The sequence below is a fragment of the Nicotiana attenuata genome, chromosome 9 (assembly GCF_001879085.1).
Source record: "Nicotiana attenuata strain UT chromosome 9, NIATTr2, whole genome shotgun sequence".
NCBI classification, from domain to species: Eukaryota; Viridiplantae; Streptophyta; class Magnoliopsida; order Solanales; family Solanaceae; genus Nicotiana; species Nicotiana attenuata.
Window position 1 is genome coordinate 35,474,446 of NC_031997.1, and position 72,089 is coordinate 35,546,534.

The following is a 72,089-nucleotide window of genomic DNA, read 5'->3' on the forward strand; positions in this document are numbered from 1 at the left end:
CTTTACAGGGCTCTCCCAAACAAAAGCTAAAGAAAAGTACCCATCCTCAGCGGGTGCATCAAGCCAATCCCGACTGGCCATGATGGTTGATGCTCTGAAATCAAAGTTATTGAAAAGGAACAGAAGGTCAAAGGCAGAGGTCCTAAGGGCAGAATAAAGTGAAAGAGTCGAAGCCCCACGCGGGCGAGTCGTCATGAAATCCCAAAAGTTGAGCCTTTCGGTTTGAGAAAGAGATTCATCTTAAAAACCAGCAAGTAGCAGAGGTTCTCAACAGGAACTGGGCCGAGATCAAGCAATTGAGACAATCAAGGCCACAAAACCAACCACTGTTTCAAACTAACAATTGTTCTTTGTTTGAAAATTTGAAACAAGTGCAATTCAAGTAGCCGTGAAAAAGCAGGTGCAACCAAAAGGGAAAAGAAATGCGCAAATGCTGAAACAGCTTTGCAGCGGGGAACCGACCAAAAAGGAAGTTTCCCCCAAACTCTTTCTTGCATTTTCTACTAAAAAATGAAATGAAGAATGAAGATATATATTAAAAAAAAAGAGGAAGAAAAATCCAAACTCATGGTAGCATAGGGCCCCATTCCCTGGATATCCCGGCATAACCCGTGGACCTCCCTGGCATAACCCAAGGAGCCTTTTTTCTTTCTTATCCCGGCATAACCCGCGGATCTCCCTGGCATAACCCAAGGAGCCTTTTTTCTTTTCTGTCCCGGCATAACCCGCGGATCTCCCTGGCATAACCCAAGGAGCCTTTTTTCTTTCTTATCCCGGCATAACCCGCGGATCTCCCTGGCATAACCCAAGGAGCCTTTTTTCTTTCTTATCCTGGCATAACCCGCGGATCTCCCTGACATAACCCAAGGAGCCTTTTTTCTTTCTTATCCCGGCATAACCCGCGGATCTCCCCAGCATAACCCAAGGAGCCTTTTTTCTTTCTTNAGGTCCACGGGTTATGCCGGGATTGAAAGAAAAAGAAAGGCTCCTTGGGTTATGCCAGGGAGGTCCACGGGTTATGCCGGGAATAAAAGAAAAGTCTCCTTGGGTTATGCCAGGGAGGTGCATAACCCAATGAGCCTTTTCTTTCAATCCCGGCATAGCCCGTGGACCTCCCTGGCATAACCCAAGGAGCTTTTTTCTTTCAATCCCGGCATAACCCGTGGACCTCCCTGGCATAACCCAAGGAGCCTTTTTCTTCTTTCAATCCCAGCATAACCCGTGGACCTCCCTGGCATAACCCAAGGACCTTTTTTCTTTTCTCCCTAACGCGTGGACCTCCCTGGCATAACCAAATGAGCCTTTTTCTATTATCCCGGCATAACCCGTGGACCTCCCTGGCATAACCCGTGGACCTCCCTGGCATAACCCAAGGAGCCTTTCTTTTTCTTTCAATCCCGGCATAACCCGTGGACCTCCCTGGCATAACCCAAGGAGTCTTTTTCTTCTTTCAATCCCGGCATAACCCGTGGACCTCCCTGGCATAACCCAAGGATCCTTTTTTCTTTTAATCCTGGCATAACCCGTGGACCTCTCCGGTATAACCCGAGGACCTTTTTCTTTTCCGGCATAACCCGGTCATTTTCCAGCATAACCTGGTAATCCTCCCAATTTAAGGCTTCATTCCCAAGGATACACAATCCTGATTTTTATTGCTTTCAACGAAAAGTAGTTTAGATTTTGTGGCAAATAACTCACGAAATTTTCCTAGTGAAAACTGGGGCAGAAAAATTTCGTTCTTTTGTTTGTTTTGGTATCCGAACAGGTTTTGCCTCAAGGCACAGGATTCGAGATGACCGAAAGAATGAGTCTCAATCCAGAATAAAGGAAAAGAAGAAAAGAACAAAAAAGAAGTGAACTCAAAGTGTTTGAAATGGAGAAGGACGCGGACTGCTCAAATTTGATCGAAGTCACAAGCTTCGCATGTCCCGTCTTGATCCAAAAGCTGAAGAAAGAACCAGCACCTACAGCTCGCGAGCATCAAGATTCAGATCGGGGTCCACAGCAAAATCAGCTAAGACTCAAGATCAAGCTTCAAGAGATTTATAGATAGGAATCTTGTAACTCATAGTTGATAGGCAGAGCTAGCTTAGCTTTGATTTTCCTTTTGGTGTAATAAGGAGGTCAGCAAGCAGTAGCAGCATCATCAGCAGTGAAATCACAGCTCTCGGTAGTCCCAGCTACCAAAACTTCCAGAACTACACTGACCTGATTCCTTTACAGCCAAGGATATGTAGGCAACCTTTGAAGCAAGGTTCGGTCAGACCTTTTTCAAAAATGCTTCTCACGGAGTGCCAAGCGGGCAAAAATCCCTCATAATTGCTCATTTATCTTTGCCCGAAAACCCTTCGTGTCCCCGAGCAAAGAGGGGCAGCCGTGAGCACGTGATTTTTGCCTCGCATGATTTATTCCTACAGAATTCCTAAAATTAGGATTTTCCTTAATTATTTGATTTTTAGGAATTGATTGCATTCTTTTTGTGTGCATTTTTTAATCTAACATAATTCATAAAAATACAAAAATACGCATTGCATTTGCAATTAGGATTTAATTTTATATTTTTAGATTAATTAGTAATTAGGGTTTTAAAAAAATACAAAAATCACAAAAAAAATTGATTTGTTTTGCTTGGTTTAAATTTTAGCTTTGAATTTTATTAGTTTTCTTTAAATTGATATTTTATTTGAGTTAATTATTAATTAGAGCTTAATATAGTTTTGTAGGGTAATTTAGAGTTAATTTAGATTTTTAGTTTTAATTTGAAAAGAAAAAGAAAAGAAAATGAAAGGAAAAAGAATTAAAGAGTTTTGGGCCAAATCAATTAGAATTCCCCAAGCCCAATTGAATTTTCCCTCTTACCCGTCCAAACCACCCCTGGATCCAGCCCAAAATCCGGTCCAGCTCCCCCTTACCACCAAAACGATGCCGTTTTAATTAGAATTAATCCCAGCCGTCGAGGTTTGATGATCTAACGGTTGGGAAGTTAGGGTCCAATAACATATATGTGTCCAAACACGCCCCTACCCCCCTGCACTTACCATCTCACAAAACTCTCAGGAACCCTGTAACGCCACCATCTCCGCCGCCTGCCGCCCGCCGGAAATCACCCACGGCGGCGGCCGGCGGCCAATCGCGCCCAAACTCACACCAGACACCAGAGCTCCCTCTCCCCTTCCTCATCGTGAATCCACCATCATCTTCCCTCAAATCCCATCGGAATCCCTCAAAACTTCAAAACCCTAGCCGCTGCCCTTGTTTTCTCCGGTGGCGGCGTAGCCCCAGTCAACCCCAAACTAACACCAACGGACCACCATAACTCCCTCACCCCAAATCCATCGTCCTCTTCCCTTGAATACTCCTCGAGCTCCTCGAATATTGAATCTGAGGTTCAAGCCCTAAGAGTTCAATCTGGAACCTGAACATGCAAGGTTTCTTCTCCAGTATTCACGAGTTTTAGGCTCGGTTTAGTCACGAAATAATGTTGTTCGCTTGTTCTTGGCAAAGAACGGACGATTAACATCATTTCGAGACTCAAATCGGAGGTCAGTCATGTTCAAGTTTAAATTGGTGAGTTTTTCTTAGTTTTGTTCGTTTTTGTTTATTTCACCTCGTATTTGAATTTTCTTCCGATTGAAACTAGTTGAACCCAGTTTTTCTTTTTCCCTTTTAAGTTAATCTATTTATTCACACCTGTTTCCTTCATGTTTAGTTTTTCTTCTTCTGCAATTGCTAACAATTTGTGCCTTGATTTTGTGCTTGCCCATTTTTCTTAGATTTTTAGGTTTCAAATTTTTGATTTTTCCTTCTCTTTGTTCGTACTGATTGTTACAATATAGCATGTTCTGTTTTGTTTGATTAATTTTATGTGTTTCGTTTTCTCTGTTTGATTGATGATCTATAGTAGTAGATTTCAATTCTGAGTTTAAGTAATTAAAGTTAATTCGAGCCTAAAATTAGAGTTGTTTGGATTCGCCTTCCAGTTTTGGGGATTTGTTATGTTCTTTGGTGCCATTTGTTCATTTCTTAGTGTTCAAACCCCTCGTAAGTAACTATGGTCATCACTGACCAAGTTAAGAGGGTTGGTGTAGTTGGACTTTGGGTTAGTTTAACCTAAGTTAATAATTTCAGGGGTAAATACAGGGATAATTGGGGGGTAAATTGGGTAGACCACATAGGGAATCTTGCAGTAACAGATTAGAAAGCCCCTAGAAGCTTCTAGTGTGGGGGGTTCTAATTTCAATTTCAGACTTTTAGGCAGTATAACTTGGGTAGCAAGTCAGAAAGTCAGGGACTAATTGGCAAAAAATGAAGTTAAGGGGGAGAGTTAAAGTGCAAAATAAAATCTGCATAAATGCCCTACTTACTTGCCTATAAAGGCATTACTTCCTTGCTTTAGAAGTCAGGTAGAAAAGATCCCCAATAAAGAGCTAAGAATTCTGCAAAATAGAGAGATTTTGAGAGCCAAAAGATTTTAGAGATTAGAGAGAAAAGAGCCCCAAAAAAGAGCTAAAAATTCTGCAAAATTAAGAGATTTAGGGGAGCCCAAATCCTGAAAAATCAAAAATAGCAGAGAAATCCTGCAGTAAACATTGTTCCATTTAAACTGATTGATCTTTGAAGCTTTTAAGTTCTGGAATCATTTCTGGATATCCAAAGGGTTAAAAATGAGTTGAAGTTCGTTTGTTATTCAAGTTTTGGGTCAAGCTATTGATGAAATCACTGTTCTATTGGATTTACACTGATTCTATGGGTTCAATTTCCTGGATCTGGGGTCTGTGTTACTACTGGTACTTACTGTTGGTGTTTATTCTGCTGGCCTCTCATTTTCTTCTTTGTTTCATTCTCCAGGTACACATTTCTGACCATGGGAATGTAAGAATAGCTTGTTGAAGTGTTTTTTGATGGAAATATATGAAGATCTAACTCTTTGTTGTTAGATATTAGAATTTCCTCTTGTGTAGTTTACTTCATGCAATGTCATGTTAATTCCTTAAACTTAGCATGTCGATGTGAAGTTTTAATTGTTCTAAGTCTTGCATTAGAATTGTACTAGTATTGTTAGTAATTTCATTGAGTTCCATGTATTCAATCCTGTGGATATCTTCTCTGTTGAAGAGCTGATTGTTTTCACCTTGAATCCTTATATGCTTATGGATCTAAATTGTGGCAGTATACTGCTGTTACCCAGTTGTTTCAGTTAAAATTAAAGCATGTAAGTGAAAGTGGGATTTGGGGCAGTCTATCATTTTAAATGCATCATTACATGTTCAGCATTGAGCTTAGATTAGAGTATGGATCTATTATTTTGGGCTTGGGAATTCATTAAAGTTTTTGAGTTTAGGTAAAATTGGTTTTTTATATCACATGATCCACATTAGCTTATTTGAGTCTTGGTTGAATAATTGCAGTAGCATTCATATTTCTTATATTAGTTCTTGAACATTTTTGAAGATTATGAATTAAAGTTATTTTCAAAACAAAAATCAAAAATGGAAGTGCAGTGATTTGTTAATATGCTGGTATTGGGCCGCTCTTTGAGCCCTGGACCACAGGTCTGCTTGAAACGAATGGCAAGCTTTGGTCATTTGGACCAGTACGTTTAGCTTTAAGAAATTACCAATTGGGTGACCAAGACAAGCTGTTGGGCATATTCCAGGCCCAAAACATCGAAAGCCTTGGTCATGATTTCTATTTTCTTTTGAGTTAATAATTTAAAGGAAGCGCCTGGCCTTCCAAGTTGAGTCGTGAATTCGAACTAAGGACCTCTTCATTGACTGAAGTTGTCCTTGTTTGAAGTCTGGGCTTGATCTTGTAGGCCCAAACCTGCCATTTTTTTAAAAATATTTTTCTTTCCTATTGGGTTGTGGTTCTTTGTCTCGGGCCTAACCTTCCCTTTTATTAAAATAATTGAGTCTTTCCCATGTAGCCCTTTTAATTAATCAATTGGATTTTAGTTATAGCTAGTGTTAATTATTTAAGTCCTTTAATTAGAATAGGAGTTGACCCACAATAGATAATAATAGTTCTCCGAATTGTAGTTCAAATGTCCTTTTAAAAATGGAATCGAGGTGCGCCGCGCCAAGTAAAATCACAAATTGCACGGCCCTCTTTAATTATATCTTTAAAATCCTTAGAACTCGGGACGTGCCATTTAGCGAATTTTCATAGCCTCTCGCAAAGTTAACAACACGTTAGTCGCTTTAGGCGCGTTATTTAATAATTTTACCTTCCTAAACTCGGGTGTGCATTTCATGTGACCCAAATCCAAATCCTAAAACGTTGAATAAGGTGTGTTCCGGATTGCGGGTACATTTCATGTGACGCGATCCAAAGACATATTTTAGACGATGTTCAATCTTCCTTAAAACTAATTAAAAGCGGTAATTAATTTAAAATTGAACCATAGGCTAAAACATGTATTAAAATCAAATAATAGGCCAATTGTGATAGTTTAAGTGACCCTGCTAGAACCAAGGAATCCGGGGGTGCCTAACACCTTCCCCGGGTTAACAGAATTCCTTATTCAGAATTTCTGGTTCGCAGACTTCAAATGGAAAGTCGAAATCTTCCTCGATTTGGGATTTAAAATAAACCGGTGACTTGGGACACCAGAAACAAACCTATCCCAAGTGGCGACTCTGAACAAAATTGAATAATCCCATTTCGAATAATGTCACTTAAATTGGAAAAACTCCCTTATATACTATCCTTCGGGGTGGGTGTGTAAAAGGGGAGGTGTGACAGCCATTCCTCAAAGTTACAATATTTACCTGAGGATTCTTATATGTATCGCTTGGAAGCGCCCCTGCAGGTCGAGTATTTTGTTGTGCAGCCAACTGCCCTATCTGCCTCTCTAAGGTTCGAAATCAGTCCTCAATTGTTGATTATCTGTACGAAGTTTTTGGTTGTCAATAAATAGCTTTTTCAACATTTTATTAATGCTTTCTTCTACTTGTTGAGGTGGCTTTTGAGGCTGATTGTAGTTCCCTTGAGGCCTGTATTGATTATGAGTCGTCTGGTTCCCACCCCATGAGAAATTTGGGTGGTTCCTCCAGTTGGGATTATAGGGGTTCCCATATTGTTTATTCTGGTTCATTGGACCTCTACCTTGCTGGCCCATATAATAGATAGATTCAGGATTCACCGGACATTGGTCACTCATATGGCCATCTCCACAAATTTCATAACATATAGCCATCCTTTGAACTTGCAGCATTTGATGCCCTTGACCCGTTACCATCTTGCCATTTGGTTCTTTAGTTTAGCAATCTCTGCTCGCACGGCTAGAATCTCATTATGCTCGAGTGTACCTGCTGCTTTCTATTTTATCATCCTTCTTGAGTCACCTTCACCCCCTTGTTATGATCATTTGCAGTGAAATTTTTTAGCAGATTCTAAATCTCACTGTATGGCTTTTACATGCAACTTCCTCCAAGAGCTGAATCTAGATTCAATTTGGAGGTCTCGTCCAACCCATCCACAAAATTATGTCCCAACACCTCATCAGTCTGACAATGATGTGGGTAGTCTCTGAGTAGTTTCTTGTATCTTTCCCAATCTTGACAAAGTGTCTCACCCTCTCGTTGTTGAAACCCAAGAATATAGCTCCTCAGTGCCATTATCTTCTTATTGGGATAGAAACATCAGGAATTTTTGTGCCAGATCATCCCAAGTGTGGATCAAGTTTGCGGGCTCCTTGTTTAACCATTCCTTTGCTTCCCCCATTAAAGAAAACGGAAACAAAGTCAGTCTAACATAGTCCTTAGAAATGTTCGGACAGTTGTATTTATCCGTAATCTCCAAGAAATTATATATATGCCTTTGGGGATCTTCACTTGACAACCCCACAAATAGTCCTGTGGATTGAATTAGTTGCACCATGTACTGTTTCAGCTCAAAGTGCCCGGTTATATCAGGCTTCACAATAGCTTGAGTCATGTTCGTGAGACTAGGCCTTGCGGCCTCAATCACGGGTCTTTCTTCATTTTCTGCCATCTTGATTGGCTGTGGTTGGACTACCATACCCAACTCTTCAATTCTCGCTCTTTCTTCTGCCTCTCTCCTTAACCTGTAGAAGAGTCTTTCGGGTTTAGAACAGAAACGGTTTTGAAATGAAACAACTATCATACGAGAGACTAGTTAATACAAAGTACCATTTTAACTTTTCCGTTTTTGTAACCTTGTAACTTTTTTTACAGATATATGGTGTTTAATTAATAAAACTGAAACTTTACAAGAAACACATTCAGTTAACGAGAGAAAATACAATAACAAGATCTTAACTTGCAGCATGACTTACTATTTGTAAGGACCCGAATGGTCGTTTGGATCTTTTGCACTTCGTTTGGTAGTTTAGGGGCACGAGTAGCTCCGTATGATGTATTAGGACTTGTGTGCAAAATTTGAGTTCATTCCGAGTCGATTTGATATGTTTTGGCGCGAGTTTTTGGAAGTCGAAAGTTCATTAAGTTTGATTTGTGGTGCGTTACATCGTTTCGATGCTGTTATGCGTGATTTGAGGCCTCGAGTAAGTCTGTGTTATGTTATGGGGCTTGTTGGTATGTTAGTACGGGGTCCCGAGGGGCTCAGGTGAGTTTTGGATAGAATTGGGTTGTGTTGCGCTCGTTTTTCTTATGTTTCGACGTCGTTTCTTCAAGCATAAATGTACCACATTGAACAAATGAGCTTCAATTTCTGTTTTGGTTGAAGCATTAGATCCGTACCGTAATTACGAATCCGTAGCAAAAAGTATCATCGAATTTGGACATCATATGAGGATTTTATGCTCATTTTTCTAAGACTTGGGATGCTAGATTTTTCAGATTAATCACGAAATTGCCACTGACTTCGTATTTGAAAATTTGCACTATTTCCAAATATTGAAATCAACATTTCTCCTTCATGCACTATTTCCAAATATTGAAACCAATATATCTCCTTCATTATAAGGTCAAATGGAGTGATTCAAAAGCCTATCTTGACTAAAAGATCATAAGGAATCCATTGGAGGCATCAAAAGCAAGTTTCGGGATTGTTGGCATGCAAAACGAGGCAGAACAGCTGGGCAAAAGTACTTAATATCTAAGGTTTGTTCATTTGGTCATATTTTGAGTTGGGGAGCTCGGATTTGGACAATTGTTGGAGGTGATTTTCATCATATGGATTGGGGTAAGTGTTCTATACTCGATTTTGGTTATATTTCATGAATCCATCTTCGTTTTTTGCATTTGATTGATGATTTTAAAGTGAAATTTGTGGGTTTTGTCTAAAAATTCGTAAAGTGATTTTTTTGAGTTTTGAACATCGATTTGGAGTCGGATTTGAGTGAAACTAGTATGGTTGGACTCGTAATTAAATGGGTTGTCGGATTTTGTGAGTTTGTCGGGTTTCGAGGCGCGGGCCCGGGTTGGGCTTTTTGGTCGATTTTGTGCTTTTGATTAAAGATTCTACCTTTTTCGATTGGGATTGGTTCCTTTAGCATTTCTTGATGTATTTGAGTTATTTTTGGTTAGTTTCGAGCCGTTTTGGAGGTTGGAACGTGCGGGATGACATTTTTTGAGCATCGCTTGGCTTGTTCGGTATTGGAATTGGCTTGTTCCAGGTAAGTAACTCTTCTAAACTTTGTGCTGAGGGTATGAAACCCCAAATTACGTGCTATGTGATTGATGATAAGGTGACTCACATGCTAGGTGACGGGCGTGCACCCTGTGAATGGTGACTCCGTTGTCTTCATGGAACTGTATAGTGGCCCTACTTTGTTGATATCTGCGTTTTCACCATGTTATAAAGTAATTGAGTTGTACATCATACAAGATATCATGTTTAGGATTTATACTGATATTGTTGGGACCAATAGTGGTCGTTTCTTGCTGTCATTTTATTGATTTCATTGATATTCTGTACTTAGTCATATTTATGCATTCATATCATATCTCAGTCTCAGTTTCTACTTATTGATACATCATATCATTGTACCGGGTTAGTTTTTATGACATTGTGAGCCCATGGGTGAGACTAAGAGATTGATGACTGAGTGAGGCCGAGAGCCTGGTTATGAGTGACAGTAATGGGATCGGGCTGCACGCCGCAGCGGTTATTCTGATTTATGATAGCGCTTGGACTGAAGGATCCCCTTCGGAGTCTGTACACACCCCAGTGAGCACGGATGATATTATTGAGGGATGGATTTCCCTGGACATGGATTTGTCCGAAGTACTTGATAGCTGGAGATGGATTTCTCCTCAGGGTTGGATTGCCCTTTTTCCTCGGTACTGATGACATATTGTCAGTGTTGTATTTGTTCTGGGGTGGATTTCCCTGGGCCGTATGGGCCATATACAGTACCGAGTGGTTGAGCATGATGAGAGAAAAGTGTGAGACAGTGAGATGGAGTACTCTGAGAGTGTGAGTACATGATTCATCTCTGAGATACATAGCATTGGCATGTACACATGACATACAGGCATAGAGATGCATTTTTCTTCATGATGTACGGTATCACGTCACTCATGACTTTTTACACACATTGATATGTGGGCATAGAGAGGTATTTCACACTTTCTATCTAGAAAAAAAAATGAAACATCTAATTTATTGGGGGAAGGATTTTTGGAAAAATTTACAGTTTTCAAACTATCTCATATTTTATGACGATTTCGGTAAAGGATTTGAGTTTTCACTGATGTTCTTGAAAAGTGGAACTATTTTCGAAAAAATTGTGAAAAAGCTGAGCATTTTTATCTCTGAGTTACTTTCTTATTTATATGCTCTACGTTGTTATGAACTGCTATTGGTTATTGGTGTTGGACCCGACCTATGTTCCAGCTCGTCACTACTTTCAACCTAAGGTTAGGTTTGTTACTTACTCAGTACATGGGGTCGGTTGTACTGATACTACACTTCTGCACATTGCGTGCAGATGTTGGCTGTTGTTGTTGCTGCGCTCTATGGTTGCCGGATTTGAAAATGTACCTGTGTTCCTGTTGTAGCTGCCTCTTGTTCATGGTAGCCTTAGATTTATAAAAACTCTGTTTACATACTTTTGAATCAGAAGATGTATTTACTTCATACCAGGTTTGTAAATTCTATTCTTAGAAGCTCATGATTTGTACTACCAGTCATTGGGAAAGGTTTAAGATTCAGATAATTCCTTTGTTTGATTGTCTTATTACTATTATTGAAATTGGACAGTTATTAGTTGGCTTACCTAGCGGGTTAGGTTAGGTGCCATCACGACTAGCGGATTTTGGGTCGTGACAAGTTGGTAGCAGAGCTCTAGGTTCATAGGTTCTGCAAGTCATGAGCAAGTGTCTAATAGAGTCTTGTAGATCAGTATGGTGACGTCCATACCTATCTTCGAGAGGCTACAGGACATTTAGGATATACTTCCCATCTTTCTTTCCTTATCGTGCAGCATTGATTCTGCTTGAAGTGTAACTCTTTGAATTCCTTCCACGCATTCATAAGCGCATGTGAGCGCTCTGTATCGACTGTGCATCGACGGCTTATGATTCCATGGTTGAGTTGCGAAATATGATTTTGGCATGCTGATGATAGGCCTGTCTAGAGGACTTGAGGCCGGGTTTTGACTGTAGCTTGAGAACAGAGATTTCGATTGTGTGCACGTGCTTTTGGATTTATATGCCCGGTAGTGTCCCTAGTAGTGGAGATTGTGGCTGGATGGCTATGTGATGAGTATGATGTGACTGCGAGTTGTGTTCATATGGTTTGAACGTGTCGAGAAGGATTTGCTTGAGGCGTAGAAAGAGCTATTGGGTGCTTGATTTCTGTCTTTATCCGAATTATAGTCTCAAGTTATGGGCATGTTGAAGGATCTTTCATGTGATTTGGTTGCAGAGTGAAGTAAGTTTCCAATGTCGTGATATGAGTTCAGACTCAGGAAGATTAAGTGATTGCGTAATAGTTATGACTATGGAAGGGAATAGAGATGTTACGCCCCGCAGTATTACGTTGATGTTATGCTCTGTAGTAATATATTACGATGATATTACACTTCGCAGTAATAAGTTACGACAATGTTGCACCCTACAGTATTGTACGTTAAATTTATCGTAAGATAATTGACATCAGTCCAAGTACGAGATTATTTGGTGATTATAAGGATTATGCTATTTCAAACAAGTGATGAGTAAATTCATGAAGATGAAAGGGGAAGCAAGTCGAAGAAAATAAATTTTTGTCAAAGTTTGTCATTTTGGGGTAAAATACGGCCAGAGCTAAAATATCCGGTATTTATGGATTAGTGCCATACAAGGTACTACATGACCATGGTAGTAAGGTGTATAAGGAATGTGAAAAGTGAGTAATATTTTAAGTAAGTGGGTAAGAGTAATAGTGGTCTTGTCCACGTGGGACCATGACAATCAAGGATAGTATGACTAATGAAAATTATAGATTAGTGTCACACTTTGTGACAAGTAGTCTTTTGAGCATTAAAGTCAAGTGGGGCCTAGAAAGACATTAAGAGAATTCATTTGAAACTTGAGAGAAATCATTGTTGGAAACTCCTGAAGGTGAGCTCATTTCATTTCAAACGTAAAGCTCCATTCCATTTCATTTCAAAAGAAAACGTGATCTTCATTCCATTTCAACGTGAGCAAGATCATTTTTGGAAATTCCTTTCTTAATGATTCTTTAACAAGTCAAGTTAAGGATTCATTTTTAAAGAATGGAAATTCAGTAACTAAGTTTCATATAGAAAACGAAGAAGAAAGAGGCTTGTTCGTTTATGTGGATCAAAAGAGCAGAAACAGTTTCATCCAAGAACTCTTAGCCAAAGATTTCAAGTTCAACAATTCATTTAGTCAATTCTGTTTTGCTCAAAATGTTGGAAGCAAAGTCCGTTCGAATAATTCCTGAAACAAGTATGTTAAGGCTAAGCTCTTCCTTCATTTTGGCATGATCTTGTCATTACACAAGTTCGATAACGAAGCATAAAGAAAAATTCATATTTCGGAATTTACGTATATTTGTCTATTTAAACAAGTAGCCCTGTATATATACTTTTCCCTCTAATAACAGGAAGTGTGTTCATAAAACCAATTGTTAATTTGCATTTCATGTTTGAATGTACAACAGAACCTTTTCAATTAAAGGTATCCATGATTTTCCTAGAAAGTAATGAAGCAAATAAAGAACCAAATATAAGTTAGTCTTATGGACAAATTAAGTGCAACCTCCTGGGAAACACTACTGCCTTCATCATGTGATTAAGAAATTTAGGTTGACAAAAGGCAAATATGACCGTATATAATTAGTACTGCAAGTGTTATCATAGGAAACTACTTTAAATACGTGCAGAAGGTTAATATTTCCCCTAGTTTTGTAAGTTACCATATTCTTCTTATCGGGACTTCATATTCAGTTGAGTATTTCTATCTTCCAGTCAAGAGAGCAGAGAGTTTACATATATACAGTATTAAAAGTATTTTCATTACCATCGAGCTATAATCGATGGGCAGGCCCCTATTGGGCAACCTCTGATTAGATGGTAAGTTATATACTGAGCCTACTGTGGCCGAGCGCTTATGAGCAAGCCCAGTTGGTCGATATACAGAGCCTAGTATGGCCGAGCGCGTATGAGCGAGCCTACTACGAGAGAGCAGTTATATATATATATATATATATATATATATATATATATATATATATATATATATATATATATATACCGAGCCTTATAGGGCCTGACAACTATTTTACTTACTATATTGAGAGAGTTGAGTCAGTATCAGCAGGTAAGCATATCTTCAGATTTTCTTTGACTTCCAGCTACTTGCAGTTATTATATTATCAGTTCAGTTTCAGCTTTCAGTTATTCTATTGCCTTACATACTCAGTACATTATTTCGTAGAGTCTTGTTTATGGGTGTGTCGTGCACCACACTTATAAGCATGAGGCTACAGGGCATTTAAGATTGTCACTCTTTCTTCTTACTCTAGATCATGTGGTAGAGCTCAGTCATAGGAATTCAAATTCCTAAATCCTATTCGTAATAAGACGATACCTATATCTAGAAAGAAGATTGGAAAGAGAGATTGTTTTGGAAGAGTTGAGTCAGAGGAACTCAATTTTTGCATCATGCTTATGATGAATAAATATGAGGTATTCGGCAAATTGAGTGTATACTAAGATGTGTAAGTTTCTTGATAAAGATTCCAAAGGCAAGAATGCCTATCTACTCTTACGGTAAAAAGGAATAAGAGAATCGGAAGGTAGATACAAGTTTCAGCAAGTAAAAGAAGCAAGGTGAAGAAGGGTACGAGGCGCCCAGTTAATGAAGGTTAACAATGTTTATAATTGAGGCAGAGGAACATAAGCTTTTTGAGTTATATTCAATAGTAACAGAGGTATATACAATTTGTCGCACCCATTCCATATATGCCCTATGGGGGTCAATAGAAGTAGTATAAGAAGATAGGATGGATGAATTGTTTCTGTCAGTTGACATTTTCGAAGGATGTTGTAAATGTGCTAATAGAGCTCCTTGTTAGACACCCAGATGGTACACTTTAAAATAGGGTAGCCAGATATGAGTACTAAAAAGACATGCACTATAAGCCTTGAAGGGATACATATTACCTTAGTGTGGCTCGTGTCCCTAGTAAAGCGAGAATGTTAAGTAACTTGAAGAGCTAATGGATGGAGCAAAGGGAAGCTAAAGGCAAAAGAATGTCTTGTTCGAGTTTTTAGAATAAAGTGATCGACAGAAATGTTAGCAAGAAAATAAGAAGAGAGTTAATAAAGCATTATGAGTAAGATGTGATACATGAATGACAACGGTAGATCAAAAGAAAAAATGACAATATTACAGAGTTTATAGTCAAGTGAAGGGAAATACAAGAGGTGACAAGCCTTGAGACAACAAAAGAGTATATGCCATAAAGTTATATCGTCACTTTGAGAAATAAGTTCGTGACTCTAATACGACTACTAGAAGGAAAAGTTAGACCCCATAATAATAGAAATTAGTGAGGAAGTTTTGTTATTCTTGGTACATAAGGATTACCGCAAGGCGAGAAAGGGTCATCGATGATGTAAGAGGACGCCAAAGATAAAAAGGTAAAACATCTATAGACTGGTCGTCGTAGCTCCAACTCTTAGTATACCCCTAGGGGGGGGGGATATAGAATGGTATGGTATTAAGTCAGAATTAAGTGGATCTAGTAACTATGGAATGATAAAGGAAGAATGCGATAAGAATGAGAAAGGGATGAGATTGTACTTATTCAAATGTTACAAATATGCTATGATTCCAGAACATTATGTAAGCACGGCACCAAGAAAAGGAAGTAAGGGTTTCTGCCCGGGATGTTTTTGATAGAAAAGGGTCAGTGCGAGACATAAGTTAAGACAAAGGAAATAACCCAAGAAAGATTTCGCGGAGTATTGACATGAGAATGGGTCAACAAGTAATTAGTAGTTGATTCAGGAAGAGCCTAGTCACGACTAGACAAGAAGTTACAGACAAATCAGCAGATCATGCAAGATAAATGTAGTAAACCCCAACATGAAGAATTCAGCCCCGCAGTTATGACATTGTAATACTTGAGATATATTCATATAGGAGTTGGAGAAGTTAAAAAGGTACTGTATGAGTGTGACGGAAATAAAAAAAGAGTGCCACTAGGAAGACGGTCGAACTATCAGTCCAGAAGCAACCCCACAAGCACAAGGGCATGGAGATAAGTAACTACGGATAAGTATATGCAAGGAAGGACAGCAGAAGGTCCGTCGAGTATACGATATTATAAGCTCGCATCTTTACAAGAGTCAGAGGATCCTCCCTAAGTAGTACAGTGAAGGACTAGCTGAGGAATTGAGGAAGAACACTTCAACCTAAGCACGGTGACCTAATGAAGAAATGGTCATGTAAAAATAGTCTCACAACAAAAATAGTATGCCCTCCAAAAGAAAGTGGCACCTACCGTGGCTAATGAACGGGGAGAAAGATCGAAGGTAATATTCGAGACTATATGAGTTGCACAAAAAATTCTGGCATGTGTGGGAACTAGGATGAGTTAAGTATGCACATAACAAGGGGCAGAAAGACCAGGAAAAGTAATTGCACACGTTTAAAGAAAGATGAGATAGAACGAAAGGAATTATTCGATCAAAGATCCAGAGTCAGTACGTTATGGATACACTCAAGATTTTGGAGCATTATATTTGTTGACAATCATACAGCTATAGAAGACTCCGATATAAGTTAATAAGAAGAATTGAGCCCAGGGCATAGACACGGGATTGAATTGTTAGAAGATTGTATCATGGATAGATATTCCATGAAAGTTTGTATCATGGATGGATATTCCATAACGCCCATAAAAGGCTAAGGTAATAACTGATACCATGAGCCACAGATTGGAAGATAGCTTAAGCCTACGTAAAGGCTGATCAGAAGGAAATAGAAACTAAAGAATTACATTACCCAAGTAAATCAGGAGTCTGATTATTGGACCTAGAAAAATTATAGAAGTTGTGCTTGAGAACATGACAGAATGACTCCTAATATCAGATGTTAGAGAAATAACATAACAACCATAATCTATAATGGCTCTACAAGGAAGCCAGTTAGAAGAAGTACCAGCCTCATAAAAAGTCAGTACGAAGCTCCCACCAGATTGTGTATGTACCAGAGGTGCGAGTATTATGATAGAGATTCAAGTTATGGACATGAATTACACCTAGGTGGAAGGGAGGTCACGAAAGAGATAGAAGATATGATGCGCGATTTTAAGGTAAGTTAGGTAAAGGTGAACAACGTATGAGATACTCAAAGGCAGAAGATCGTGAATAATCCATACTTCAGATGGAAGGCTATAAGCACGGGGATCCAATAACCGGGAATGATAGCGGCATCGTCAGCGGCATGTCTTCCAGCCTATGGTTTCTAAGTACTGAGAGATCTAGTTAAGAGAATAGGGAAAAATTGGAGACGATGTGTGTCTCGGTTGACGTTCCAGAATAACATAAGAAAATCCATGGTGCAAGCAAGTTGAAGGAAAGTTTATAAATGGATATGTATAGGTCGCAAGCTAAAGTATGGTAGAGCGATAAAGTTTTAAAGAAGCATGAGTAAAGACGAGGAAAGGCAAGTGAAAAGGTGACGAAATGGATAAGTCCTCAGGATTAAGCCTATGAAAACAAGAAGATATGATGGTTTTTCTAAGTTATAAAAAGCTTAGTATAGCCTGAATGAACTCAAAGGTGTCAAAGACAAATGGCGTTTAGAAGAGATGGAATGCTGCCCTAGTAATAGAATAAGGGTGTAATTGTCGTAGATAAAGGATGACGTTTGGGCCTTCGATTGAGTAATGATTTGAAGAGGATTTCATGAATTGTACGGAATTGAAATACTCATGTAAGGTGAATCGACAATGGATGGATAAAAGTTACAAAGTACGAGATGAGATTAGACAATCATTCCTAAGATGAACAGTAATGAGGAAGTATTAAAGGACTTAGACTTATACATATATGATAAGCAGTGAAAGAGTAACCTGGAGTTTGGTCGTCGACCTCAGTAACTAAAAATCGAAGTAAGAGTCATGGTATAATATGACCCAGCTAGATGCAGTAAAGTCATACAGGTGGATAAACGGATCTATGAAATAAGATATAGCAATATTCATAAGTTCAACAAAGTATCGAGCAAAGAACTTCAAGAATAACTATAGATGCCTAGAAGGACATCTCGTCAGGCTCTGTATATATTTACAAAGTGAGGCCTAGATATTGGCTAAAGGCTGGAGGGAAAAGAAAAGAAGAGTCGCATAAGGCGCACTTACAAAGTCAAAGTCATATATGCTGCATGACACGAGGTAGCAACAGTTACGAGATTGAAAAGATTTCGACCACAAGTCGTGGTATGAGAAAGAGGACTAAAGGGGGGAATACCCTAGACTTTGGACTTATTCACAGAATAGTAGCCTAGACGGCAAGGAAAGTTATAAAGTATTCGGAAGATATACGTTATGAAAATAATAAGTGCATCAGTCAACATTCGAGGACGAATGTTCCAAAAGGGGGAATAATGTTACGCCCCCCAGTATTACGTCGATGTTATGCTCTGTAGTAATATATTACGATGATATTACACTTCGCAGTAATAATTTACGACAATGTTGCACCCTGCAGTATTGTACGTTAAATTTATCGTAAGATAATTGACATCAGTCCAAGTAAGAGATTATTTGGAGATTATAAGGATTATGCTATTTCAAACAAGTGATGAGTAAATTCGTGAAGATGAAAGGGGAAGCAAGTCAAAGAAAATAAATTTTTTCAAAGTTTGGCATTTTGGGGTAAAATACGGCCAGAGCTAAAATACCCGATATTTACGGACTACTGCCATATAAGGTACTACATGACCATGGTAGTAAGGTGTGTAAGGAATGTGAAAAGTGAGTAATATTTTAAGTAAGTGGGTAAGAGTAATAGTGGTCTTGTCCACGTGGGACCATGACAATCGAGGATAGTATGATTAATGAAAATTATAGATTAGTGTCACACTTTGTGACAAGTAGTCTTTTGAGCATTAAAGTTAAGTGGGGCCTAGAAAGACATTAAGAGAATTCATTTGAAACTTGAGAGAAATCATTGTTGGAAACTCCTCAAGGTGAGCCATTTCATTTCAAACGTAAAGCTCCATTCCATTTCATTTCAAAAAAAAAACGTGAGCTTCATCCCATTTCAACGTGAGCAAGATCATTTTTGGAAATTCCTTTCTTAATGATTCTTTAACAAGTAAAGTTAAGGATTCATTTTTAAAGAATGGAAATTCAGTAACTAAGTTTCATATAGGAAACGTAGAAGACAGAGGCTTGTTCGTTTATTTGGATCAAAAGAGCAGAAGCAGTTTCGTCCAAGAACTCTTAGCCAAAGTGTTCAAGTTCAATAATTTATTTAATCAATTCTGTTTTGCTCAAAACGTTGGAAGCAAAGCAGAACAAGTTCGTCCAAGTGTGAATTTCATCCACATTTCGCAGAAGCAGGTCCGTTCGAATAATTCCTGAAATGGGTATGTTAAGGCTAAGCTCTTCCTTCATTTTGGCATGATCTTGTCATTACACAAGTTCGATAACGAAGCATAAAGAAAAATTCATATCCCGAAATTTATGTATATTTGTCTATTTAAACAAGTAGTCATGTATATATACTTTTCCCTCTAATAATGGGAAGTGTGTTCATAAAACCAATTGTTAATTTGCATTTCATATTTGAATGTACAACAAAACCTTTTCAATTAAAGGTATCCATGATTTTCCTAGAAAGTAATGAAGCAAATAAAGAACCAAATATAAGTTAGTCTTATGGACAAATTAAGTGCAACCTCCTGGGAAACACTACTGCCTTCATCATGTGATTAAGAAATTTAGGTTGACAAAAGGCAAATATGACCATATATAATTAGTACTGCAAGTTTTATCATAGGCAACTACTTTAAATACGTGCAGGAGGTTAATATTTCCCCTAGTTATGTAAGTTACCATATTCTTCTTATCGGGACTTCATATTCAGTTGAGTATTTCCTTCTTCCAGTCAAGAGAGTAGAGAGTTTACATATATAATAGTATTAAAAGTATTTTCATTACCATCGAGCTATAATCGATGGGTAGGCCGCTATTGGGCAACCTCTGATCAGATGGTAAGTTATATACCGAGCCTACTGTGGCCGAGCACTTATGAGCGAGCCCAGTTCGTCGAGATACAGAGCCTAGTATGGCCGAGCGCGTATGAGCGAGCCTACTACGGCAAAGCAGTTTTATATATATATATATATATATATATATATACCGAGCCTTATAGGGCCGGACAGCTATTTTACTTACTATATTGAGAGAGTTGAGTCAGTATCAGCAGGTAAGCATATCTTCAGATTTTCTTTGACTTCCAGCTACTTGCAGTAATTATATTATCAGTTCAGTTTCAGCTTTCAGTTATTTTGTTGCCTTACATACTAAGTACATTATTTCGTACTGACGTCCCTTTTGCCCGGGGACGCTGCGTTTCATGCCCGCAGGTTCTGATAGACAGGTCGAGAGCCCTCCAAGTAGGCTATCAGCTCAGTGAAAGATGTTGGTGCGCTCCATTTGCTTCGGAGTTGCTTATTTGGTTAGTATGATTTAGACGTATATTGTTTGGTATGGCGGGACTCTATCCCGACCTTTATGAAATTTATGTACTCTTAGAGGCTTGTAGACATATGTCGTATACGTGAAAGATTGTACGGCCTTGTCGGCCTATGTTTTGAATTTATAAATGATTATGTTGGCCTATTAGGCCCGTATGTCATATGTATATAATGATGTAATTAGAAAGATACGTTACATTGGTACTCGGTTGAGTAAGGTACCGGGTGCCCGCCGCGGCCCATCGATTTGGGTCGTGACTAGAGAGATGTCAGTTAAGGCAAAGCAGGTGGGTTATCTCCTGCGGGTGTCCTGAGGCTTGTGTGATCCCTATGTTATTTTGTAGTGAGTTATCTTTTACTAGTGAATTGTATATGTTGCAATTTGGGTTTGGATCGCTTATGAGAGTCGGCTTGACTATCACAAGGACGAATGCAAGATTTGGTGATGATTTTGAGATACCAGATGGTTTGTGTTTCATGAGCTTATGGAGGATTTAGTGGAATCTCACTATGGTATTCTGGCAGTAATAGAGTATGGGCATCATGAGTTATTATGTGTTTTGATCTAAGGCTTTGAGCCAAGTGGGGGAGTTTGCTATTGCTAAATTGATTGCACGGGTAGGTGTTGTATTGGTGTCGGTTTGAGGTATACTTGCGAATCGGTTATGACTTACAGAGGTTGACATTGAGGATGACTCGAGTGAAAGAATTTCTGGATACAGGTTGTATTACACTCTATGAGTATATCGAAATCATGGAATGATTAAGTGGTTATTCGTGAAGGATGTAGTGTGCATAGAGTAGGAATTTGTTTGGTTGCATTAAGGTGGGGTCACTTCCTTGGGTGTTGTATAAATGAGATTTGAGCAGGGTGGAAGACTCTCGAGAATGATTTTAATGGATGCAAGATTTAAATGTAGCAATTGGGAACTTTCAGGATTTGTATATGGCTAGAAACTGAGATTTTTAGTGGATGGTGTCGAGACTTGTGGTGTTTCTATATCCTTATGGATTCTACATTTTAGTATCAGGAAGGTGAAAGAATAGCTTTGAATTCGCAGGAGGTCTCTTCGGAGTGAGTATCTCAGTTGTGGTAATTTGGGGGTGCTTAAGAGAGCGTTCGGCAACTTATGGGCTTCAAGGCATGTGGTTTTATGTTAGGACCGATTGTGGTGAGTTTTGGTTAAGGGTCGTTGTGTTCTGCAAGGAAAAGTGTCAACTTCAAGGCAATTAGAAAGAAACTCGGAGAAATTGGGACAACTTGGTAGTAGGTTGGATCAACACAGTAAAAGATATGATTTGTTCTTCGGGCACTTATGATGTGGTGAGTTTGTACAGGTGCTTCGTGGCAATGCTCTTGGAATTTGGCAACCTGCGTGGCTTGGTTGAGTTAGAAAGATTCAATTCTGATGGCCTGGTTATGTGAAAACGGGTTTCGAAGAGTTCTCGATGGTTTCTATCATGGTTTAAGGTGTATAGGTCCTACCGGCGTGTGGAACATTTTACGTATTGGGATTTCCTCCTAGATGGGATCAAATGGAAGAATTCTAGCTGATTGAAAATATATATTCTACTTGCGACTCAGAGTTGATTTTGAGATTTACGTATCATTCATATGATGGCATAATGGATGTGGTGTGTTGTGTAGTATTGAGATTTGCAGGTGCAAGGTCACGATTCGGTTTTGAAAGGAAGATCCTGAATTCGTAGGCAGCATGGATGATCTCAGATGATTAGATACATGATATTACTATTAGATATGGCTTGATGAGGGTGTAAGTTTCAGAAGGGGCACTGTGTTTTGATTTATGATACTTCATTGGTATTGCGGCACTCTCCTAGTTGATCGACTGCTGATGTTCAAATTTTGCTTTGTGGCACAGAAGAATTTTAGAAGTATTCCTCGTGGGATAATCGTGTATGAGAGATGTGTTAGATATTCGGGCGGTGGAGTTGGGGTCGGATATAGTGGTTCGTGTGCTCTATAGGTTTGGAGACTGGGAGTTCTCATAAGTAGATCGTTTCGTGGTTGTGGACTATGAAAATATGGCCAAAGCTAGTCAGGGGGATGGTATGTGTTATGGGTAAGTCATTGTGGATCTTGGAGGGTCATTTATCTATTTGTGGAGATGACCAGAGTTGATTTGGGGGTCCATTGGTAGGCCCAATTAGGATGTGTGTTCTGCACCGGGTCGAATTGGTTGGCTCCATACTATTATTGTTGAGGGATGTTCCATTCGGTTGTTGCAGAGCTTATTTGTCTTCTGAAGTGATCTGTGAATTACTCTTCTATGCTACAAGGAGTTGTGATTCATTGGTTATATGCACATATGGTGCGGTTCTACTTGGGCTTTATAGCAGAATTTGAGCGAGATGAGTATTTGGGCACTGCATGATTGATTGCGCGTTGGCTATATTCTTTCCGGATTGTGGCATCGTGTTATTTGCTCTCCGTGGTTATGGTAATGCACTTTGGGTATTGGATGTCAAATCTCACGTGGTTATTGGTTTTGAGCAAGGAGGCTCGAGGTATGCAATATGGACCAGCGTTTAGATGGGGTCACGCATTGCGGCGGAGTTATGTTGAATATGATCCTTTGTGTTGGATTCGCATATTTTGGTTCTACGGTGTGTGCTAGGCTCTTAGCATGGCGTTGTGATGGTACTTGTTAAGTTGGCGAGACAGTTCTCTCGTTTGAGTCATTCTCATGATTGAGTACATTTGGAATGTTGCTAATTGGTGCACGGGTTGCACGGGTTGTGATTTTAGATTGTGTTGATGTGGCATGTCACTAGAATGATTGTGTTGGATGAGATGAGGTCATTGGACCTAGAATGGATACTATCGTAATTGATTACAGCATAGTTGGAAGGATAATATCGGAAGTCGTCTTAGAAATTGGCTACAGTTCTTGTCGAAGGAGGGATAGTTCCATGACTTGTTGGTCTGATAAGTGGTTACGAGTTTCTGCGTGTTTCTTTCATCATTGGTAGTGTACAAAGGTTGAGAACAAGATTTTAGTTGATATGAGGTTCGTTACCGGTGTCGAGTTGGTTATCGAGCAGCTATTGCAGTTGGAAGTTATCGCTATGAGTATTTGAGTTGTGTGGTATATCCTTTGATTGTGTCGTGGGTCATGGTTATGGCTTGATACATCTTATTCAGACTTATACAGTGTGTATATGCGAAGTCCGGGTCTTGTAGTAATTTCGGATGTTGGAAATTGGATAGTGTGGTTTACGGACTAAGGATGGAGTAATGATATTTAGTAGCGTGGTCTGGTCGGGCCTAGTTGAAATAGGGTGACATGGGATCACCCCCGAGTATGAGCATGGTAAAGTTATATGGCGGTTTAATGGCCTTGGGAATAACTCTTGGCACGTTCGACGACGAACGTATGTTTAAGTGGGGGAGAATGTAAGGACCCGAACGATCATTTGGAGCATTTGCACTTCGTTTGGTAGTTCGGGGGCACGAGTAGCTCTGTATGATGTATTAGGACTTGTGTGCAAAATTTGAGTTCATTCCGAGTTGATTTGATATGTTTCGGCGCAAGTTTTTGGAAGTCGAAAGTTCATTAAGTTTGATTTGAGGTGTGTTTCATCATTTCGATGTTGTTATGCATGATTTGAGGCCTCAAGTAAGTTCGTGTTATGTTATGGGGCTTGTTGGTATGTTCATACGGGGTCCCGAGGGTCTCGGGTGAGTTTTAGAAAGAATTGGGTTGTGTTGCGCTCGTTTTTCTTATGTTTTGACGTCGTTTCTTCAAGCATAAATAGTACCACATTGAACAAATGAGCTTCGATTTCTATTTGGGTTGAAGCATTAAATCTGTATCGTAATTACGGATCCGTAGCAAAAAGCATCGTCGAATTTGGACATCGTATGAGAATTTTATGCTCATTTTTCTAAGAGTTGGGTTGCTAGATTTTTCAGATCAATTACGAAATTGCCACCGACTTCGTATTTCAAGATCTACACTATTTAAAACCAACATATCTCCTTCATTATAAGGTCAAATGGAGTGATTCAAAAGCCCATCTTGACTAAAAGTTCACAAGGAATCCGTTAGAGGCATCAAAAGCAAGTTTCGGGATCGTTTGGCACATAAAACGAGGCAGAACAGCTGGGCAAAAGTACTTAATATCGAAGGTTTGTTCATTTGGTCATATTTTGAGTTGGGGAGCTCGGATTTGGACAATTGCTGGAGGTGATTTTCACCATATGGATTGGGGTAAGTGTTCTATACTTGATTTTGGTGATATTTCATGCATCCATCTTCGTTTTTTGCATTTGATTGATGGTTTCAAAGTGGAAGTTGGGGGTTTTCATGATATTGTGAGCCCGTGGGTGAGACTAGAGAGATTGATGACTGAGTGAGGCCGAGAGCCTGATTATGAGTGATAGTTATGGGATCGGGCTGCACGCCGCAGCGATTATTCTGATTTATGATAGCGCTTGGGCTGAAGGAGCCCCTCCGGAGTCTGTACACACCCCCAGTGAGCACGGATGATATTATTGAGGGGTGGATTTCCCTGGACAGGGATTTATCCGAAGTACATGATACCTGGAGATGAATTTCTCCACAGGGTTGGATTGCCCTTTTTCCTCGGTACTGGGTGACAAATGGACAGTGTTGTATATGTTTCGGGATGGATTTTCCTGGGCCGTATGTGCCATATACAGTACCGAATGGTTGAGCATGATGAGTGGAAAGTGTGAGACATTGAGATTGAGTACTCTGAGAGCGTCAGTACATGATTCATCTCTGAGATACATGGCATTGGCACGCACACTTGACATACAGGCATAGAGAGGCATTTTTCCTCATGTTGTACGGTATCACGTCACTCATGACATTTTACACACATTGATATGTGGGCATAGAGAGGCATTTCACACTTGCTATCTGGAAAAAAAATGAAACATCTAATTTATTGTGGAAAGGATTTTTGGAAAAATTTACAATTTTCAAACTATCTCATATTTTATGACGATATCGGTAAAGGATTTGAGTTTTCACTGATATTCTTGAAAAATGGAACTATTTTTAGGAAAAATTGTGAAAAAACTAAGCATTTTTATCTTTGAGTTACTTTCTTATTTATACGCTCTACGTTGTTATGAACTGCTATTGGTTATTAGTGTTGGACCCGACCTATGTTCCAGCTCGTCACTACTTTCAACCTAAGGTTAGGTTTGTTACTTACTCAGTACATGGGGTCGGTTGTACTGATACTACACTTCTGCACATTGCATGCAGATGTTGGCTGTTGTTGTTGCTGCGCTTGAGGGTTGCGGATTTAAAAATGTACCTGCGTTCCTGTTGTAGTTGCCTCTTGTTCATGGTAGCCTTAGATTTATAAAAACTCTGTTTGTTTACTTTTCAAACAGAAGATGTATTTACTTCATATCAGCTTTGTAAATTCTATTCTTAGAAGCTCATGATTTGTACTACCAGTCTTTGGGAAAGGATTAAGATTCAGATAATTCCTTTGTTTGATTGTGTTATTACTATTATTTAAATTGGACAGTTATTAGTTGTCTTACCGAGCGGGTCGGGTTAGGTGCCATCACGACTAGCGGATTTTGGGTCGTGGCACACTGCAACTTGAGTATCCGTATGAACTTCCTTCCCTTTCTTTGTACGAGTTGTAATAAACATTTCAGACTTTGATGGTTCCTCGTTGTTCTCTTTGGTTGCGCGCTACAAATTAATTCAAAGAAAATAAAGAAAAACATCACTGTGTTCCGACAAATTACAAGAAGAAATAGAAGTCAGATTACAAAGTGTCGACTAAATATTACCAATGCCACACGCATTCTTGCAAAATTAATAGGTCCCATTCGATGCCTCCACTTTTGTTTTTTCCTGTTTTCAGAATTTAATTGGCACATAGCCAAAAGAAGTATACTAATTAATAAATCAAAAAAGAAAAAAGATATAATGCAATAATAGGTAGAAAATGTAGAAATGCACGGTTTAATGTTACTTGGACATCTTCATCATCCCAATACTCAATCAATTGACGGAATTGAACTTCAGGTATCTCATTGGGACGATTTTGTAGCATTTCTTCCATAGTAGCATTTTTATTAAAATATTTCTTCTTAATATTTCTCTTGTGTCGCTTCCAAGCATCACGAAGACCAGTCATCACCCACTTCTCCCATGTATACTTTAATACATTTTTCAATACTCCAGTAATAACATAAATGACAAATTCAGAACTATAATTCTACTTACTCATTTTCACTTCCCTGATATTTAGTGCAAAACTAGAGGACTTAAACCTCTTTCCACATATTGATGCAATATGGTTCCTCATGTTACGAAAATAAATCGAGGCACACTTAATAGTAAGCAAATGCTAGGAAAGATTGAACACCATCAATATACCCTTTGTTATACCTTGGTAAATCCATCTAATTTTTGGACGGAACATTTAAAATCCTAAGAATCAAACATTGATATTAGATCTTCAAATATGTAATGATTTAAATATTATTTATATTTTACAAATAAATCCAAAAAGTCATGAGTAAGTTTTCAAAATTATGTATTTCTTACCTAGTCATGACACTTATGTTAAGCTAAGCCCAACTTCAAGTACAAATCTTCCTGAGCATTGACTTATGTTCTTGGAGAAAAGAATAAAATTAATAGGATCCACACAACAAAAAGATAAAAGAATAAAATATTCTGTTGGTAGGGAGTTTCAACTAAATACATACTTATTAGTGCAAAACTCACATTAAATTGACTTTGTTGACGAATCAAGATCATAAAAATCTATGTAAGAATAAGAACAATGAAACGAAAAGAAAAAATTAAAAAGAAAAAGGCAAAAAGAGCAAACAGTAGTGTCAAATTCCTTTTAGCAATATCCATTTTGCAGGAAGTGAGCAAATAATAGTGTAAAATTTTTATTTACTAATATTCTTGTTTACGGCTTCAACGAAATGTCAAATAAGAGAACCAAGTCGAGTTAATAATTATTATCTCAAAAACTCAATAGTAACACTTCTATATATTGCCAATTCTACACTGTCTAGTTAAAATCAAATTCCATGAGTAAATAATACATATTTCTACAATAGCTTAGAAAGACATGAATGTTTTTTACAATTTTAACAATGGATCCTCAACGACCAAACCAACTCATTAAGCCAGTTAACGACATCACACAACTTTCACTCTATTATAATTGCACAAAGCGGAAGACCAAAACAATATATGTCGCCCAAAAAAATTTTGGCGAGATAAAATTCAATGTACATCAATATTGAAAATCTGTAATGAAAAAGCACATATTAAAAGACCTCGTTCTATTGGGCTGTAATAGCTCTAAGTTTGAAATCAATTATCATGCAATAAAAGTTAGATAAATTCCACCAAGTTATTGCACAAGTAACTCCAACATCTCTCAAATATATACTCATTAAACTGTACTTTGGGACCAAATTAAGAAGTTTATTTTAAGTACTTATAATAAGCTAATGCGTGTCTTCCAAGATCACTGAAGAATTTGATAAATTTGACTCCTAACCTAAGAAATACGTAATAATTTCAGAGGGTAGATGTAATGACTCAGCCGGTTTTCTCGAGAGTTGTAGCCTCGTTCCCCCCAGTTTCTGCTTCTTTTGTTTTCTTCAACTGTATTATGACTTACCGGGTTGGTTGGTCAGGTTCGAAGAGATTTTAGAGTGATTGAGACACTTAGTCTCTTATTTGAAAGCTTAAGTTGGAAAAGTTGACCGGATGTTGACTTATGTGTAAACGACCTCGGATTTGAATTTTGATGGTTCTGTTAGCTCCGTTAGGTGATTTTGGACTTGGGAGCGCATCTGGTTTGTATTTTGGAGGTCCGTAGTAGAGTTAGGCTTGAAATGCCGAAAGTTGGAATTTTGGAAAGTTTGATCGAGAGTGGACTTTTTTATATCAGGGTCGGATTGGATTTTTGGAAGTTGGACTAGGTCTGTGGTGTCATTTATGACTTGTGTGCAAAATTTGAGGTCTATCGGACGTGATTTGATAGGTTTTGACGTCGTTCATAGAATTTGGAAATTTCGAAGTTCACTAGACTTGAATCCGTGTGTAATTCATGTTTTTGATGTTGTTTGAGGTGATTTGAGGATTCGACTAAGTTCGTATCGGGTTATAAGACATGTTGGTATATTTGGTTGAGGTCCCGAGGGCCTCAAGTTGATTTCAGGTGATCAACGGAACTAGTTTGAAGTTTGAAGAATTTCTGAAGTTTGGTTGTTGTTGGTGTAACGCACCTGCGAGGAGTCTAGCTGCAGGTGTGATGCCGCAGATGCGGCAGGATGGGCGCAGATGCGGGCAAGGCCAAGCTCTGCAAGAGGCGCAGGTGTGAGAAAGAAAGCGCATCTGCAAGCCCACAAATGCGAGGCTGAGCAGCAGATGCGAAAGAGGGGAGCTTGGTCATTTCTGCAGAAGCGGACAAAGGGTCGCAGAAGCGACTCCGCAGGTGCGAGACCTGGAGCGCAGGTGCGAGCCGGGTGGGTTAAGTGAATTTCACAGGTGCGAAAATTAGGTCGCAGGTGCGGTCTTGCTGGGCAAAACATATAAATAGGAGACTTCGAGATTTTTCACCATTTTCATCACTTTGAGCTCGGACTTTGGGGATGTTTGAGGAGATTTTCGAAGGGAATACTGAGGTAAGCTCCTTGTGCCCATTTATCTCTAATAATGATGTTTCCCCACTTATTTTACACCTAGTTTTTGAGCTTTTTGAGGTGAAATTTGGGGATTTAGGGCTAGGGATATGGAGAGTGAACTTTGGGGTTTTGGATGATCAAATGGTGTCGGATTTTGATAAATTTAGTACAGTTAGACTCCTGAGTGAATGAACTTTCGGGTTTTGTGACTTTCATCGGATTTCGAGGCGTGAGCCCGGGGGCCAGGTTTTAGCCGATTTCGGATTTTAGCTACGATTTAGTACTTTTCTAGTGGAATTGATCCCTTTAACCTATATTTATTGTGTTGTACTACTTGTGGCTAGATTCGGGACGTTTGGAGGGCGATTTGAGAGGCAAATGCATTTCGGAGTAGAGATTTGCTCGGTTCGAGGTAAGTAACGCTTTCAAACTTGGTTCTGAGGGTTCGAAATCCCAAAATTACGAATTATGTGATTGGTATTGAGGTGACGCACATGCCAAGTGATGGGCGTGCGGGCGTGCACCATGCGGGTCGTGACCTGGTTGATTCCATGGCAATGTATAGTGACTCTATCTCGTTGATACCCATGTTTTCATCATGTGATAAAGTAATTGAGTTGTCAATCATGCTAGATATCATGTTTAGGCCTTATGCTGGTACTGTTGGTACCCCTAGAGGTTGTATCTTGTTGTCATCTCACTGATTTCATTGATATTATGTACTTGGTCATGTTCATGCATTTCGTATCATATCTCAGTCTCAGTTGTTATATATTGATACATCATATCATTGTTTCGGGATAGTTTTCATGACAGTGAGCCCGTGAGTAAGACTGGAAAGATTGATGACTGAGTGAGGCCGAGAGCCTGATTATGAGCGACAGTTATGGGATCGGGTTGTATGCTGCAACGGTTATATTGATTTGTGATAGCGCTTGGCTGTAGGATCCCCTCCGGAGTCTGTACACACCCCCAGTGTGCACCAGTCTTGCTCAAGCGGTCTCTATTCCGGCCGCATCAGCCACTTCTCAGGCCGGGGGAGGTGTCGCGTCCCCCTTTCTCGCGAAATCGGGTTTCAACATGTGACAACTCTTTTAAGGAAGATGTTTTAAAATAGAGAGTCGCCACCTAGCGGATTAAGGTGCGTTAGGGCACCTATTTGTAAATAACGTTTATGGACCAGTTTGTATCATCAAAGATCAGGTAAGGGCTCGAAATTACCTCGAAGAGAAGGTGTTATGCACTCTTCGAGGTCCATAACTGTGGGTCCCAGCCGAACTCAATTATATGAATTAGTCTATGTGATCAAAGCTAAGAAACAAGGGATTACTAAACGTGAATAAACAATTGAAAGACAAAGGGGAGGGGGCCCTAAGTTTTTTAGCCTAAAGGATCGCCCCGTGCAATATAACTTCGTAACTCCCTCGAGATGGGGTGTTACTCATATTATTCAGCGGGCACAGACTATCATCTCCTACTACCCAATTAATATCTGTAAGTTGTTTACTTAAAGCGCACTAGTCAATTCTAAGTCGTGTCCTACGCGTGCACTTCCCGTCCCATGCCTATGGTCCAGGAGGGATTTGGACCTCTGTTTCAGGGTGGTTCTATACTTTAACTTAGGCTGCTCAAAATGGAAAAAAACTAAGCGATAGACAAAACAGTTAGGACTTTCAAATAGAAACAAGTATAGGCTCAAGTTAGCCTCCGCATTTAGACATCAAATGCACGCCAAATTGGTTAACATTGACAGATTTTATTAATTTCAGAATCCTATAGGCAGGATATCTATGTGATATTGAATGAACAAATAAATAGTCATGTACAAAATCAGTTTCTTAATGCGATAAGTAGAACCTACATAGGTTTGCCTACTGATTTTAGCATAATACGATTAAGCGTATTAGCATGGTATCGAGGTGTTTTATGCGATAGTAGACAGTGGCAGGTCACATAAATAGATCCAGAATTATTTTTTTGAATCCTATAGGCATGTTTTCTAGTGAGGGTAACAGCACAGTATTTAAAAACTCGGGCAGAACTGATAACTAAACAAATTCAGGCCTGTAACGTGCATTCTACAATTTGGTCCAGTTTTAGATCCTATAGGCATGATCTCTTCAATTTGATCCAATTTTAGATCCTATAAGCATGATCTCTACAATTTGAACAGAACAGTATGTAAACAGGCATTTTGCACACATATTGGATCACACCATTTCCTATAGGCATGGTTTCTATCAAAGCAAAACATAACAGAACCAAGCATTAAGTCTATAGGCATGGTTGCCTGTATAAGATGATTAACATAATAAGGTACCTATTGGCATGATTTCTAACACATCACATATAATAGCACACTGTTGGACCTATAGGCAGGATTTCTACCCAACTTTTATTGCAAAAAAAAAAAAAGGAAACCCTTCCCAATTTCACTAACACCCCAGAATTATTATTACAAAATAATTATTACAGACCAAGAATTAATGCAATGAATTACAAAGTGAGTAAACTATAGGGAGCCTACAGCAGGCCCAAATACACCTGGACAGGCCAAGCCTTCAACTCACAATAGCTCTAAAACCCATATTCATACAACATAACCAGTTGTGGAGTGATTCACCCATACATCAATGATGAGCATACAGTACCCACATCCCAAGTGTGTCAGAGTTCCCAAGGGCATCAAGAACCCATGGCAGTGCTCACACTAGAGAGATTGATCAGAAGCAGTTCAAGGGAAGACTAGGGACCAAGTCAGAGTTCACAAGGGTCTCACATGGACCCTGAGCAGTACTTACACTAGGGAGGTCAGAGGACAGAACCTAAATAGCCTTGGCTTTCAGCCGGCTAAGAATGAGGATTCAAAAGGATCAGATAGTAAAGGAGTAGGAGGGAGTTGAATGGGTTAGGGAATCCACTTAAGGACAGAGTCACATATGGAACATATACAAACAAGTAGTAGACATGTTTGAACCTAAGCATACCTAATCAAGTTTTAGGAATTAAACTTAGTCACATACTAACAAGGCAAGTTCATAAGCAGATTCATAGTGATAACAGGGAGTCCATATTAGATTAAGTACAAACACTAGTGTCATAGGGAGGAATTACATTAATTAGCGATAGATTAGGACATGCTAAAAGCTAGTTAAGATAGTTATTAGAGGTGTCAAAATAGGATGGAAACAAGATCAAATAGGTCACATTATAACAGGTTCAACAAACAGACTTATAAATCCGTCAATGCATTTATACATGGTTAACTAGTTCACAGGAACAAGTATGAGAGCATGTGCGCAAACAGGTTCATAACAAACATGACTTTAAAAGATAGTCATCAATAACATAGAGTTCTAAGCAAAATCTGATTAATAAACTCAACATAAACTTAAGTATGTCTCAAACCACAATGTAATAAGATTAAGATAGCATGGATTAATTAAAGTAACACATTAACAGAAATCAGAATAAAATGGCAAAGGGTCTAATAACTCACCAATTGAGATGAAACAGGGAAGAAAGGGACTCAACAGTGTAGTGAATATCACCAAACAAAAGCAACAGTTTGGATTTCTGGCCTTAGCTTTCAGCCGGCCAAGAATCAAAATACGGAACAAGATTATTCAAAGAGTAGAAGCATACAGCTTTTGCTATAGTAGTGATAGATTTTCGAACTCAGAACCTCTGGTTTTCTTTAAAGGGGAGTGGGGAGGTGTTTAAATAGTGCAGAAAACTAAACACATAATATGAAAGATAATTAATTCAGGCGTCCAAATCAGTAAGGAAAGGTAAATTTGAAACCCTAGTTTTAGGTAAATCACACAAAATCGGCAAAGAAATAAGGACACAATAATCACACAATGCGTAAAGATGAACATGGATAGGAAACTATTCAAAAATAACACAGAATCAAACCAGATTTGGTTCAATTAGAGAAGATCTGAAACCCTATTTCTAGGGCAAGTAAAAGAAATCAACAGAAATAGGCAGATTCACGCATAATAGAATGAATATAGACGAAATATTACATAAAATCAAAACTTGAACCAGTTTAGGTTCGAATTAAAGAGAATCTGAAACCCTAATCTTTAGGGTTGAGCAAGATACGAACAAATCAGGCTTACACGTTACAAAATAACGTGTTTGGACTCAAAATCTGTTTACCGTGAAAATGGTAATTACAATTGTATTTGATTTTGTGGTTCTAAAAATATGTGATTTATTTTTATGCTGGTTGTTAAGCGATGGATGCTAAGTAAAATATTAATAATGAAGATTGCAGCTTAGAAATGGTATGATAATTGAACCAAACAGTTGGAGATCGGGGGCCTCGAGCTGTCGTTTATGAGGCCTCGGGGTTGAGTTGGGCCATCGGTTTTGAACGATCGAGGGAGGTCTAACACTTTATGGGAGCTACAGTGATTGCTCTTTATGATCAATGATAAGAAATAAATGAAGAACAATAAATTGAACGTAATGAATATAAGCAATAAATGGAAGTAATGACTTCAAGAGAATATGTTAAGTTAGAGAGCAGAAAGAATGTTCTTGTATTGAATATTGAGTATCAGATGCCTACAAAATGACAAGGATTCCCCTTTATATATGAGGGGGAACATAGTACAAATGCATTAATTACAAAGATATGGGGCAGGTATAGCCACTTAATGCCCTGATACGGGTCAGAGCTAGCCCTCTAGACCTTGTCAGCTCTAGTCGTGCGCCTAGGGAACTTCCCACTTTTCTACCATAACCGTCGACTTGCACTATCTCGAGGTTTGACACCGATGTCCCCTCGGGGTAAATCTCGACCGTAGTCTCGAGCCTTTGGAGAGCTTGCTTACGAAGCGTTGTAATGGCCGAAAATTGGACCCTCCGATTTTATCGCATATAGATAGTCCCCGCGTTTCTTAGAGCGGAATGATAAGAAATGACTTTTGATATCCATCTCTTTGAACTTTTCCGCGATGATGTCATACTTATGACGTAAGCCTTTATAATAACTGAGGCATCCCATCGGTTCATCTTTTCAGTGTCATTCAATGTACTACCAATTCTTATTCTCCAAAGCGATAATATCGCCATCGATTCAGTTCCCAAAAATTCATTGATTGCGCCTGCCGATACGTCTTTCAAAGACATTGATGGGGTCGACGGTTGCACTGCCACCCTCTATAAATGGAAGCCTCCCAGAACCATTTCTTCATTCAAATGACCTCCAATATCCTTCCACCCCCTTTCTTCTCTTCATCCTCACCCATTGTTATCTCCCATGTTTGAAAATCGCGGCCATAAGGCCATACGACAACGTTATCATCAGTCATGCCATGCCTCTTTCTCGGAGCTATCTCCCTCCGAACGGGATCGCACTAACTTCTTGTTGTTGTTGTTGTTGCTACTGTTGCCGTCGCTGGCTCGAGATGATGAAATAAGGATACCGATTTCTTACCACTCAGGAAGATATTCAGACTTTACACCGCTGCTCAGGAGGGCGTTCAGACTTTACTCCACTGCTCACCTCCCTACTCCGGCCTGGTGTGGCACTTCACCCCATTTTCTTTCCGTGGGGTGAAGCGGCACTACCTGCCATTAACCTGCACGGCACAATGTTCCAAGAAGTGGACTCAAAGTAGCCATGCAGGCAAGGCCTACGCCCGCCAAGTCTTTCACCAGGTTGTAATTTTCTCGGCCTGGTAGGAGCTTTTGCTCTTTGGCGAGCTACGGCTTTTTCTTCATCTCTTTCTGCTTCTTCCTCGTCCTTCGAAACGTTGTTGGCGGGGGGCGAGATCAGGCTCCCGGAGATTTGATTCCCGAGGAGATGGTGCTCGAACACACTATCACTGAGGATACACCCCCGAGGATAGATTAGACTCTTGATTTTTATTGTATGTATTTTCTTTTGCTTCTTTGTTTCTGTGTAAGGACCCCTCGTGGGCTTTGTAATCATGTTCATTAATGGAAAAGATATTTCTTCAATTTGTCTCCAATTTATGCTTTATTTCCCTTTATCGGCACTTGTGAAGAATCTGAATGCGTGATTCTACTGGCCAGTACGAATACTGAGCCCGGGCATAAGTATTTCTCTGGCTCTTGACTGATTAACACAATTCCCCGTAGAAACTTTTGTCGTTCCTTGGACTGAGCCCGAATTGGATTGATAAACTCGGGCCGTCGGGATCCCTGACTTCGAGTTGAATGAGAGTAGGGCTTCGAACTATCAGTACGAGACTTAGCCCTTTAGACCCCGCAATAGACCTCGACAGGGGGGATTTGCTCGGAAGTCTGAGAATAAAGATAGCCATTAGGCTTTCGGGAGCAGTCCCCGAGCGGGGGTTCTCTCAAGCTCGGGCTACTGGAAGTTTGCTTTGAACTCAGTGTAGATAGCCTTAAGGCGTAGCAGATAAATCTCGGATGGGGTCTTACTTGGGTTTAGATAGTACCTCAAGGCCAAGCCCATATGAGTAGGTTTTTAGAGCTTATCTTCTTTTGAGTGAGGTCCTCGAGATCAGGTACCATCTCGAGACTTAGGATGATGCCAATTGTTCCTTGGAGCATATCCCCTTGTTGGTGGAGATCTTCGAGATCGGGTACCATCTCGGGCCGTGTGGTGATGTCATTAGCTTCCTGGAGCCTATCTCCTTTTTGGTGGAGGTCCTCGAGATCGGGTACCATCTCGGGACTTGAAGTGATGCCAATGGCTTCTTGGAGCCTATCTTCTTTTTGGCAGAGGCCCTCGAGATCGGGTACCATCTCGAGGCTTGTAATGATGCCAATGGCTTCCCGGAGCCTATCTTTTTTTTGGCGGAGGCCCTCGTGATCGGGTACCATTTCGAGGCTTGGTCGATGCCGGGGTCTCTGACCCCAAGGCATCGTAGGGTGGTGTCAAGTTTATGACACGGCTACGAAATGACCGAGGCGATTCCATTGGCACATTTTCCCCAAAGCGAGAAATGTCTCAGTTAGCATTTTTAATTGGCCTTTGAGGTAGTCGGATAGTCGTCGTTTTCTCCACATATAGGGTTGTGTTCCTTCTTTTGAAGATTCTGCTATTCTGAGTAGTTATCCTCCTTTGTAGAGCTTTCTTTTCCTGTGTCAAGGCTTTCACCATTTCAATTTTGAGGGCTTTGCTCGGATTTTCTAGTTTTACCACAGTCATGGTTGCTACACCAAGGTCCGCTCGACGAGGAGAAGGGAGTTCCTCCCTTGAAGGCTTTTCGAACAAAAATTCTTAGGGTCATCGGGAGTATGTTTCGAAGTTTATTTCTTTAGTTGGAAAGGGGCACCTTGAATCAGTGAGTAAAGACTGTAGATGGGGGGAAAGGTAGTACTGCGGGTACTTTCCCCGGAAGAGAGCATCACGGATCATGCTAAGGGGTTTTTGAACGTATACACATACCCCTTCACGCTAGGTCTCCCTGATAGGGTTGTTTTTGACTTCTGTCAAAAATACCGGGTTACCTTGGCGCACATTCACCCGTCATTTTGGCGGATAGTATTGATGATGAGGTTCTTTGCGGAGAAAGCAGGGCTTGAATTCACGCTCAGTCATCTTATCAGGCTGTGCCAGCCTTTTCACCATCGAGGTCTGCTAACCTTACAATGCCGATCCACCATACCTTTCTTTGTTGATGATGAAGAAGATGGAGGTCGTGAGTGGATGAGCCGATTCGTCCGAATATGGACCGTTGATATTATCCCCGTGGAGTTTCTGCCATTCCCTGAGGAATGGACTATTACACGTAAGTGATATACTTGTGCCTTCATAGTTTTGCTTGTGGCATAGGCAGGTCTCGTAAATGCGTCTTCCTTTCCCTTTCTGCAGCAATTTTATGGACGTCGTGCGAGGTTCCCGGCCTGATGGACTGGGCTCGGAAATTGGCGACTCGCTTGACTTATAATAAGCGTAAGTGGCGTGTTTTGTCTAAGGGCGGATGGGAGGCCAAACACTACGGTACGCTGTGTGATTTGCTCCTTTAAGGGCACTTTCTTTCTACGTATACTAACCCCATCACCGTAGGCATCGGATAATCCTTCGGGGCGAGACCATGCCCTCTTGGAGGGAGAGAAGGATCGCCAGCTTCTGGGCTATGGAGCGATAATAATAAGCAAAAGGGACTTTCACAGGGTGACGATGCTTTCAGCAAGAAGAGTCCATTTCGGGGGCTCGGCGAGGATGTATCTTCCCCCCTCGAACCTTCGAGTGATGTTCAAAACCAAGAGCCGTATACGCTGAGCGATCATGTCCCCACCGGGTGCGGTCCTTCCAGGGTAGACGGAGCCGGACTAGTATATGTGCGGTCAACTTTCGAGGAAGCTCAGCGGCTCTATTCCGAGGTGAGTTTTTTGTCGTCCGTGTTGATTTTATAGTTTTGCAATTTTCACTCTTTGGTCGAGTTTCTCTTTCATAGGCTTTTGACAAGCTCAAGTCCGAGTTGCTTCATTGTGAGGCCATGCTGCGAAAAGCCGTGGATGGGGAGAAGTCCCTCAGGCTTCTTTGCAACGAGAGAGAAGACGAGTTGGCGCGCGTGCGGTGCAAGGCGAGTCGAATCCTGAACTACGAAACCTACCTCGAGAAACATGTACTTATTGCTCTAGATGGGGCGCATGTTCCCTTTTCCATTCCTGAGGCTGATGTTTCATTTATTTTAGTTGCAGAAGAAGGCTGGAGACCTGGAACGCCATAGGAGTGAAGTTGCCCAAGCCAAACGTGAGAGCAATGAGTTAAAGGCTCAGGCGGATGCTCATACTATAGCGGAGAAAGGTGCTTTGGCTAAAGCTTCTACCCTCGAGGTTCAACTTTGCTTAGCTCGTGAGATCAGTTTGGTCCGAATGGATATGGTCACAAAGCTTGAGTTCGAGCTTTTGAAGATAAAAGCCGAAGTTGTGGATGCCCGGGCCAAAGCCGTAATGAGCCGAACTAAAGCTGACAAGAAAGTGATGGTCTATTTGAAGGATGCTGCCGATGCTCGAGCTGAGCTGGGAAAGGTTCTCGACCGTAAGAGCAGGATCTTGGAGTATGCACGGTGCAAATCTCGAAGAGAGACCCTCGAGGAGATCAATGTTAGGGGTTTTGACCTCTCGGAAGAGGTGAATAGGCAAAGGCGGATGAACATGACGCTAAGTCCCTTCTGTCTGATGCCGAGGATGGCGAGAAATAGGCTGACGGGCCGTAGTCCCCGAGGGGAGCGTAGATTAGGCCTTTCCTTTTCTGATTTTGTATGTAGTGTTTTCAAAGAATTTTGTGAATGAAGCTTGTATTCTTTCACACATGTGTACAAAAAGAAATCTTGCGACTTCATTTTTCATGTACCTTTCGATGTTTGTTAGCCATCAGCAAGAAGAACTAGTCGTCGAGTTAAAAGGAATCGTTAGATTCATAGTATGGCCCTGGGGCTTGTTAGGCTGGCCCGTAGGCTCTTATGCGCTTTGGTCGGTATAACCTTTTAATGTAAGTTGGCGTCTTAGGCTCTTATGCTTTCTCCCTTAGGCATATTTAGTTAACTGTTTCGGGTTCAGTCACCGAGTCGGGTTCCGACTCGAGCTCATTTGACCCTCAAGTTTTTGAATTTAAAGCTGGCCCTTAGGCTCTTATGCGTTGGGTCGATGCGACCTTTTAATGTAAGCTGGCATCAGTGGCTCTTACGTTTTGGGTCGGTTTGATCTTTTAATGTAAGCTGGCATCAGTGGCTCTTACGCTTTGGGTCGGTACGACCTTTTATATGGGCTGGCGACAGTGCCTCTTACGCATTGGGTCGATGCGACCTCTAATATAGGCTTTATATTTCCCTCGTTAAGGACTTTCGAAGTTGTGTTTGCCCGACTCTTCGACGGTTTGATAAAACCTCGATTGTGAGTCGTTATATGGCAATGATCGAGCACCTCGGGAGGTTTGGCTCGGGGGATGAGTATCTCGAAGCCTGTAGTTAGGATCTGACTTGGTCGAAGCTCTTTTGCCTATGTCGAGGGTAGCCTATTTAACCGGTTCTTTTCGAAGTATATTCGAAGTAATTGAAGACCTGTGATTTTATAGCGACGGTCGGGCGTCCCCGAGTCGTGTTAGTTTGGCTGGTACAGCCTTGTGACCATAGTCATTTGTATTTGGCCGGAGCCTTTTAGTCCCCGAGTGAAGTAGTTTCGGCGTTTATATCGAGGGTATGCCCTTTTAGGGGTCATACAAGTTCGATATATAGCCTTAACTTTAAGATCGGGATTATGCCTTTAGTAAGGTCTTACAAGTTTTACACGCCTTTGAGGTCTTATAGTTGTTGTCACTTGGTACAAGTGTGTTTCATGCCTTGCTTGAGGTCTTACAGTTATTGTTGTTGCCTTATATAGGTCTTACGAGACAGAGGCTGGCCGTATGTGGTCTTATGGCCTCGGGTTTTGATAAGCCGATGGGGGTGGTGATTGGCGACAGTCATCGAGTCATCGAGGGTTTCTTGGCTCGGGAGCCATTACTTGTAAACTTGGTGTTGCCTCATTGAGGGCTTACGATTTCGGAGTTTTCCGACCCGGGGGTCATGTGACCTTGAGTTTTTCGATGCCAGTCCCTGAGTGTTCGGGACGTTTTTAGCTCTGGAGTTGTTTTGTGATCTTTGCATCGCCTCATCGAGGGCTTACGAGTATGGAGCTCCGACCCGGGGGTCGCATTGTTTCGAGTTGTAGATGCCAGTCCCCGAGTGTTCGGGACGTTTTTGATGGAGGAGCCATTTTTGCAAAAATATCGGGCTTCTTTGAAGCGCAAAATGCTTTTTTTGAAAGTATTCTTTGATTACTTGGTACAAGTATACATGTCTTTGCTGTTGAGGGCTCAGTTATTCTACGCGGGCACGGTTCGTTCGACCGTTTGGCCCGGTACATTGTTTTCCTATCGAGAACCCTTTTAGCCATCCTGGCTTCCCGAGTAGGTGACCTTCCAGGGGGTGCCCCCCAGTATTCGAGGTTGATTGCAAATGAAGCCTTGAATACTTGTTGAGTTTTCCTTAGGCAGCATATAGATGTTGCCTCGTTAAAAACCTTGCCGGTAAAACCCTTCTTGGGATAAAAACCCGGTCGAAGGAAAAGAGTGCAACGCATGCTTTTGAAACCTAAGGCCTTCAAGTTGGGAAGCGCTTCGGCCGTTTTGATCAGATACCTATATTCAGGTTAGTATAAAATGTAACTGAAAAAGGGAGATGGCCATACCTTAGTGTCGATGGCGTTTCGGATCTCGATGTGATTCAATCGTTTGTTATGAGGATGCGATACGGTCCTTTGCTTCGTTCGGTTGGATTTAGCCGAGGGTGTAGCTTGTTTTTCGCTATTTTATTGTTTGCTTATCCTTTGGCTCTTTAGAAGGTGGAGGTACTGGTGTCGGCGCTACTTCGTGCACTACGAACATTTCTCTTGCCGTATGTCGTTCCCCGTAGACGGTTTTTATCCCATCCTTTGTCGGGAATTTCATCATTTGATGAAGGGTCGATGGTATTGCTCTCATGCAGTGTATCCATGGCCTTCTGATCAAGGCATTGTATCTCATGTCTCCTTCAATGACATGGAATTTGGCATTTTGGGTTGTGCCGACCACGTTGACTGGGAGGGTGATTTCCCCTTTTGTTGTTTCGCTTGCCATGTTGAATCCGTTGAGGACTCAAGAGGCGGGCACGATTTGGTCAAGCAGTCCGAGCTGCTCTACCACACTCGACCTGATAACGTTGGCCGAGCTACCTGGATTCACAAGTACACGTTTAATTTGAAATGTATTTACAAGGAAAGAGATTACCAGTGCGTCGTTGTGAGGTTGAGACAAAGTCTCGATGTCCTCGTCGCACAATGTGAGAGCATCCTCGGGTATGTAACCCCGAGTTCATTTTTCTCTGGTGATGGATATTTTTGTTCTTCTGATCATGGGTTCCTGTGGGGCATCGATGCCTCCCAGGATCATATGAATGACATGCTGTGGCTCATTTGTTTCATTCTTCTTGGTCGCCTCTCTTTCCCGGAATTGGTTTTTTGCCCGGTCGTTGAGGAACTCTCGGAGGTGACCTTTGCTCAGTAGTCGGGCTACTTCTTCCCAGAGCTGGTGGCAATCTTTGGTTCTGTGGCCGTGCGTGTTGTGGAATTCACACACCAAGTTATGGTTTCTATGCAAAGGATTTGATTGTACAGGCCTTGGCCACCTGGTGTCTCTGATTTTACTGATGGCGAATACGATGTCCGAAACATCAACATTGCAGTTGTATTCCGACAAGCGGGGTGCCTCCGCCGGCCCCGCGCGCCTAACCAACCCGGCTCTGCTGACGAGTCCCCGAGGGTTCTGCCCTCGGGCCGTTCTTTGTTCATTCTGGGGTATGTCACACCTCGGGGCGTTTCTTCTATCTTCGGTGTATGGCTGGTACCTTTCTTTGTTTGGCTTCGGCTCCTTTGCTAGAAACCTGCTTGGATATACCGAGCCCGAGGGGGCTCCTAGTTGGTCGTCTTCGACCCTGATCTTTAATTGGTATCGGTTGTGGACGTCTGACCAAGTCACGGCCGGGTATTCGACTAGGTTCTGTTTCAGCTATTTCGAAGCCACCGAGCTTCGTTCATTCAAACCTTGAGTGAAGGCCTGCACTGCCCTGTCGTCGGATACCGGTGGTAGTTCCATTCGTTCCATTTGAAAGCGAGATACGAACTCTCGCAACATTACATTATCCCTCTACTTGATCTAGAAGACGTCAGATTTCCTTGTTGCTACTTTGATGGCACCAGCATGTGTCTTTATGAAAGAATCTGCCAGCATGGCAAATGAATCTATCGATTTTGGGGCCAGGTTGTGATACCACATCAGTGCCCCTTTAGAAAGCGTTTCTCTAAACTTTTTCAGTAGGACGGACTCGATCTCATCGTCCCTTAGGTCGTTGCCTTTCACCGCACAAGTGTAAGCAGTGACGTGCTCGTTGGGGTCCGAGGTTCCGTTATACTTCGGGAGGCCGGGCATCCTGAACTTCTTTGGAATCGATTTTGGTGCAGCTTCCTGTGGGAATGGCTTTTGTACGAACTTCTTTGAATCCACACCTTTCAGGATCGGGGGTGCGCCCGGATTGTCCGACCCTGGAATAGTAGGTCTCGACCTTTTTGTCGTTGGCTTCTATCTTCTTCTCGCCCGACTCGATCCTCTTTGTGAGGTCCTCGAGTATCCTTGCGATGGCGGGGTGGACTGCCGACCCGTTGTTGCTTGATCTCTCTGGTACCTGCTCGGCTAGGGGGGCCGTCCCTGGTGTTACCGTGCTGGGAGTTTTCTGGTGACTTTGCGGCTGAGCGATCGCCAGCTGTTGTGCCTGTAGCATTTCAAAAATTACGTGAAGGCTAACCTCTCGTTCTTCCCTGGCTGGGGTTTTCTGAGCTTCTCAGGGTTTTGTGGTGGCATACCAACACCTGGGACGTCAACACCATTTTCTCCATGGTCTTCAAGATTGACGTTTTCACGTGCGTTTACTGAGTTAGACATTTCGACCCGAAATCGAAGATCTTTTGACAAGAAAAAGTGTGAAAGATAACTTGAGTTACGTAGTTAAACCAGCAAGAAAATAATCACTATTATTTTTAGCCCCGCGGTGGCTGCCAAACTGTTTACTGTGAAAATGGTAATTATAATTATATTTGATTTTGTGGTTCTAAAAATACGTGATCTATTTCTATGCCGGTTGTTGAGCAATGGATTCTAAGTAAAAGATTAAAAATGAAGATTGCAGCTTAGAAACGGTATGATAATCGAACCAAACAGTTGGAGATCGGGGGCCTCGAGCTGTCGTTTATGAGGCCTCGGGGTCGAGTTGGGCAACCGGCTTAGAACGATCGAGGGAGGTCTAACACTTTATGGGAGCTACAGTGATTGCTCTTTATGATCAATAATAAGCAATAAATGAAGAACAATAAATAGAACACAATGAATATAAGCAATAAATGGAAGTAATGACTTCAAGAGAATATGTTAAGTTAGAGAGCAGAGAGAATGTTCTTGTATTGAATATTGAGTATCAGATGTCTACAAAATGACAAGGATTCCCTTTTATATATGAGGGGGAACATAGTACAAATGCATTAATTACAAAGATATGGGGCAGGTATAGCCACTTAATCCTTATACGGGTCAGAGCTAGCCCTCTAGACCTTGTCAGCTCTAGTCGTGCGCCTAGGGAACTTCCCACTTTTCTACAACCGTCGACTTGCACTGTCTCGAGGTTGAACACCGATGGCCCCTCGGGGTAAATCTCGACCGTAGTCTCGAGCCTTTGGAGAGCTTGCTTACGAGGCGTTATAATGGCTGAAAGTTGGACCCTCCGATTTTACTACATACAAAGTCGTCCAGATTCAAGAGGTAAACATTGATTTGGACAGAATCAAAGTGGGGTACTTGCCATTTTTAGGCAAGTACCTAAGTTATTCTGTAGAATAATACCAAATAAAGCAAAAACACCGAAATTTTAAGTGAATGGGGAAAGAATCCCATTAGGAACGGGATTTGGGGGGGATTTTTAGTGAGGCGGTGGTGTTAGGGTTCATCGGAGGAGGGAAATAGAGGCGACGGATTTGGGAAATGAGGATTAGGGTTTGGGGGATGGAGATATAAGGAAAGGGAGGGGTCGTTTATTAGCCGTTAATCATTTTTGATCAACGACTGGGATTTAGGTAGGGTTGGGTCGGGTTATTAAATGGGTAAGGGTAATTGGGCCAGGGGTATTGGGCTTGGGATAATTGGCTATGTTTGGGTCCAAAATTAATTAAAAAATTGGGGCCACATTTTAAATACCCAATTTTATTAAATACAATAATTTATAAAAAATAACAAAAAAATTAAATAAAATATCATTTGTCCATAAAAATAATTTAAAACAATTATGTAACACTATAAAAATATAAAAGGTTATTTTTTGCATAAATAATATAATCATAAGTACATATGGGCTATTGTTGCAAAATATGAAATTTAGCCTTAAAATGCAAATGTAATTATAAAAATGCACTGAAAAATATTTAAACATTATGTTGGTATAAATGATATATTTATATGATTAAATCATCATAAAAATAATATGAAGGATAATTATTGGATATTTATATAATAAAAATGCAGAACTAAATTGATTAAAGCTTTTAAAAATTATGAAAAATTATGAAAAATATTTGTGCATGCTTATAAATCAAATGATGATGCGTGTGCACTATTTCAGAAGTGTGTGTATATATATATATATATATTTGGAAAATATGAGGGAAAAATTGGGTATCAACAGCTGCCCCTCTTTACCCAGAAAGGATGAAAGAGTTGTTGGGTAAAGAAATAATAACCGATTTTGACCGAATGGGGTATTTTGAAAAATATAGGTCGCGCCCTGGTCTCTGAGATGCCTACATATCCCTGGTTTTACAGGAATCAGGCCATGTATAGTTCTGGATCCAACGATGAACGAAACTGATGGCGTTGTTATAGGGATGGTCGTGTGTTTCGGAAAGGGTTCTTTTGAGTAGGATAGTGTCGGATGAATTTATGCGAAGTAACAAATGTAAATTTGAGATGTTATGCATGTATCACAGGGCAGATATCTAAACGGTCATAGAGTAAAAGCGAGTAATTGATGGCAGTCGGTTACGTTTGAAATAACAGCAAGGTGTGAATGATGTGAGTGGAAACCGGAGCAAAGGTTGATCCTGTTTGAAGAACAGTTATTTCCTGGATTACCTGCAAAAACGTAAAACACGATGCACAAAAATATATATAGGCTATTGCGGGTATTTAAATATGATGCAAATTCCCTTTGGACCATGAAGATTGTCTTCGGACGGTGAGGATGATGTCCTTAGATCATGACGTCCTGGGCCATGAATCGTGAGATAAGGGATTCGCAGGCCATGAAATGATGTTCTCGGGCCATGAGAATGGTTCCTCTGAACCATGACGCCTTTGAATAATAATGTGCAATATTGAGAGATCCTCAGGCCATGACATGGTGTCTTCAGGCTATGAGTATGATGCCTTCGGACTATGGCGCCTTCGGATAGATGGCGATATTTCAGCCCATGAAATGCAGAGACATGGTGATGGATCGTATAAGCAAAACAAGACAGAGCTTAGTATTGGGACAGAGCTTAGCCCCGGGAAAGGCGAAATAGTGCTAGGTTTCAAGTAGCGTAGCATTAGGCATTAGACAAAGAAAGGCAGCTTAGCCTTATGCAGTTGGGGAGGCAGGCCTTAGCCTCATGCAAGAAGAGGAGAAGGGCTTAGTCTCAAACAGTGGAGGGAAGTTCTTAGCCTTATGCAATTAGGGAGGCAGAGCTTAGCCTCATGCAAGAAGAGGAGACAATGCTTAGTCTCATGCAATTGAATGCAGAGTTTAGCCTTATGCAATTAGGGAGGCAGGGCTTAGCCTCATGCAAGAAGAGGAGACAATGCTTAGTCTCATGTAATGGAAGGCAGTGCTTAGCCTTATGCAATTGAGGAGGCAGGGCTTAGCCTCATGTAATGGAAGGCAGTGCTTAGCCTTATGCAATTGAGGAGGAAGGGCTTAGCCTCATTCAAGAAGACAATGCTTAGTCTCAATGCAAGGGAAGGAAATTCTTAGCCTTATGCAATTGAGGAGGCAGGGCTTAGCCTCATGCAAAATGGGGAGACAATGCTTAGTCTCATGAAAAGAAAAGACAATGAGTGATAGCAGAGTATTTCTTATTTGGAGACATGTTTGCGTTTGGCAGCTTTGTCGTTATGAGGATAGTGATTTTGGTACGTGTATACTTGAAAATACTCCTATTACGTTCATTTTGCCTGCATCCAAAGAAAAATCGTGAGTTTTGCGGGGAAGGTTGGTTCATGCCTTTGCCTTCTTGTTTTGCTTTGCTTTTCTCTAGAGATCCTGTTNAATGGGGAGACAATGCTTAGTCTCATGCAGTGGAAGGCAGTACTTAGCCTTATGCAATTGAGGAGGCAGGGCTTAGCCTCATGCAAAATAGGGAGACAATGCTTAGTCTCATGCAGTGGATGGAAATCCTTAGCCTTATGAGGAGGCAGGGCTTAGCCTCATGCAAAATGGGGAGACAATGCTTAGTATCGATGCAAGAGAAGGCAGTGCTTAGCCTTATGCGATTGAGGAGGCAGGGCTTAGCCTCATGCAAAATGGGGAGACAATGCTTAGTCTCATACAGTGGAAGGTACTGCTTAGCCTTATGCAATTGAGGAGGCAGGGCTTAGCCTTATACAGTGAACAGATAATAAGTAGTGGCAGAGTATTTTCTCATCTGGAGACATATTTGCGCATGACAGCCTTGCCATAATGAAGATAGTGATTTTGGTACGTGTATACTTGCGAATGCTCCTGTCATGTTCATTGTGCCTACATCCAATGAAAAATCATGTGTTTTGCGGGGAAGGTTGGTTCATGCCTTTGCCTGCTTGTTTTGCTTTGCTTTGCTCTGGAGATCCTGTTCGAGTTACCCTGGGCAACATCGGCTGCCATAGAAATAAAGTTTTCGAAAAGTATGCATGCATTTGATAAACATAGTTATTTTAAAACATAGTAGTTTACGACATCGAGTAAATTAAATGAACCAATGACCGTGACACTTTAGAGACATTGCGACTTCTTTGCATTAGAATTTTGAGGGTCCTCCTCAAAATTCTGCCCCAGTTTAGTAAGCAATTTTTTGGCCGTTCTGCATGCGATGAAGTTTGTTGGATTTGCTCCGGAATTTTGAGAATCCTTCTCAAAATTCTGCCCCAGTTACTTAGCTGATTCTCTGACTGTCTTGCATATGATGATTTCGGCTGGACTTGCTTCGGAATTTTGAGGGTCCTCCTCAAAATTCTGCCCCAGTTTCTGGTTGTGGGGAAAATGAAAATTTTATTGAGATGTGACCGAACCCGTAGGGCTGCTTACGTATCCCCTCTTAAACGGGAATCAGGTCAAGCGTAGTTTAGTTACATCAAATGAAGAAATGTAAATAATTTAAATATAGTATCTCTTGACTGCATCCGAATTGATAGACTTTGGCCAAACTTCTCCATCCGTTTCTGCAAGTATGAGTGATCCTCCTGTTAGTACCCTGTGAGCCATGTAGGGCCCTTGCCAATTGGGTGAAAACTTTCCTTTGGCTTCATCTTGATGTGTGAAGTCTCGTTTTAACACTAGCTACCCCGGTGTGAACTGTCTAGGTTTGACTCTTTTGTTGAAAGCTCTGGACATTCTGTTCTGATAAAGTTGACCATGACATACTGCATTCATTGTTTTTCCATCGATAAGAGCCAATTGTTCATAGCGGCTCCTTATCCATTCTGCATCACTGAGTTCTGCCACGCGAAAATATCTTCATACTCCTTCAGGAAACGGGTGTATTCTTCTTTCTCTGATGGTGACAAGTGAATACTTATGCGGGTTTCTTTGGCTGTTTCGGAATCTCCCAAGTTGACTATCTCAGTTTCATCCAGGTTGGACTCAGGCTTATTCTCAAAATTCTAAACTTCTCTGACAACTTCCTCAGGTATCACATCCTCCTTATCCATCTCTTCCGAGTCACTATACTTATGTTGCGTTGTCTCATTACATGTCATAGTCGTTGGTTCATCAGGATAAATAATAATAATATTGTAGAGAGAAAACGTAAAATATAATAATAAATACTAAAATAGCAATGCATTAAATAAATCTTGAGAATATTAAAACAAGTACGACCCGATAACTCAAAACAAAATGTGTCTAAATAAAATACTGAAAATGTCTTAAATGCTTAAAATTGCTTTTAAAAATAGATGATGCTAATTGCCAGGCTACCCAGGAACTCGACGGGCCCGGGATGGTGCAGCAGTCCAATTCTTGAGAACATCTCCCTTTTCCACAGTTTGGATTGTAAGGTCTTCCTCCTCCTCAACTATTGCATTGTAGTCCCTATATTCCTCGTCTAGAAATAGATTCCTTAGGCCAGCTAAAGCCTCATCTTCTTCAGACCCTCGTATCACGTCAGTCTATTGAAATGTTTGATGCAGATGCGGTATTGGCTGTTCAAGAGGGTTATAGGGACCACAACATGGCGGCGACCAATCATCGTACTCCTGCCAGGTGTACTGGTATCCAAATCCAAAGGTTGTGTCGTGATGTTTTGGTTGTATTGGCTTAGTGATACCCTGGAGATTCTTGCCGAGACCTTTACCTGGTTCATACCCTGCCCATAACAGTATGCTTTCAATCATATTACTCTGCCACTTGTCTTTCTCAATTGCATTGACGCGCTCGGTGCGATGATACGTCTCTCCACCCAACTTCCTTCTATTCTCGACAACTGGAACGATTTGATTAGTGTAAATGGGATTAATTCTGTCTCCATGAATGATCACTTCTTGATGAATCCATTCAAATTTCGCGGCCTGGTGTAGCGTAGAAGCTACGGTTCCAGCAGCATGTATCCAAGGTCATCCCAACAGCAGATTGTATGTGGCGGATATGTCCAATACTTGAAATTCAACATCAAACCAAGTCGGGCCCATCTGCAAACAAAGGTTGATTTCTCCAATTGTGGCCCTTTGAGACCCATCAAATGCCTTCACATTCATAGTTCCTGCTCGTATCTCATGCAAATCTTTACCCAATCTTTTCAAAGTAGTCAATGGACAAATGTTGAGGCTTGAACACCCATCTATCAGGACCCTAGCGATGAATTTATCCTCAAATTGCACGGTGATATGTAGTGCCCTATTATGACTCAGTCCTTCAGGTGGTAATTCGTCTTCGTGAAAGATGATCTTGTGGCTTTCCAATACTTGCCTTACCATGTTGGCCATCTCTCCACTGGTGATGTTGTTAGGCACGTAAGCTTCGTTCAACACTTTCATTAATGCATTCCTGTGTGTCTCAGAATTCTGTAGTAGTGATAGAATGGATATCTGAGCAGGGGTTTTGTTCAGATGATCAACCACAGAATATTCTCTTGCTTGCACCTTCCTCCAAAGATCATCCAGGCCCGTTTCAATGATAGGCTACTTGGGAGCGGCTTCTTTACTTGTTCCTCTCAAGTGCTCAGGTGTGTAAACCCTACAGGTCCTGGTCATGCCTTGTGCGGCACCTGTCTCTTCCATTTTCCCTTTTCCTTTTTTTCTCGCCTCTGCAGCATAGTCCCATGGTATAGCATTGGAATTAAAGGACGGTGTGGGTGCTACCGTTACAGTGAAGGGTGTGGTCACTTCCACCTCAAACGGAGTTGGTGCGACTGTGTGCGTTATTGTTTTAACCTCAATTGGTGACTGAATTTGCATTATAATGGGTGTGAGAGTGACTGGAGGTATTATGGTTTCATCCCCTTCATAAAGGAGTCCAATTGATCCTTCCGGGTCCCATTCTTCATCAGTTTCTATCACATTTACCCCCTCGCCCCTGTGATCCGGGAGAGGATTGTTGTGGACATTAGGTGCAGCCTCCTTTGCTTGTATAACCTTGGTGTCAATCAGTGTTTAGATCTTATCCTTCAAAGTGCGACATTCATCGATAGTGTGTCCCTTCATGCCCGAGTGATAGGCACATGTCTTGTTTGGATTAACCCACTGGGAAGAGTTTTCCATTGCAACAGCAGGAATAGGGGTGACATAACCGGCAGCCTTCAGTGTTTCGTAGAGCTGATCAATGGGTTCGCAATAGGAGTGTATTGTTTGGGTGGTCTGCGGTCAAAATTTGGTTTAGGTTTCTGGTAGTTTTTGCGGGCTGGTGGTGGTGAGTCATAATATGCAGGTTGTGTGCTATAAGTATGGTAGGCGGTGGAGGTTTGTGGATTACTAGAAGGCGAAGGATGATATGTAGGTGGAGGTGTTTGATATGTAAGAGGAGATTTTGGACCTTGGGCCACCATCACGGCCCCTACTTCTTTCTTTTTTGATATACCCCTTGACTGCAAAGCTTTTTTCGTAGCATGTAATGCCTCAAAATTAGTTACCATTCCGCTCTTGATTCCTTCTTCTATTCTTTCTCCTAATTTGATGATGTCGGAAAATTTATGATTTTCAATGACCATTAACCTCTCATAGTATTGTGGATCCTGGGCCCGGACAAAGAACTTGTTCATTTACTCTTCTTCCAATGCCGACCTCACTTTTGCAGCTTTCGATCTCCACCGAGTAGCATACTTGCGGAAAGTCTCTGTTGGCTTCTTCTTGAGATTCTGGATATAGAAGATCTGGTGCATTCTCCGTATTAAACCTGAACTGATCCATGAAATACGATGCCATGATTACCCAGTTAATCCACTTTTTTGGATTTTGGCTGATATACCAAGATAGGGCGTCTCCAGTGAGGCTTCTCATAAATAACTTCATGGGGACTCTTTCGTCTTTACCAACTCCTACGAGCTTGTCACAATAAGTTCTCAGATGTACCTTTGGATCACTTGTTCCGTCGAACATTTCGAACTTAGGAGGTTTGTAACCTTCTGGTAATTCTACGTCCGGCTGGATACACAATTCTTCATAATTTAAACCCTCGATGCCTTTACCACCTTCAACACCTTGGACTCGACTAGTAAGTTTCTTAAGTTCCTCTATCATCTTCTTGATGAGCAGCTCCTTCTCGGCGGATTCAGGTATGTATAGGGTTTGTTGTGGAGTGTGGGGTAAGGTTTCCACATATATGGGATGCTTTGATGGACTCCAGGGATTTGGGTATAGTGGTGGTCGTTAGTTGAGTTTTGAGGATCGAGGGTAGGTTGTGGTGCGTTCTAAGGAGTATGATAGGTAGTGGTTTGTGGATACTGAGTTGGCTGCTGATGATGTTGTGGAGGAGTTGGTACTGGTGGAGGATTAGGGTTTTGAGGCGGTGTGGCGTATTGGTGAGGTGCGGGAGGATTTTGCTGGTTTTGAGTATTCTAGGGAGGTGCTGGGTTTATGGTGTTTTGTTGGTTGATGTCGGGGACGTTCAAGGTGAGGGAGAGGTTTGCCAAGTTACGGACCTGCTCGAGTTCCCCTTGTAACTCCAATATCTTCTGTTCCAACCGTAAAACCAAGTCATTCGGTGCTGGAGTGCTTCGACCATCTGAAGTTTTGACATTCTCTTCATGCGTAGCATTGTCTTACCTAATATTGCTTGTGTCATCCATTCTGGCTTTTCCTTTGCTTTTGAGATTACTTGGAGGAGGAGGAGGAGGTGGAGGGCCTCTTGATATGGTATGATATGTTGATGATGTCAGTATGCATGAACCAACCTTAGGGGATAGGAATAAACAAATAAAGAAAAAAAAACAAAAGGTAAACAAGTCAGTAGGATTATTAAAAGGATATTTGCGGTATTTAAACACATATTGCGGAATTATAAATTTGCGTCCTAATTTGGGGACCTCATTGTGCCCGAGGTAGGCCTAAGCAACATATAGATTTGGAGAAAATTGATGCCAATAATTGCGTCTTTTCATTAGTATGAAAAATAAACTGAATCCCTACTAAAACGACAATACTGATAAAGAGTCACTAATGGCATGTGCCTTATTACAACCAAAGCCTAAACGAGTCTAGAAAGCAAGTAAAACATAATTTATAATCTATTTGGTCCCAGAAGGACCTTCCCCGTGCTTGGCCTTCTTGGCTCCATCAATCAGGTTCCCCAGGTCGTGTATGTCCAGCAGCAGACAACAGCAAAGGTGGGATATTTTGAATCATGCCGAACCTGGGGATTTCGTGCCTCATTTCTGCAAAACAAGTAGAGTTAGCCTTTTCTCCCTCCAGATTTGGCTATTTACACGTTAATGATCAACATATTGGCATGTTTTCTCCAAATAATGCACAGATCGTGATGGTGTCCATTGGGATTATGAAAATCCCGGCGGACTTTGGACTAGGCTTTTCTTAACGAGTTATTGCGCGGACAGCGTTCTAACTCATACTAGGTTTAGACATGATGCATGCACAGTTGATTTTAGAATAAGGTTTGTAGAAGAGTCTAGACTGGTACCCACAAGCGGACAACTTGAGAGGGAAAGGCACGAAACTGTCGATTGCACCGCCGATCGACTAGTTTTACTGCAAATAAGCCTTTCCAAATTTAAAGGGTGGTTTAGGAAGAGCGCGGACACTCATCAAGTTCCGCTATGGTATTAATATGCATGAGAGAATATGATGTGGGGCAAGCTTTGTCACACCTCCTTTTTTACCACCCGAAAGGGGTATATAAGGAAGTTTTTCCAATTAAAATGACATTATTCGAAATGGGATTATTTTATTTAAATCAGAGTCGCCCCTTGGGATAATATATTTGGTGTCCAAGTCGCCGGTTTATTTTAAATCCTAAATCAAGGAAAATCGACTTTATTTAAAAGTCTTCGAAACCAGAAATTCTAGATAAGGAATTCTGTTAACCCGGGAGAAGGTGTTAGGCATTCCCGGGTTCCGTGGTTCTAGCACGGTCGCTTAACGATTTGTACTTGGCTTAAGTTGTCTAATTACTTATTTTAGAACCTATGTGCATTTACCTTTTTACTGCTTTTTAATTGCTTGATTATTCGTAATTAAAGAATTGAGTCACGCGTATGTGTACTCATTTCGTTTGGTGCGTCAAAAATCATGTCACGTGTACGTGTCCACAATTAATAACGCTTTATTAATTATTAAGAAAGCTTGGTCGAAGTTGTGCGAACGCATACTTCGATTTATTTTTAGAAAGAAATTCATAATTATGTTACGCGAACGTATACATAATCACGATAATAGACTAAGTCGCGCCTAAAGCAAGCTACGAATGTTCAAGATTGTTTAATATCTAAGTTATAATATTAATGTGAGGGCCATAAGTGATTCAATTATTGATGGAACACCTCAATTTTTTTTAAAAGAATTATACTTACTTAAAGAAATCTAAGGATGTTCTTATTTAAAACTAATTTGAACTTAATGTAAAGCTATATACCCATTGGGTTATTTGGTCAGGGCCAAACCAACATTGAAATTGTATTGGGCTCAGAATTCAGCCCAAACATGAAGGAGATTTAAGGGCCTTGACTGGTCCGATTTTGCACGAGGCTGGCCCACGTTGGGCTTATAATAGGCGGGCCCAGTCACTAATCATTTTCTAGCTGGGCCTATCCACCTCTACATCTGAACTAGCCATACATACACATTTGTCAACAGAATTGCAGCAGACGATTCACTTTTATATAGAAGAATCAGAACCCGTAAAATTTCAAAATACAACTCAAGTTTTGAAGATTAATTTCGCTATTGTGATTTTCAAGACATAAAAGCATGTATTTGCACTATTGTTCACAAGAAAACCTTTATAACTGAACTACATAAAAGGGCCTTTGACATTAAGGCCCAATTGAGGCTCAACATTTTCTAAATCACATGTACACAAAACAATACAGAATTTTTGGACCATAGCCAGAATTTAACCTATTAACATGCCATTAATAATGAAAGATTAGACTCTAAACTTATTCATGAAGAAACTTGAACATACAATTCCTTTAAACACTACCGAAATGCTAGAGTACTTCAACCAAGTATACCCAAGAATCAATCATGGCCTACTTTGGACATGCTCAGTACTTATCCAAATGCTCCAACATGGAAAGCTAGTACATTATAAACAATAAAACTAAACAAACTGGAAAGGATCGTATGAGAAGTAAAAGAAAAACTGGAAGTTAACATTTTAAAACTAGACTATTTAGCCTAAAACTTAACACATGCAAGAGGTGCTATTCAGCACTTTCAATACAGCCTCCTAACTATTTCACGAAACAACATAACAACTTTAATATATTTAATTAGAAGCTAATGGGGAGAAAGCTAAAAAACAATAGTCAAATGACCTTAAAAAATCAAAAGAAGCTAAAATTTAAACATGAATCTTAAATTCCATAGCAGCAGTATACTCTTCAAAACAAGCTTTTGTTTCATTCAGCATTCAAAGGCTTAAGAAGTACCCGGTTACAAAGGACAAAATGAAGTAGTAAGCTAAAAATGGACAACAAACAGCAATCAATAGGTGCAATCAACAGCAGAAACACAACAAGAACACAGCAGGAAGGCCACTCTAAACTTTAAACCATCCCTGAACTTTTGAGAAAAATCAGAATTTCCAAGAGAAAACTTGCTCTAAATCCTTTCTTCTTCTTTTTTTTTCTTTTTTTTTTTTTTTGAAATCAGAATTTTTAGATCCAAAATGCTAAGAAAACTAGCAGTGCTGAAAACTTTCAGAGTATTTTTAGGGTTTTGAAATCTGGTTCTCTGTGTGTGTGTTTTCAGAATAAAGTAGCCTATATATATAGGCTGCCTAGGGAGGGTATAATTTAGGAATATTCCTTATCCTAAAGTCTAAAAATAGTACAGTACAGCTGCCCTCCTTATCCTATTTCAGCATCTTTTGTAACAGTTGTACCATTTCTAGAAACTTCCTCTTTCCTAAATATTTATTTTTTAAAGTTTTGAAATTCCCTTAAGTTTCTTTTAGTTCAATTAGGACCCTAAAAGTTTCTACTGATTTGCAAACTAAGGCAAACAAAGACAACAGTCAACAAAGGATCAGAATGCAAATAAAAGTGGCAACAGAATTGAAATATGATGCAATTTAAACTAAGACTAACATAATTAATAAATAAAAGTGTTTATCTAATTAAACCTAAACAAAACTAGATTTAAACGACTAATGCATCTACACAGTAATCAAACAAAAAATTAACATGAAACTGCAAAGAAATCCTAAACTAATCAGTTTATAAATCAAAATAAATTAATTAACTAAACTATATATTTTAATAGCTAACCAAAAATCAACCAAATAGACTATCAATCAACTTTTAGAATCATTCTAATTAACTTTGAACTAGAACAAATAATAAGAGAAAAACAGAAAAGCCAATTTATCGAAAACCCTACAAAGATTGGGACCTAATTAAAACAAACCTATGCAAATTGAAATTAACCTTCAGATGATGAAGTCTTAGCATGCTTTGATTAATCTAATGAACAAAAATGTAAGCAAACAACTAACGGTAAAAAAAAACCCCTAAATCATGCGGCTAAACACGAAACATGAACATGAAGAGGGAAAGAAAACCAAAGCAAAAAAAAGAATAACAGAAAAGTAAGAGGAATTACCTATGCTCGTTACAGGAATGGACTAGCTACGAATCTGACCAAACCTAACGGGGGAAAGTGGACTTGGACGACCATTAATCAATTGTTCTTAACAAGAACAGTTGACTAATGGAAGTCTTAGGTTCACAAATCCCAGAAACTGGCCGAAAAAATCAGAAGGGAAAAGATAAGGTTTTCTGTGAAACTTACACCTAAGATTCGAGGAGATTGAGAAAGATTTGAGGGAAATGGCTTGGAGATTTGGAAAGGGGATGGGAAGGTGATTGTATGGTGTTAATTTGGTAGGGTTTGGAGCACCGGAGCCGCCGTGAGGCGATTTTCGGCGGGTGGTCAACGGCGGAAGCGGCAAGGGAATTTAGGACGGCTAGGGTTTTGTCCTTTGAGAGTGAGAGACGGAAAATGAGAGGGGTCTATTGGGGGGTGCTTAATTCGGACAGTTATAAGATAAATGAAGATCAATTCCCAATCGTTGGATTCGTGTGGATCAACGACTAGGATCACTTCGGGCGAAACGGGGTCATTTTTAGGAGGGTGGGGCTGGACCGGGTTTGAAGGGATTGGGCTGGTTCGGACCAGGCGGATTAGGACATTATAATTGGGCCCAATTTCATTCTTTCAATTTCTTTTTCCTTATTTTCCCTTTTTTTCTTTTTCTTTTCTCTAATTGATTAAATCCTAAATTAATCTAAGTTTTAAAATAAACTAATTATCAAATTATAAAACTTATAAAAATTAGTTGATCCTAAATTTTAATACAAAAGAAAATTACTAATCTAATATTAAAAGCTAAAATGTATAAATGAGCCAATTTTTGTGATTTTCATCTTAATAAAGTAATTAATTCACTAATTAATCCTAAAAATATGATGACAAAATCTCAATGCAATGCATGGTATTTTTGATATTTTTTCATGATTTTAATAAAATTAAACGTGCAAAAAAATGCAAACAATTAATTAAAAAAATCCTGCAAAAATCCTATCAAATTGCAAATAATTTGGAAAAAATCTATTTTCTTTATTTTTATAGGAGTATTTCATATATGGCAAAAATCACATGCTCACAGCTGCCCCTCTTTGCTCGGAAACACTAAGGGTTTTCGGGCAAAGTTAAAATGAGCAATTACGAGCAATTTTTACCTGTTTGAAACTCCATGGGAAGCATCTTTTGGAAAAAGTCTGACCGAACCTTGCTTCGGAGGTTGCCTACATATCCTTGGCTATAAAGGAATCAGGTCAGTGTAGTTCTGGAAGTTTTGGTAGCTGGGACTACTGGGAAACTGTGATTTCACTGATGTTGTGTTGTTTCTGCTTGCTGAGCTCCTTATTGCGCCGAAATAAAAGATGAAAAGCTAAACTAACTAAGACTGTCAACTACGAGTTACAAGATTCCTATCTATAAACCTTCTAAAGCTAGATCTTGATTCTTGGATGGTTCTTCCTGCAGACTCTGATCTGAATCTTGATGCTCGTTAACTGTAACCGCTGATTCATTCTTCCTCAGCTTTTCGGATCAAGGGGGGACATGCAAAGCTTGTGACTTCAATCATATCTTGAGCAGTCTGCATCTTTTCTCCGCTTCTGCACTTATAGTTCACTTCTTCTCTTGTTTTTCTTTTATTCGGATTGAGACTTTTTCCTTTGGTCGTCTCAAACCTCGTGCCTTATGGTGAAAACCTGTTCAGGCAGCAAAACAAACAAACAAACGAAATTTTTCTGCCCCAGTTTTCACTAGGAAAATATCGTGAGTTATTGCAACAAAATCTAAACTATTTCTTTATTGAAAGCAAATAAAATCGGGATTGTGTATCCCTGAGAAAAAGAAATTAGGGAGTGGAGACCCTATATCTAAAATAAAATCAAATGGGGATCAGAGGCCCTAAGTTAGGAAGATTACCAGGTTATGCTAGAAAAATGACCGGGTTATGCCGGAAAGGTCCACGGGTTATGCCGGGAAGGTCCACGGGTTATGCCGGGAAAGTCCTCGGGTTATATCGGAAAAAGGTCCTCAGGTTATGCCAGGGAGAGTCATCGGGTTATGCCGGAAAAGGTCCACGGGTTATGCCGGGAAAGTCATCAGGTTATGCCAGAAAAGGTTCTCGGGTTATGCCGGGAAAGTCATCGGGTTATGCCGGAAAAAGGTCCACGGGTTATACCGGGAAAGTCATCGGGTTATGCCGGAAAAGGTCCACGGGTTATGCTGGAAAAGTCATCAGGTTATGCCGAAAAAGGTCTTCAGGTTATGCCGGGAAAGTCATCGGGTTATGCTGGAAAAAGGTCCTCGGGTTATGCCGGGGAGAGTCATCGAGTTATGCCGGAAAACGTCCACGGGTTATGCCGAGAAAGTCATCGGGTTATGCTGGAAAAGGTACTCGGGTATGCCGGGAAAGTCATCGAGTTATGCCGAAAAAAGGTCCTTGGGTTATGCCGGCAAAGGTCCACGGGTTATGCCGGGAAAGTCATCGGGTTATGCCAGAAAAGGTCCTCGGGTTATGTCGGAAAAGTCATCGGGTTATGCCGGAAAAAGGTCCTCGGGTTATGCCGGGAAAGTCATCGGGTTATGCCGGAAAAGGTCCTCGGGTTATGCCGGGAAAGCCATCGGGTTATGCCGGAAAAAGGTCCTCGAGTTATGCCAGGGAAGTCATCGGGTTATGCCGGAAAAAGGTCCACGGGTTATGTTGGGAAAGTCATCGGGTTATGCTGGAAAAGGTCCTCGGGTTATGCCGGGAAAGTCATCGGTTTACGCCGGAAAAAGGTCCTCGGGTTATGCCGGGGAGAGTCATCGGGTTATGCAGGAAAAGGTCCAGGGTTTATGCCAAGAAAGTCATCGGGTTTGCCGGAAAAGGTCTTCGGGTTATGCCGGGGATCAACTAGGGAGTGGGACCCTATGTTGGATATTTAGGAGAATGAATGAAGAATTTTAAAAAAAAAGACTTCCCTTTTCGGGTCAACTTCGCTGCAGCACCGTTTTGGTTTCTGTGTGCGTTGCTTTTATTGCACCTACTTCTTGCAAGGTTGCTTTGGACTGCACCTATTTTTCTGTTTTCAAATCAAAGAACAATTTGTCAATTTGAAACGGTGGTTGGTTGTGTGCCTTGATTGTTTTGATCACTTGATCTCGGCCCAACTCTTTCGATGAAAATCTCCATTGCTCGTTGGCTTTCTGGAAATTGGTTTCATTTCTAAACCCAGGGACCTTGACTTTCCAAAATTCCCCATGATGGTTAACCCGTGTGGGGCTTGGCCTTTTCATTTTATTTTGCCTTTATGGGCACTTGACTTTGATTTCCTTTATTTCCAAGTGTTTGGACTCTGGGGCATCAGCCGATATGGCCAGTCGAGATTGACTTGATGCACTTGCTGAGGCTGGGTGCTTTTCTTGAATTTTAGCTTTCTGTCAGACAAAACCCTGTAAAACCAATATTGCCATCTTTTCTTTGTATTAGTTTCGGAGAAGAATTAGACCGAAAGGGATTCAAAGAAAAGTAAACACCGGACAGGATAATGAATTTAAATGAGGAGTGTCCCTTTCGGGGAAAGGAAAGAAGGACTTATCTGAAGTGCATGCAGACTTCAACAGACATGACATGCTTCTTGGACTGAATATCCGATCTGTGCAAACCATCCAACTCTCATAAATTTATCATAACTCATACCTTAAAAACCAAGAAACCTTGCCAGGACTATATCAGTGCCAATGGTTGTAAGTGATTCCCTTTTTCGATCAGTGGTGCCCTTCGCGGGTTTTCACCAACTAACCTCTCTCATTTCTCTTCTCACCATCGCCTTATAGTGATCTTTGTGAGTTTTCACTAACAAGACTCTCATTTTCAATTTCTCTGCTCACAGTCGCCTTACTGTGCCCGTGTGGGTTTTCACCAATAAGACTCTCTCATTTTATTTCTCTCATTTGATTGTATCAGATCCAAGCAACCAACATCCTCCTATTTTGAACATCTTCACCGATTGATCAAAAGGGCTTTGAACAGGATTTGGGGTAAAAAGAGTCTGGATTGAGTAACAACTTTGGAACCTTTCGGGCGAACCGTCGCCGAACCGTTATGAATTTTGCCCCAGTTTCAACGGGTTCGGGGGGNNTCTTCCGATCTGTGGATTTTTGTTTTGGTGTGACTGAACCCCAAAGAGAGCTGCCTACGTATCCTTTCGGAATCAAGTCGAATGTAGTTCAGGGAACTTTCTTTTTGATTTTTTTTTTCTTTTACAATGTTTTCGGGTTCCAAGGAGGGTGATCAAAGAAAGGTAACCGGCTCAAAAGGGTTAGCAAAGGGTGAAAGTGTTTGGGTAGAGAGAATGAAAGACTTCGTCATCCCAATTGGAGAATAATTGTACCGCCGAAGGGTTAAACGTAATACCTTTTGACCGTGTCTGCATTGACAGTTGTTTCAGGGTCATTCCCTTCAATGTCTCCCAAGTACAATGCCCCTTTTGGCAACAATTTTCTTATAATGTACGGACCTTTCCAGTTTGGAGGGAACTTTCCTTTTGCTTCCTTGTGATGTGGGAGAATACGTCTCAAAACAAGCTGCCCCACTTCAAAACTCCTAGGCTGCACTTTCTTGTTGTAGGAACGGGCCATTCTTTATTGATACAACTGCCCGTGGCACACTGTGGCCATTCGCTTTTCATCAATCAGGGTTAACTGTTCTAGACGGGTCTTGACCCATTCATTGTCCTCGATCTCAGCTTCAACGATGATTCGAAGGGATAGAATTTCTAGTTCTGCGGGTATTACGGCTTCAGTGCCCTAAACCCATAAGTAGGGTGTTGCCCCAACTGATGTGTGCACGGTTGTGCGATATCCCAACAATGCAAAAGGCAACTTTTCATGCCATTGTCTAGAACTTTGAATCATTTTCCTAAGGATCTTCTTGATGTTTTTGTTTGCTACTTCAACAGCACCATTAGCTTTGGGCCGATAAGGGGTAGAGTTCTGATACGTGATCTTAAATTGTTCGCATACCTCCCTCATCAAATGACTGTTCAACTTTGCAGCATTATCCGTAATGATATTTTTAGGGATACCAAAACGACAGATAATGTTGGAATGCACGAAGTCCACCACTGCTTTCTTAGTGACGGCTTTGAGAGTGACTGCTTCGACCCACTTTGTGAAGTAGTCAATGGCAACTAATATGAATCTGTGCCCATTTGAAGCTTTTGGCTTGATTGGCCCAATGACATCCATACCCCAAGCAACGAACGGCCATGGTGCTGACATAGGATGCAGTTCTGAAGGCGATGCATGAATCAAATCCCCGTGTACCTGACACTTTCGGACAAAATTGAAACAATCATTTTCCATGGTCATCCAGTAATAGCCTGCTTGAAGGATTTTCTTCACAAGGATGTATCCGTTCATATGGGGTCCGCATACTCCTGCGTGCACTTCACTCATGATTCTTCCGGCCTCTTGGGCATCCACGCATCTTAAAAGGTTCAGATCTGGAGTTCTTTTGTACAAGACTTCTCCGCTCAAGAAGAAACCACTAGGGAGCCTTCTGATGGTTCTTTTTTGGTCTCCACTGGTTTGTTCGGGATATTCCTTTGTTTTAAAGAATCTTTTGAGATCATGATACCATGGCTGAACATCTGGTTCTATCTCAACTGTATTGCAATAACCATGTCTTTCTCGAATTCGGATTTCCGGTGGGTCAATGTGTACATTGCCTGGATATGGCAGCATCGAGGCCAAAGTAGCTAGTGCATCGGCTAACTCATTGTGAAACCGAGGAATGTACCTGAACTCAACGGATTTGAACCGCTTGCTAAGATCTTCCACATGTTGCCTATATGGAATAAGCTTGATATCTCGGGTTTCCCATTCACCTTGAGCTTGTCGGATAATCAAATCAGAATCTCCCATGATTAATAATTCTTCCACGTCCAGGTCAACTGCCATGTTCATGCCCATAATGCATGCTTCATATTTGGCAGTGTTGTTTGTATAGAAAAACTGAAGCCGGGCTGTGGCCGGATAGTGCTGACCAGTGGGCGAAATCAAAATTGCCCCAATCCCGACACCTTTTGCATTCACAACTCCATCGAAGAACATTTTCCAAGCATTGGTGTCTTTTGGAATTACCTCCACTGAATTTACTTCCTTGTTGGGAAAGTAGGTACTCAAAGGCTGGTATTCATCATCAACAGGATTCTCAGCTAGGTGATCCGCCGGGGCTTGATCTTTCATTATCGTACGGATAACATAGACTATGTCAAACTCGGTGAGCAGGATTTGCCATTTTGCCAACCTCCCCGTGGGCATCGGTTTTTGGAATATGTACTTCAGAGGATCCAACCTAGTTATGAGATAGGTGGTGTAGGCCAACAAGTAATGCCTAAGCTTCTGAGCGACCCAAGTTAAGGCACAACAAGTTCTTTCCAACAAAGTGTACTTGGCTTCATAACTAGTGAACTTCTTGCTTAAGTAGTATATGGCTTGTTCTTTCTTCCCGATCACATCATGTTGCCCGAGAACACATCCAAAAGAGTTCTCCAGCACCGTCAAGTACAAAAACAAAGGCCTTCGGGCTCGGGTGGAACCAACACTGGCGGATTCGACAGATATTCTTTGATTTTGTCGAAATCTTCTTGACACTCATTTGTCCATCTAATCACCGCATCTTTCTTCAACAGCTTAAAGATGGGCTCACACGTAGAAGTCAACTGAGCAATGAACCTGCTGATGTAATTCAACCTACCCAGTAGACTCATAACCTCTTTCTTGGTTCTCGGAGGGGGCAGATCCCGAATAGACTTTATTTTTGTTGGTTCTAACTCAATGCCTCTTCGACTGACTACAAACCCCAAAAGTTTCCCAGATGGTTCTCTAAATGTACACTTAGCAGGATTCAACTTCAAGTCATACTTACGCAGTCGCTCAAAGAACTTTCTCAAATCTCGCACATGGTCGTCTTGCGTCTTGGATTTAATGATCACATCATCCAAATACACCTTAATTTCCTGGTGCATCAAGTCATGAAAGATGGCGGTCATAGCCCTCATGTATGTTGCCTCGGCATTCTTCAAACCAAATGGCATGACCCTGTAACAGTAAGTACCCCAGGGTGTGATGAAAGCTGTCTTTTTTGCATCCTCTTCATCCATCAGAACCTGATGATACCCGGCATAACAATCCACAAAAGACTGTATTTCATGATTGTCACAGTTGTCAACAAGGATGTGGATGTTTGGTAATGGAAAGCTGTCCTTGGGGCTTGCTTTGTTCAGATCCCGATAGTCAACACACACTCGGGTTTTCCCATCTTTCTTTGGCACTGGGACCACATTAGCCAACCATGTGGTGTATCGGATCACTCGGATGACACCCGCTTTTAACTATTTGGTGACTTCTTCTTTGATCTTGTCACTGATGTCTGTTTTAAACTTTCTTTGTTTTTGTTGGACAAGGGGATAACCGGGGTAAGTTGGCAATTTGTGCACCACTAAATCAACACTCAGTCCTGGCATATCATCATAGGACCAGGCAAACACGTCTTTGAATTCGAACAAAAGTTGGATCAATGCATCTCTAGTTCTTTCATCAGCGTGAATGCTTATCATGGTTTCCTGGACCTCTTCTGAACTACCCAAATTAACTGGCTCGGTTTCATTTAAGTTTGGCCTAGGCTTATTCTCAAATTGTTCCAGTTCTCGATTTATTTCCTTAAAAGCCTCATCTTCATCATATTCTAGTTCTTGATTCATTATTTCACAGTTAGACAGCATGTTAGGATCTGGGCATGAAGTCCGCAAGCATGTCATGTTATTAAAGTCCGCATTATTAGAACTGAAAGAAGAAATAAGAAGAATAACAAAAATCAGAAAGAATAAAGAAAGAGATTCATAGACGATGAAATATTGATTTCATTTCATTGAATTTTAAAGATATGAGGGTTTACATTGGTAGTTAAAAGACAATAGACTAAAAGCATTCGAGTTACACCCTGAAATAACTTGAAATGTAGAAAAAATGGCAAGACTGAACTACCGGGATTCCCTCCTGACTGGGAACGGAGTAGCCTTCCATTTTTGCAGCTTGGCATCGGGCCCCATATATTGCACCTCAGCAGTGCTCGAGCCTTCACCCGGCTGGACCATGTGAGCCTTATATAACATTTGCCTCATTGCTCCACATATATCCTCAATTTCTTCGGCCATGAAGGCCTCATCTTCTTCCTCTATGTATCTTAGCTTGACGAACGTTTTGGAGAGATGCGGGATCGGCTAGGCAAGACCCACCCATTGTTCTTTCGTTCATTAGCCCACGTCACATCAGCTTCTGTGGCTTGGAAACCCACACCGAAGAATTTCTCACTGGTAGCTAAAGTGATAGATTCCGTGATACCTTGAAAAGATACCCCGAGCCCTTTCCCAGGCTTATACCCGTGCTTGATCATTTCAGTAGCAACCATGATTGACGCATTTGACAAAAAGGGTTGAGGACACAGAGTTCCTTCCTCACACTGATCCGCGACCACAATCTCAAAAGCTTGATAGACTATGTGCTCGCTACCTTCCTTAGCCTCTAGACATGGGACTGACGGGTCCCTATAAATTGATTGCTCGTCTTCTCCATGGACCACAATTTTCTGGTCTTCGTGTTCAAACTTAACCATTTGGTGGAGAGTAGAGGGTACGGCCCCTGCAGTATGGATCCAAGGCCTTCCTAGGAGAAAATTGTAGGAAGTGTCCATGTCCAAGACCTGAAATGTCACTTCAAAGTCCACAGGACCGATAGTTAAGATCAAATCAATCTCCCCTATTGTATCTCTCTTGACGCCATCAAAAGCACGTACACAAACATTGTTAGGCCTAATACTCTCTGTCCCAATTTCCATTCTCTGTAAGGTCGAGAGAGGGCAGATGTCAACCCCAGATCCGCCATCCAACATAACTCTTTTCACGTAGTATCCTTCACATTTAACGGTTAGATGAAGAGCTTTATTGTGGGCAGCCCCTTCAAGGGGCAAGTCATTTCGGCTGAATGAAATCCGGTTGACTTTAAAAAATCATTCCGCCATTCTTTCCAATTGCTCAAAAGTGGTTTCGATCGGAACATATGCTTCATTAAGGGTCTTTATCGGCACTTTCTGATGTTCATTCAAACTTATCAGTTGAGACAAGAGTGAGACCTGAGAGGGAGACTTCTGGAGCTGGTCAATTACATCTACTCTGAGGCCTTCATCTTTCGGAAGAATTCCTCTACCTCTTCAGCACTAACTGGCCTTTTAAGCGGAAAACGCTTCTGTTTGGTTTTGTTCAATTCCTCCAAGTTGAGGTATTTACCAGACGGGTTTGTTTCATTCACTTCCCCCATGATTTCTTTTCCCTTGTATGTCACCATTGCTTTGTTGTAATTCCAGGGGACTGCAATGGGGTCTTTCATAGGCTTCTGTAGTGCGCGGCTGATAACCACGGGCTCATTCAGCCTGGTTGGAATTACTGGCCCCCGCGCCACATAAGTCCCTTTTTGTACGTACATCCTAGATCCCTTGTTTAGCTCGAACCATTTGGGGGGACTCAACACAAACTGTTCTTTCCTGGGGGCCCGGGGAACATAAAGAACGGCATCTTTTGGAGGTACTGCCCCTGTTTTGGCTTCCACAGTCTTTTCTATGCTTTGAGGAGTGGAGTTGATCTTCTTTTCCCCCTTAACTTGCTTTGCGGCCGCCCTGGGCTTCTTTTCAACATCGGCGATAGCAATGATAGCTTTCAAAGCTAGGTCGAACTCTCTATCCTCACAAATCATCCCAATAACTGGCCCGTTGTTGTGAGCCGGCAATGGGTTATTGGTCACATTGGGGATCTCTTCAACTCTCAGCATTACCCGCTTTTGCTCTATTAGACTTTCGACCGCCCTTTTAAGAGTCCAGCAGTCTTCAATGTCGTGCCCTTCTGCCCCTGAATGATAAGCACATCGGGAACCGGGTCGGTAGGAGGGTGACTCTGGGTTTTGCCTGTTCGGAGGCACGGGTTGCAACAAACCCATTTGGACCAGCTTTGGAAAAAGGCTAGAGTATGATTCACCAATGGGCGTGAAGTTGGTTTTTTTGGGCGGCTCACGGGCACGGGCGTTATATGGAAAGTTATTCTGTGGGGGACGAGGATTATATGGAGCTTGGTGAGGAGGGTTATTTCTAGGAGGTGGAGCTCGGTTTTGGTTATACTGTTGTGGTGGCCGAGCATATGGCTGGGGATTCATCACTGCATAAGGATGAGGAGTCATGGCATAAGCCGCATCTTGGTGAGGGTAATAATGTTGTGGGGTATTTGAAGGGGGACTGAAGTAATTTTGGGGTTGACGGGGGTTTCTCAGACTTGAGGCCACTATTGCCACTTCTTCTTTCTTCTTTCTATTTGCTACACCCCCCGACCCGCTCTGGATTGCTTGAGACGTAGCTCTTATAGCAGACTGGCTCAGGATGCGACCCGTTTTCAAACCATTTTCGACCATCTCCCCATTTTAAGAGCCTCAGCAAACGGCTTTCCCATAGCGGACATCATGTTCTGAAAGTAATCAGCCTCTTGGGCTTGTAGGAAGACACTGACCATCTCGGTCTCATCCATTGGGCGTTTCACCCTGGCAACTTATTCGCGCCACTTGACAGCATATTCTCGGAAGCTCTCCGAAGACTTCTTTTGAAATTGGACAAAGAGTTTCTATCTGGAGCTATGTCCACGTTGTACTGGAATTGTCTGACAAAGTCTCGAGCCAAATCATCCCATATGTGCCAACGGGATATGTCCTGATCCATATACCATTCGGATGCAATTCCGACCAAACTCTCCCCGAAGTAAGCCATTAGGAGTTCTTCTTTCCCGCCTGCTCCTCTTAACTGATTGTCATACCTCTTCAGGTGGGCTATGGGGTCCCCGTGTCCGTCATACTATTCAAACTTAGGTGTCTTGAACCGATGGGCAAATGAACATGCGGGAACATGCACAAATCAGCATAGGATACACTCTTCTGGCCACTCAGGCCTTGTATGTTCTTGAGACTTTGTTCCATGCTTTTTATTTTTCGAGTGATCTCATATTGCTCGGGATTCTTTACAGTTCTCTCTTGTCCCGTGGTAAACTCATACCGAGGCTGTTAAGGGTAGGAGTTTGTGGTGATATGAGCCGTGTCCGATGGGAATAATGGTATTTGGAAAGTAAAGGATGGCGGCTTAAAGCTTGGCCTGGGTATTGTTGGTTGCACCGTAGCAGAGGTGGGTGGTGCGGTGAATATGTTAGAAGCGACTCCCAAAATCATTGCCTGGGGGCGAACCTCAGAAGGCGTTCCGGCGATATGGGCTGACATGGTGGGATATCCAATTGGGGTGGTTGGGTAATTTATAGGGATGTTGGAAGTTCCACTTGTCCTGGGAATCAGTTCGGGAAAACCAGGTATTGCACTAGGCGGCTCTCTACCGTTAGACCAAACTTCCCACATTTCCAACATGCGGAGGCGCAGTGCCCTGTTCTCTTCAGCAGCTGCTGATTCTGACGTTGGGATAACCGACAGCGGGCTATCCTCTAGGATGGGAATTGTTGGTAGATGACCCTCTGACGACATTTCAATACTTCCCTTGGATCTTGTAAAGTAAGGGTGCGAAGCCAGGTTACCACAAAACCAACCACCTTAAAAACAGAACATGGTCTTAACAGCATACACAACAAAACGGTTAGCTTGAGACAATTAACACATAGGGTATCGCACGTTGGGGAATGCAATGCACCTAGACAGTTAAATGTTTTTCTTCATATTTTGCAATGGTTGCGTGTCTCATCCCGGCTTTTGTCTATCTCCCAGATCTTTGCATCTTTCTTTTCTTTTTGGCGCTTTTCAGTATTTGCTCTCTTTTCTTTGCACTCTCTTTCTTGCATTGTTTTCTCTCTTATACTTGTTTTCACTTTTTTTTGGGTTTTCTGTTTTCGTTATTTTCTCTTTTATTTGAGTTATCAAAAACCATGACCGGATCCGATTATGTATCACGACGTTGCGTGAATCAGATCATCATGTAGTTCAAAGGATAAATGCGAAATAAAAATAAACAAATTTTTGGTTTTTTCTTCAAATTTTCATTAAAAAATAAAGACTCCTAATTTTCTCTATTACAACGACTCCATCATACCTACCTAAGAACTGAAAAACTAAAACAGACTCAAAACAGACTCTAGGAATGGAAATGGAAATACAGACTCGAAAAGAAAAATCAGGACTACATAAGTGCCTCCAACCCTGTCCTAGGGGCCCCCGGGACGCCAGTCGGTCTTGCCGCGGGCCTACGCGCCATATCTTCTTGGAGGCGATAGAGGTTGTCCATTATCTAGCGAACAAAGATCATTACTGCGGTGAAGAACATGGATCTAGTCATGTCCTCGCATTCGTTGCACTTCATCACAATATAGTCAGCGATTCTTCTAACCCTTTCCCTGATGATGCCCTTCTCTTGTAACAACCGCCCAATTTGCTGAGATCTGGCCTCCAAAACCTGGGTGGTCGTATGATTTTGCTCTTGCAAATGCGGCAGGTCTTCCTCTAGTTGTGCCATCAAAGCGTAGCAGTGCTCTCTTTCGGCTTTGAAGCTCTTGGCTTGCTTAGTCATTTCCTTCTCAAGGGTATTGATCTCTTTCTTCAGACATGTGATTCCTTTGTCTTACTTTTCCCTCAACTGTCGAACGAAACTTGCCCGTTCTTCTGCATTTCTGGCCAACTTTGCTCGGGCCTTTGCTAGCTCAACCTCAGTCTTTTGCAAATCATCCCCATAGTCACATACTTTCCGCCTAAGGCTGTGGATGAGTTTTTCATCTTTTTCGCTTCTGGCCGGGTTTTTAGTTGCTATTTTCATCTTCCAGATTTGTGCTCGGAGGGCTTCATTTTCTTGGGCCAACCTTCTCCTTTCACCTTCAGCTTCTTGCATTTGTAGATCATTATTGAACTCAACGTTTCTCAATTTCTCTTCCAGAGTGTGAATGGCGGCTTGATACTTTTTCTCCTTCTCTCCCTAGGCCAACCTTTCCCGGACTTTGTCATCAAAAGCCTGGACATGCGGTCTCTTTGCTGGTCTCTCAGGCTCTGGTTCGGGCTCTGGCTCATTACTTGCACAAAACTTTCTCTGAAACCACACTGCATAATCTAGATCCACTTCCCCCTTTGCAACATCTGGTACCTGGGTGTCATTTTTCAGATATCGGCAAACATTCCAATCCTGCTGGACTAAAGCTTCGGGCAATGTAGCTTCTGGATGTAGCTCGATGACCTCGGTGGTTAGATCTTCATCTTCAGGCACCACCTGATATCTCCCAACTGCCTTAAGACCCTCTGTGGTGCGTATGAATGAACAATCCTCAAACCCATCAACATTAGGTAACCCTTTGTAGCCGTCATATGTATGATTTCCGTCACCGGAAGCCATCCTATAGTCCACTCGACCCGACTTGCTTTTAGAGTTTTCAAGTGGGAGACCCAGGCTTCAAACCCTTCTGGAGCATTGTAGTCTTTCACCCTTTCCTCGTAACTCTTGATGAAGTTATCTTTGCTTGGACCATAACTCATGAATTTGGGATGATGGCGGAGATACTCGATCAACCACATTTGTAAAAGAACATTACAGCCTTCAAAGAATTGAGCCCCTGATCTACATAATGTCAATGCCCGATAAATGTCTGCCAATACTAAAGGAGCAAGTGTGTGATCTTTCTTTGTAGTGAGGATTTGTGCAACTCTGGCCATGCGGTTATCTATCATCCCTTCTGCATTCGGAAAGACTATGATTCCCAAGAACGCCACTATGAAAGCGAACCTACGATGAATTTTCCAAATGCTCTTGTCCTGTTTGTTGTTCAATCCCTTTTCGTGTGTTTCGAACCCGACTGAATGCCCAAATCTGGAATACAAAAATTGAAAGGAACAGCATCCTTTGTTCACATGAGCCTTCTTCATTTGTTTGCTGATATTAAGAAGATCAAAGAATTTGCGCACAGAGGGAGCCCTCGGGAATATAAGCTGTTATTTTCTCAAATCCCGGCCAAAGTGAATGTATCCGGCTATTTCCTCCAGAGTAGGGGTGAGCTCAAAATCCGAGAAACGAAAAACATTGTGTACAGGATCCCAAAAGGTTACCAAGGCCTTGATTAAATCCTCCCATGGTTTGATTTCCAAAATGTCTGTTAGGGCACCCAAATGCTCTTTCACCCAATCCTGACCATCTTCACCCAAATCATACCACCACATACGCAACTGCAACTGAGCCTGTTCTATGACCAATAGTGCCAGGTTCTGGACTGTGTTCATCTTGGTACCTGTGGATGGTTAAGGTTAGGGCTGACTCCGGTGGACTCTTTTGTGAAACAAGTTTCCAATTTCTAAAAAGAGAAACTCAAAGGAAAGTGCCCTCCCCCCCCCCCCCATGCTATTTTAGCAAAAGTGGTTGTTTTTGTAAACGTGGCCCCTCCACCATTCCAAATAAATTTTGAGGCCGGGGGAAAGTACTTTATGGAAAAAAATGACAACTTACAGACAGACTTGCCCGTTCTTCACGAAAATAGCCCTTCGACAATTGAAAGATAATCTAAGGCTATCTCGGCAAGAACGGCTTAAGACATAACCGAAGTTGGGCCGGCTTATTCTTTTGACCAAAAGCCCTAAACTACACTTTATTTGATTATTTTTATTTTTGCAAAAATGAGGCCGAACCTTATGTAGGTTCCCTACGTATCCCACATCCGGTGAGAATTAGACCTGCGTAGTTCGGTTAATTTTGACATAATTGGAAAAAACACGATATTGACTCACTATTTTTTTGAAATACATTTTCTTTACCTTTTTTTTCAAAGTCACCGATTTATTTTAAATCCCAAATCGAGAAAAATCGACTTTATTTAAGAGTCTGCGAAACCAGAAATTCTAGATAAGGAATTCTGTTAACTCGGGAGAAGGTGTTAGGCATTCCCGGATTCCGTGGTTCTAGCACGGTCACTTAGCGATTTATACTTGGCTTAAGTTGTCTAATTACTTTTTTAGAACCTATATGCATTTACCTTTTTACCGCTTTTTAATTGCTTGATTATTCGTAATTAAAGAATTGAGTCACGCGTACGTGTACTCATTTCGTTTGGCGCGTCAAAAATCATATCACGCATACGTGTCCATAATTAGTCACGCTTTATTAATTATTAATAAAGCTTGGTCGAAGTTGCACGAACGCATACTTCGATTTATTTTTAGAAAGAAATTCATAATTATGTTACGCGAACGTATACATTATCACGATAATAGACTAAGTCGCGCCTAAAGCAAGCTACGAATGTTCAAGATTGTTTAATATCTAAGTTATAATATTAATGTGAGGGCCATAAGTGATTCAATTATAGATAGCACACCTCAATTTATTTTAAAAGAATTATACTTACTTAAATCAATGTAAGGATGTTCTTATTTAAAACTAATTTGAACTTAATGTAAAGCTATATACCCATTGGGTTATTTGGTCAGGGCCAAACCAACATTGAATTTGTATTGAGCTCAGAATTCAGCCCAAAAATGAAGGAGATTTAAGGGCCTTGACTGGTCTGATTTTGCACGAGGCTGGCCCACGTTGGGCTTATAATAGGCGGGCCCAGTCACTAATCATTTTCTAGCTGGGTCTATCCACCTCTACATCTGAACTAGCCATGCTTACACATTTGTCAACAGAATTGCAGCAGGCGATTCACTTTTATATAGAAGAATCAGAACCCGTAAAATTTCAAAATACAATTCAAGCTTTGAAGATTAATTTCGCTATTGTGATTTGCAGGACATAAAAGCATGTATTTGCACTATTGTTCACAAGAAAAACTTTATAACTGAACTACATAAAAGGGCCTTTGACATTAAGGCCCAATTGAGGCTCAACATCTTCTAAATCACATGTTTACAAAACAATACAGAATTTCTGGACCATAGCCTGAATTTAACCTATTAACATGCCATTAATAATGACAGATTAGACTCTAAACTTATTCATGAAGCAACTTGAACATACAATTTCTTTAAACACTACAGAAATGCTAGAGTACTTCAACCAAGTATACCCAAGAATCAATCATGGCCTACTTTGGCCATACTCAGTACTTATCCAAATGCTCCAACATGGAAAGATCATACAATACAAATAATAAAACTAAACAAACTGGAAAGGATCGTATGAGAAGTAAAAGAAAAACTGGAAGTTAACATTTTAAAACTAGACTATTTAGCCTAAAACTTAACACATGCAAGAGGTGTTATTCAGCACTTTCAATACTAAGCCTCCTAACTGTTTCACAAAACAACATAACAACTTTAATGTATTTAAGTAGAAGCTAATGAGGAGAAAGCTAAAGAACAGCAGTCAAATGACCTTAAAAAATCAAAACAAGCTAAAATTTAAACACGAATCTTAAATTCCATAGCAGCAGTATACTCTTCAAAACAAGCTTGTGTTTCATTCAGCATTCAAAGGCTTAAGAAGTACCTGGTTACAAAAGACAAAATGAAGTAGTAAGCTGAAAATGGACAACAAACAGCAATCAACAGGTGCAATCAATAGCAGAAACAAAGCAAGAACACAGCAGGAAGGCCACTCTAAACTTTAAACCATGCTTGAACTTTTGAGAAAAACCAGAATTTCCAAGAGAAACTTGCTCTAAATCCTTTCTTCTTCTTTTTTTTTTTTTGAAATCAGAATTTTTAGATCCAAAATGCTAAGAAAACTAGCAGTGCTGAAAACTTTCAGAGTATTTTTAGGGTTTTGAAATCCGATTCTCTGTGTGTGTGTTTTCAGAATAAAGTAGCCTATATATATATAGGCTGCCTAGGGAGGGTATAATTTAGGAACATTCCTTATCCTAAAGTCTAAAAATAGTACAGTACAGCTGCCCTTCTTATCCTATTTCAGCATCTTTTGTAACAACTAGGACAGCTGTACCATTTCTAGAAACTTCTTCTTTCCTAGACATTTATTTTTTAAAGTTCTGAAATTCCCTTAAGTTTCTTTTAGTTCAATTAGGACCCTAGAAGTTTCTACTGATTTGCAAACTAAGGCAAACAAAGACAACAGTCAACAAAGGATCAGAATGCAAATCAAAGTGGCAACAGAATCGAAAAGCGATGCAATTTAAACTAAGACTAACATAATTAATAAATA